Genomic DNA, 71,083 nt, shown 5'->3' on the forward strand with positions numbered 1-71,083 from the left:
AAACCACAGTCCCAGGGATAAAGAAACATTTATTACTTCAATAATTCCTTACTTTTAAATAGAAGTTATCTATAGTTAGCATTTTAAAACACACAAACACAAAAATGGATATGGATTGATCCCCCATATTTTGGCAGAACGTGACTATTTCATGCCATTAAACAAAAGAAAAAAAAAAGGCAGGGTAATATATACTTGTATTTGCATAAAATATTTAGCAAAGGTGTGGCCTCTGGAGAGTGTGACTTGGGGTTTGGGGTCAGAGAGTCATACCTGATTCTGCATTCCTTACAAATCTGATTTTTTCAGTGTTTGTATAAATGTTTCCATCATTTAAAAAAAAGAAGAAACTAGCATAATAATGAAGGCATACCACCTGAGAAAGTAGAAACTGTACATGTGTTTGGCTTTGAAGAAGAGCACAAAACTAGGAGTGTGTCTGGATGCTGATGTGAACCATAGCATAGGAAGGGAGGGACACAGGTTGGGTTCTGCCGGGTTGTGTATAGTACGCTTTTGAGGGAGTACTCTTGGGACCAATGCCTGTAGAAGAAAGGTGCAGTGTCCTTTGCTGACCCCACACGTAGCTCTGGAGCTCAGATTGCCCTCCGGAGGTGTCTGGGTTGGCTGGGACGAGCACGTCTCTACCCCTGTACCCGTCACTGGATGGGGTCCACCCTGGGAAGAAGTGGGATGTTCAGCTAGCTTCTCTCTACCGCAGTTGTCTGCAGTGCCAGAAGGGTCCACGGCACACCGGCAGCTGGAGCAGAGTGTCGTTCACTGACAGGGCCTTTGGGGTCCCATCAGTGAAGACCACAAGGGAGGCTGATGCCTCGGGCAAGGGGATGGGAAAGAGACATCCTTGAGGCAGGAACGGCTGAGATCCAGAGCAGCAGTGGGGTACCTCTGTGCCCGGCTCACCTGCAGCTTCCTCCTTTGTGACAAGAGGCAAGAAGGGGGTTGGGGTGGGTGTTGGTCAGTGCAGAGGTTTGGTGGAGAGGTGATGTAGGCAGTCCCCTATTAGCATCAATGTTCTCAAAGAAGGTTGGAGAAATGCTGTCTCTTGGCAAAGTGGGCCTCCTGGAGACACTTAGGAGAGTTGCAGATGCCTGTAATGCGACCGTAGTATGTTTGCGGAGAGAAAATCCAGCAGGTCCAGTCACCTCCGTGGCAAGATTTCCTCCAGCAACTCAGGGGCTCAGGCCAGAAACCTTGAAGACCGGATTGGCCTTGGAAGATTTCCATAGCCAGGAGAGTACACTGGAGGAAGAGAGGGACCGAAGGCATTTGCAGAAGAGCACAACGACAGACAGTGGAACTGGGGCTCAGAAGGGTTGTGTAACTTTCTCAAAGTCACAGAGCCAGTAAATGGTTGGGAACCAGATTGGGGAAAGTGGCGCAGCTCTGGTGTATGGTATCCGGGCGCCTGGCAGGAAAGTCAGGACACACTCCCGACTGGGTAATTTGAGGGGGCTGTAATAAAAGGACTACATACAAAGATGCTGGAGGAGGCGAGAATACACCGGGACAGCACTGTGCCTGGGCCCCCTAGTAGGCGACGGGGACAGCCGTGTAGGACCTGGTGACAGCATGGCTGTGTGGAGAGGGCTTCCCCGTGACTTCCAGGGAGGGAAGCAGCCAGCCTCTGATGGCCCCGCCAAGAGGGAGCCGGGGCACGAGTACCTCTGCCTCAGTTTCCCCACCATCCCTGCCCCAGTGTCCCCCCAGAGGACAAGGGAACCTCCAGGCTCGGAGCAAGGTGCGTTGCAGAATCAGCACACAACCTCGACTCCTCAGGACACAGGTCACCAAACCAGTCTGGGGGTCCAACTTCTTTTAGCTGTAAGATAAGAGCCATCACCGTCTGTGATTTGCAGAGGGCTCTTCCTGCACGCGGGCGCTTTACCGCGATGACCCGCCGCATGGCAATCACCCCAGCGGCGGCCGCTGGCTCCCACCGAGGCTGGGCCAGTTCGCGCTCCCCTAGGCGCAGTGGGAGCGCCGCGCTGGGAAGCGCTTCCTTCCTCTGGCGAAGCCCTCCAGCCTCTCTTACCGGGAATTTCGAACCCCGCCTCCGCCTGGCCGAGCGGCTGCCGCAGGGCTGAGCAGGTGCCCGTCTCTGGCAGGTAGCTCCCCGCGGGCAGAGCCGCGCCGTCCACCCGCGGAGGAGATGGGGGTGCCGCGGCCGCCTAGACACCCGGAGACTTGGGAGGCCACGGAATCTCCTGGGCGCGCCAGGAGGCGCCGCGGAAGCCCAAGTGGAGGGGGAAGTCTCCTTTCCCGAGGGCCCGGGTGACCCGCGGGCCGCGGCGGCCTCCGATCTCCACCTCCCGCCACGCGGCGGCTGTCAGAGCGCCCCCTGGCGGGCGGGCATTGGAGGCGCGGCCGCCACTGGAGGAGGAGGAAAGGAGCTTGCAGCTGCGAAGCCCCGGGAGGCCGCCTTGCTGCGGTGCGGGGGTGGGGGAGGGGAGGATCGGGGGGCACGGGGAAGCCGGGGAGGGGAGGAAGGTCCGGGTTCCGGTGCCGGCCCCGCAGGGAGCAGCTGCGGGCGCCTCCCTTCCCGAGGCCAGAAGCAGAGAAACTTCAGGCGGAAAGCACCGCGGCGATCTGTTGGCTCAAGTCCTCCCTCTTTTACCGATGGGGAATTTTAGGGCCCGGGAATGACCCGTCTGGGTCACCTGGCGGGCCGTTGGCAGCAGGACCCGGGGGAAAAAGGACAAGGGGCTGACCCCCTGAGGCGGCCTTGTCCTTTTGGGGCCAGGTTAGAACCCTCGGAGGCCCCAGGTGAGCCCCCCATTAGGTAATCCCAAACAAACCAACCAAAATAAAACATGAACCTTGCCAGGGTGCTCAAATTGAACTCGCTCCTTTCCAGGTTTTCCGAATGCAAACATTTTGAATAATTTGACCAAAGGCAATCCTTTCTCCAGTTGTGGGTGGCGGCGATTTGCTGCCGGCCTGGCTCGTGCGTGGGCGCCCCCTCCCTCGCCCCCCGCCCGGCACTGCTAATCAATGTTTAAGGACAGGAGCTGAAACTGGGTTCACGGTCAGCTTCGCCACTAGCTCAGAGCAGGGGTGAGACTCGGGTTCCGCATCTGCAGAATGCGAGCGTGGGAGAGCCGGCGTTGGCCCAGGGCAGAGCCTGTAACCGTAGGCAGGCATGGGGGTTTCGGGGCGCATTCCGAGCCCAGTGGACCGACCAGCCAAGTGGACGGAAGGGCCAAGACGTCGGGTCACAGCCCAGGCGCTGCTCAGGCCGCAGAAGACCCGCCGACCTCGCGCGGCTGGGAGCGCCGAAAACTCCCCCATTGTTCTAGTGGGGACTGAACGCGCGCCGGGTGGACGCGGGCGGCCACTTGGCTCTGGGGTGCTCAGCTCTGCGGAACACTCCGGGCAATTTCCGATGCCCACTCCCTCTCCTTTCAGCGCCGGAAAAAGAGCCCTAAATATATCCGGCGGCTTGGATTTGTAATCCTCGACTTTCCTTTTACACTGGGCTTCTCTAGCCGCCAGGACAGAGACCGTTTTTATTAGGAGTATCAGAATCCTTTAAAAAAGAAAAAAAAAAAAAAAAAAAAAACCTACACACAAAACAGTAAGATTCACACCCATCCAGGCCCGAAGTTTGCCACACAGGGAGCTACAATTCGCCCGAACACACAAATCATAAACCACTACCACCTTCTCCCCCCAAATCTTCAAAAGTCAGCAAATCCATAGCCCCCTCAATAATAATAATTTGTTAAAGACACACTCTTTGGAGACACCATTTCCTTCCTCCATTTCTAAAATAAAGGGTGGGCCAATGCTCAGAAACGCATTCTCGTGTTTTCTAAGTTTAAATAAGTTAATAATTAGCTAATGAAATTTAAAATTAAGGGCGAATAAGTCACTTCTGCAGAACAAATACAACATCCTAGGGACAGGGGTAAAGAAAAGCTGGGAAGAAATCCCCCCTGCGAACAGAAAAGAGGCAGGAGAATCCTCTACCTAGATTATTTCCCCCTCAGCAGTTTTGTAGGAAACTGTCTTGGGCGCAAGGTAGTTGCAAAGAGGTGGCGCGGGGCACAGCCGGGACGCGTCGGTCCCACGGTGGCCTCGGGGTTATCTGAACCCTCTCGGGTCATCGCTGTCTTTCCGGTACATTTTCGAACCGGAGGCTGGCTTTTTCAGTGTGCTCCGGACAGAGGGGAACCCGCCCCGGGGTAGGGCTGCGGGGACTCGGGACACTTGGAGGCATTTACTGAGGGAGCGAAGGCTAGTGTCGGACGAGGGCTCAGGTCGGTTCCACCGCGCAGGCTTGCGCCGGCAGTGAACTGCGGCGTGGGCGGCGGCTCTCGGTGAGTCACCCCAGGGGGCGACACTCAGCCCCGGGGGCCCCGCTGGGGTCGGAATCGGAAGGAACGTTCTGTCCCGGAAAGGCGCGAAGCCGAGCGTTGGAGGCCGGCTGGCCCCGCCGGAGCGGGGTTGCAGGCGCGGAAAACTTTCTGGACGCTACCGGGATGAACGTGAGCATCCCGAGCTGCCCAACTGCAAACGTGCGAACGCCGGGGCAAGAGTGCGGCGGCGTGAGGCACCGGGCGAGGGGTTCCGCCGCGAGGGTTTACAGCTCCACCGAAGCTTGGCTCCCCCGCCCCGAGGGTCCCTTTGCAGGAAACTGGGGAGAGCAACTAACATTGGATTTTGTCTTAAATAAGTGCAACTCAGTGATCGATTTGCTCCAAGTTGACTTTGACTTAAAAAGAAAAACATCGGTGGGAAAGAAACAACACCTGATCGTGTAACAGGTCAGCAAACCGAACTGTCTCCTAAATGAAGGCGAATTTGGAATGTTGGCTTTAATATGGATTCAGGGAAAGGGGAAGAGAGAACATTGTCTTGAACCTGACGTCCCCAACAAACTCATATCCGGACAAAACTTTCTACACGTGACTTTCACACTCCCTTTTCGACCACGGGAAACTTCCTACCAGACTGTCTCTCACAGTTAATTTCTTCCTTCGCTCCCCCGACCTTTCCCGGCGGTTTGGGAAGGTAGGGAAGATTTTTCCCCGAAGACAGTTTACACCAATCTCAGTTAACCCACGGCCCGAAAGAGATCACCCCCTGGCAAAGAACAAGAAGGGAAAACTTTTTTTTAAAAAGTTGACAGCCATTTACAAGCTTTCCACTTAAACTTCCTAGACCGGTGCCTGTCCCGGAAGCCCCCCCACTCCACCCCGGTTCCGAGTCCCCGGCGTGGGATGGTCGGGTCTGGGGGCTGCAGGCATCTCTGGCCTGACTCGCGCTCCTCCAACCCCCTTCCTTCCTACTGCACAACACACACACACACACACACACACACACACACACACACCACGAGCCCGCCAGCGAAACATCTGGATCTGGACTCGAGTCCCGACACAAGGGCAACTACACGCCAAGGCTGGCTCCTGGGGAGCGAGTGCGGAGATGCGCGCGGGAGCGGGAGCGCACCCCAGCACCACTTGGCGGGGTCGGGCCTCTCCCAACGCTCCGTCAATCCAGCATCCTTCCGACCATCTGCTCCTGTCACCAGCCCCTGGCTCCGCCCCCCCGGGTCCGCCCCGTATCCCGCAGCCAATAGCAACCTCCGACCTCTCTCCACCGCCCCAAACCCTTTCCACACCCCCACGTTCCGGGAGCCGGTTGGCTGCTGAACGCTCGGCGAAGCGCCTGTAGTCGCAGGGCGCTCCGGGTTTCTGGTAGGTGGAGCGACCCGTCACTCCGGAAGGCTGGGCCCGCCCACCCCACCTCGGTCTCGGGCTCTCTTCCTGCGCACTTCTTCGCAGCCTCCGCGGGGAAGTGCCGGGGCAGCTCCCTGGGCTCAGTTGGCAGGACTGCGAGAAGGCAGCCCCGGCGAGCGGCCGTGCGCACCGTCTGGAGTGAGCAGGGAGCGGGAGTGCGTTGTTCTCTTGCCCGAGCAGGAGCAGCTCCTGGGCCAGCAGTTGCCGCCACCCCGACTTTCGTTCCAGTTGAGGCTCCTCCCGGGCAACATGTCAAAAGCCGCCACCGCTACAGCTGCCGCCGCCACCTGGGGAAGAGCAGCAGCGGCGGCGGCGGCGGCGGCGGCTGCGGGCGCGCGGGGGCAATAAGCCGAAAGACCCGGGCGTCCCGCGGGCCAGGGAACCCTCTCCGCGCTCACAGCTCCGGCGGGCCCCGCGCCATGTGCTGAGCCATGTCCCTCGCCGCGCCCCCGGGCTGCGCATGGGGCAGCGCCTGAGCGGCGGCCGATCCTGCCTCGATGTCCCCGGCCGGCTCCTGCCGCAGCCGCCGCCGTCCCCGCCACCGGTGAGGAGGAAGCTCGCGCTGCTCTTCGCCATGCTCTGCATCTGGCTCTACATGTTCCTGTACTCGTGCGCCGGCTCGTGCGCCGCCGCGCCGGGGCTGCTGCTGCTGGGCTCGGGGTCCCGCGCCGCCCACGCCCCGCCAGCCCTGGCTCCGGGTCCCGATGGGACTGCCCCCAGGCTGCCGTTCCAGGCGGCGCCAGCCACCCCGCTGGCTGCGGGCAAGGAGCCGGCCGAGGGCGCCGCGAGCCAGGAGGAGCAGAGTCCCGAGACGCCGGACTCCCCCAGCTCCATCTCCAGCTTCTTCAGTGGGTCCGGGAGCAAGCAGCTGCCGCAGGCCATCATCATCGGCGTGAAGAAGGGCGGCACGCGGGCTCTGCTGGAGTTCCTGCGCGTGCACCCCGACGTGCGCGCCGTGGGCGCCGAGCCCCACTTCTTCGACCGCAGCTACGACAAGGGCCTCGCCTGGTACCGGTGAGTTTCCCTACCGGGGTCAGGGCCAAGGGCCGGGGCGGCAGCCGCGATCAGGAGCGGCAGAAGAGGGAGACGTGGCATGTGCTGGGGAAGTGACAGGGGTACAGCCCCCGACCACCGGGGGCGGGGAGGGGTTAGAGGAATAACCCGCGGCGCCCAGAATCCCGCCCCAGCGTGGTACGGGGTGCGCGGGGCTCCGCTCTCTCCACAACGCGTAGAAACTTCTCGAGGAGCTCTGGAGGCTCCGTGGCCCGCGGTGCCCCTAGAATTAAAGAAGGGGACTAGCGATTGGGGTGGCGCCCAGGGAAGCGCGCAGCCCTCTGTGGCCGTTTCGCAAACGAATCGATCCAGTGTTGCTCGTAGTTTAATTTTTCCTTTCGGAGCCCGGGACGTTCTGCGCCCAGCCGGTCACGGTCTCCACCCTAGACCAACTTCTGGAGCAGCTTCTGCTCCCCAGATGGGGATGGGGATGGGGGTGGGAGAGACGGCGTCTGTGAACTTTTTTCCAACAGTCCTACTCCTTGCTGGAACCCGAAGAGGGTCAGACCCGCTTGGCTGGCGGGCAGCTTGGGCTCGGGAGGGTGAGCTGGGCGGGTGGCCCGGCGCCTCCGCCTGGCAGACCGGCAGACGGGCCGACGGGCGGGCGGCGCGGAGCGTGGAGCGGTGCTGGTCCCTGTCGGGCAAAGGCGCGCACTGCAGCGGGCGGGAGCGGCGCGCGGCTTTGAAGGCTCCCGGGCGCCTCGGGCTCAGCTCGCTGGTTTCCGCCTCCTGGGCCCGGGTGCCGGGAGAGCGCGGGCAGGGACCCGGTCTACGCCGGCCCTGTACACGTCGGGGCGCCAGGAATGTAAAGGGTTCGTTGATTGACAAATGTGCGCTGCCTCGAGATCTGGGCTTCCGGAAACTCGGTTTTCGGGTCGGGCTCCAAAGGGGCAGCGCCCGCAGGGTCATAATCACGACCCCTGCCCAACGCTTTCCAAAGCTATCGGTCTTTGGGGTGAGCTTCTGGGTTGACCGAGCTTCCGGTGAGGCGCGGGTGGGCAGGGGGTCCAGATTCCGGCCTTCGGAAACTTCGTCGGCACCCAGGGGCTCCAGCCACCGGCCCCCACCCGTTCTCTTCTGGTCATCAACCCCCAACCCTCACAAGTATGACTCCATCGAGTCCCCGGCAGGCACCTTCCAGGCCCGAGATGCTCGGGACTTCGGAAAACAAAAGGGGAAGTCGAACCGAACCCCGTCCCCTGCTCCCATCCCCCCTTCTCGGCCCCGGGAGAGAGAAAAGGGGGGCTGAGCCAGCGGATTAAAAATCGCTCTCTTCCCAGCCTCGCCCTCCTCCTCCCTTTTGTCCTTAATGTTTTTCTTATTGTCAGGAGTTGCCCAAGTCTCGAGGTTTAGCCAGCCGTGACAGTCACGGTTCCCACCGTTCGCGGGCCGTGGACGCCGGCTGTTAAGGATGGGGGCTCCGGAGTCCCGACGTCTGGATTCGCGTCCCGGCTCTGGCGGCTCGCTGGTGGCGCCGAGCCTCAGTGCTCCCATCGGTGCAGTGGGGATCCTGTGGTTCCCACCGGGCGCGGAGGAGTGCGCCGGTGCGCTCGGGTGCCCGGCTGGCACGTGGGGGCACATGGGGGCCTCTCCGATTGTTACCAGGGGGCCACCGAGTGCATTGTTGTTACTCCTCCTCCTCCTCCTGGGGGCCCGGGCTATAACGAGCGCCCTTCCAGGGGGAACCCACCAGGGGCCGGAGGCAGCCCGGGATTTTCGCAGATCAAACTACGGGCTGGGTTGGGAGGAACTGGCAGGAAAAGCGCTGAATCCGTCAAGTCAGGCGGTCGTAGAAGCACCTGGGGCAGGCTATGGAAATCCCCACAGAAAGATTCACGAAGGCTCTTAGGCGGCCGCGCTCCACCTGCCACGTTCCTTTCGATTGACTCAAAACTGCTGAATAAAGGACGAAGCCGCACTGAAAGCCTCGCGGCGCGCCTGCCGCGGGGAGCGCAGCCGGGGAGCCTCGGGCGGGACCGGGCGCCCGCGGGCCGCGCTGCGAGCGGCTGCGCCGGGCCCCTGCACTGCGGGGAGGCGGGAGGTTCGTCGTCTTCCCTAGCGGTCCCCCTAAACGGAGGGGCCGGACCGACGGGGCCAGGAGCCCCAGGGCCGGCGGCGCTCACCCCGCGAGTGAGCGGGGTGGCGGGAAGGGCAAACTAGAGACCCCGCAGCTCGCCCCACACGCCGCGATCCGGGGCTGCACCAGCGGCGCCCGGCGGGACCGCAGGCTTGGTGGATGTTTTTCAGCAAAGGAAGAAAAAAAATCTTCCAAAATGCCATCTGCTTACTTAATTTTTTAATTGATTTAGAATATTCTGGATGTCTGGACAACGTGTGGACTCAATTATTTTGAAGGCAGCCGCTTTAACTTTAAACAGACCCCACCGGGAGGAGACGCCTGTCCCAGAACGCTTTTCCTAAAATCTGGTGCCTGGGGAGCACCGCTCGCCCTGGCTGGAGCTCTCTGGGCTCAGCCCAAGCCTAGCTGCTCGCGGGGAGGTGCGTGCTCCTTTGTAGCTCCCGCTGCGTCCACACGGTCAGGCCGCAGACTGGAGCCGAGTATAAATAATTACTAACCGGAGAGCGTTGCAGTTCGGAAACGTGGTTAAAACAAGTCCTCGGAACCAGAACAGAGGAGGGGGGGGAGACATTCTGGAGCCATTAAGAAACTACGGGCACGGGTGGTTGAATCCGACAGGCAGGCTGGCAGTCTGCAGGAGAACGAGGGCTTGGCTGAGTCTGTGCAAGTCAATGGGTTTAATCCGCAGATACACAGTCTTGCTAGTGGCCTAACCAGTAAACCCAGGGCCTGGGCACATTTGCATGAAGTCTTAGAATTGGATCGCAGCTCTTTCCACTTTGCGTCGTGAGACACGATCGGCCCGAAAGGGAGGGGATCGTGGTGGGATCGCAGCCTCCCAGGGTGGCGACACGGAGCTGACCTTGCCACTCGTCGGAAATCAGGCGCTTTTCGGCTGCCTTACTTGCTACAAAAATCGAAAGTGCTAGTAGGTGTGCTTCATCTGCCCGGGACCCGAGTTTGTTTTAGTCTGGGATTAAGACTCTTGTGGTTTGTTTTTTGTTTTTTTTTCCCCCAGTTCATTATCCAGCTCGCTTTTTCTCTCTCTGATCAGGCCTCCCAAACTTAACAGGTGTTTAAAGGACCCCACGGAGTGGCTCATCAGGACTTCTGGTGAATCTGGCCCTTACCTTCTGTGTCATGGTTGTGAAGGTGTTTGAGAAATAGGGGGGCAGTGGTTCAGGAGACCCTCACGTATGCCAAGCCTGGAGAAAGCACCCACCCCCTACATTTAGGCTCTGACTATGGGTCTAACCTTTGAATTTAAAAAGAAATACGTACTTTCTTTAATCAGTTTCTCTTCTTGATTTGGCTCAAGTGTGGTAGTTTCATGAATTTTAATGACCCCAGTTTGGGGATTAAGTTAGGCAAATACTGTGTGATTCTTGGTTTTTTGTATAGAGAAATACGCCTTAGACAGGACAGTGGCAGAACTCCTTCCCCCACCTTGGCTCTTCTTTCCATTTTTGGTTGTACAAAATAAGCTGACACTTCAATGCTGTGGCCACATTAAAAAAAAAAGTATAGTGTGTGGGTGGTTTAATAATGTTGATAGCTAACACTTACTGAATGTTTTCCCTGTGTGCCAGGCACTGTTTCAAGTTTTACAGGATTAGCAAATTTAATCCTCATTACAATCCTGTGAAGTAGGTACTTTTACAGGCGAAGAAACACAGGCACAGAGAGGTTAAGCAACCGGCCCAAGGTCTCACAGCCAGAAAGTGGCAAAGGCTGATACAGCCACCCAGGCAGTCCTGATCCAGAGGTCACCCTGTGCTGTGCCACCTCGCTTAAAGTGACCCAAGCATGATGTTGGTCACATATGATGAGTTCAAAACTGGGTTTGCTTTGGAAGAGTTTGCGTTTCTCTGCTGCATAGGACGGTCAGAGTCCATGGAGTCATTAAAATGACAAAAATATCACTCAAATATACAGGCGGAGAAAATATAGGGAGTGTCCCTAGTGAGAGCAGGTTTATTCTTTTCCATTTGCCTTTTTTAAGGCTGGGAGGTGTTTGGGAGGACATAGGGTTAAAGAAGATGTTACAGAACTTCTTGGAATGAATTTATTCATTAAAAAAAAAAAAATACATTGCCCAAATCCACACTGAAAACTTGTACTCATTAACCAGAAGACAGCTACAACTAACACTTTGAGCAGATTTCTTCAGAAGTAGATTCTAAAACCCAGTCACTTCAGAAATCTCTCTCTTGAAAGCCATTAGCTGAAAGTAGCAACTTTTCCTGCATTTTCAATTTAACAAATGCTGAGAAAACTAATTTCTCCCCTATTTTCCTCGACTGGTTCTGTGAAAACCTGGTGGCAAGGACTGCTTCTGTCTTCACCGAGGGAAATTTAAGATCCGATCTGATTGGAGATAATCCTTTTTGAAGTAATTTGCACTTTCTCAGTCCTGGAGTTTAAACCAAATATGCAACTCACTTCAAGCTGCTGGGTGAAGATCAAAAAATCTACATTTATATGCAACAATTTGAAATACAAACCATCATGTTACAAAGCTGTCAAGATTTATTAGCAAGACAGTGTAGCATGTGTTGAACTCTGGTTTTAATTAGGCACCTAAATTAGACCATAAAATGGTTGATTAATCTTTTACAAGTTGAGGGGAAAATATAACATAAATTAACCTAATCATAAGTGTTTTCCCAGATGCTCTGAGTTAATAAAATAGTCAATATCTAATAGCAACCTATTTGTTTTAGATAAATAAAAGGCTTAAATGTATGAATTAAATTACCCTTAGCTTCCGAGTGATACGGCATTCATGAACAGGTCTCTAAAAAATTAGCCTATGTCTTAAAAAATATTTATTGACATAAGATACTATAATTAGGAATTAAATGTTAACTAAACTAGTTTTTGCCTTTTTAAAGGAGCCATGGGTATTAAAAACTTAAAATTTAACACAGACTAATACTTATAAAGACATTTTCCCAGCTAAAGTTGTATTGTTTGTGATTTTTTAAGTGATCTGTCACAGCTGTTTTTCTAGTTTGGTGTTTTGTTTTTGTTTGAAGAAAAACTTTGAGATCTAGAAAAATCAATATGTCACAAAACCTCATTCCAAATAATGTATGTTGGTTTACATTTTTGTTAAAACATGTTGTAGGAGATAAGGTTTTCTGACTACAGAAGTTGACCCTTTTAATCGCAAAAATTATTTAGAATTAAAAGCGCACCAGGAATTTAAAAAAACAACATAACCCACCAGCCAGCTAGTGTTATGAATCAGGAAAGTGGCATTTATTTCGAGCTTCAGAACTGAAGTACGTGACCAAGATTGCTTGCTCTCTATATCAGTAGTTTCTCAATACTTTATGTCCTTACTCTATGAACATGGAAATGAAGTTGATTGACAGAAACACAAAATGTCTACTCCAAAGGCAGAGCATAAGGAGCATTTCTTTTGCTGTGAATAGAGTTAGTTTCCAAATAGGGCGCTACCTCTCTCATTTAACAGTGGGTGATTTCAGACAGTAAGGGAAATTTCAGTCCTAGGCTGTTGGGATAGTCAGGAATCCCAGCAAAATGAATTCCCCAAGTATGTGGCATATTTTCAAGGGTAATGAATACAATATGCTGCCTACCTCAAATGAAAACATTTACCATGACCGAAAAGAAATGAGATACTGCTATCTTTGAAAGCTACTTGTAAGTAGAGCATGAAGCTTTTTCTAATATTTAAAACATTACCTTGCTAGAAATCTCCTATTGCTCTCAAACTCTACCAAAATAAAACTAACACCAAATAAAACTGATGTTAGCGCATATCGATATTTTCTTTTCCTGAATTTAGACTTGGGGAAAAGTTGAATGTGAGGAGCAATGACCAGCCTGATAACATGATAATAATTTTAATTATTGCAACCAAGAGGCTATGTGTTAAGATACTGCTAATGCTAATAAAATCCCCCATTAATTTTCTTTGCACGTAGGTAAGAGTTAATTTCCTTTGTATCGATATGTTAAATTCTTTAGGTATTTTTGTGACTTGAAATATTAAAAATAGCTTAAGTTACTGAGTCATTCAAAAACTTTACCTCATTGCATCATGGGTGAAACGTGTAAATAGCAACGCTGTGCTACACAGAGTTTGTTCGCCTCGCAGAGAGAGCTGCTTTTACAAACTGTGACTGTGGATCTGGTTAGGGACTACCAGAGGGGAATTTGTTTCCTCCTCGCATTATAAAACTATGTATGAAAAACTAAGAACAAAAAAGTATGTATGTACATACGTATATTCACTGTGACTTTAAGTTGATAACATTTATTTGTTAGGGAACAGATAAGCTCTTGGGATAAAATCCTTTTCTTCTCAATATAGCAAATGTGTTAAAAATAAGACTCTGCTTTAACATCAAGTCGGTTGTATTTCAGCCCAGGGTAGACTGTTGCCAAGGGATCAGTACTTTTAAACACTTTTGACTAGAGTGTGAATGATTCCATGTGCGTTCATCAAGCAACCTGGGGGCTTGGGGGCGTAGGATTCAGAATCCCCGTCCGCCTTCCTCCTGCCCTTCCCCCAAGCTCCGTCCCACGCTTCTCAACGTGGTTACACTTGCTCAGAAGCCCATACAATGCTGAAAGATTGTTCTGGGCAGTGTGAAGCTTGGGGCAACAAATGGGAGAATGGGAAAAAAAAAAGGGGGGGGAAGACAAGTGAGAAGCAGCAGATTTCCAACGCACACTCTTGACTGAATGGCTGAGGGGCAGGAGGAAGGGTCTGGTGACAGAAGCGTCCAACATGTCCCCACACATGTGGGGACACGTGTCCGTGCCCTTCGGGGACACAGAGGAGCGCTCGCCTGGACCTGGCGCCCGGGAAGGTGGCCGAGCGCGCGGCCACGGGCAGAGAAAATGGCTCCGCGGCTGGGATCAGTCAGCACGGTGCCTGGGTCGCGCGGGATCACCTCCTCGGGTCCCCGACCGCTGAGCCCCGGAGCCAGATGGCGGAGCTCCTCGGGGCGGGGCCGACGGCCGGCTGCAGCCACGTGACCAGCCCGAGCGCCGCGCTCGGGCCTCACCTGTTGGGTCCGGCCTGGCCGAGCGGCCCGCGCCCGCCGGGGGAGGGGGCGGTGACGGCGTGCCCCGGCCCCGCGCTGATTGGTCCGAGGGGTTTCCAGGAGGCCAGTGGCGTTCCGCCTGCGCGACGGCCCCGCCCAGAAGGGGCTGGCGGAGCCGGGGCGGGCAGGCTTTCCCCGCTGCCCGGCAACCCTCGGGTGGAGTTAGGCTGGGTCCTGAGCTGAGCGGCCCCGGCCGATGTGTTTGCTCCCTCCGGTCTTTTCCCCCCCTCTCTCTGAACCCTCCTGCACAATTTTCCCCTGCCTTCTGGAGGGGAGGTGTGTCTCCTCGAAATGTTTGCCTCCGTCGGGTAGAGCTGGGGGGCAGAGGCGGCCTCGCCCTCCCTGAATCCCTGGCTTGTTGGGGCGCGGGCTGGAATGAATGAATTCTTAGAAGCGGGCGAGGAAACCGTCTTTTAAGGGGCCGGGGGGGGGGGGGGAGAGATGGCTCGCGAGGAAGTGAGTCAGTGGAGTCAGTTTTCAGCCAACACGTGTTTTCTCTTTCTTCCCCGCTCCTCACCATTTTCTCTCTGCGGGGGGGAGGCACTCTGTAATGCTCGGTTCACCCACTTCTGTGATGGGTGCCTGGAATGCGAGTCCGCGGATTCGGTGGACACCCCAAACTAGCTTGAGTTCCATGAATGGGGCCCGTTAAGTGACAGGATGGAGACAAAAAGTGGAAAAGACCCCCGGTGGGGAGGAGAGGAGGGAAAGAAAAGGGCAAATCACTCTCGGGACCCCCTTCTGATGCCTGAATCTCTGCTGGACGGGGACCAGGTGGCTCGCCACCCCCACTCCCACCTGCCCCCAACACTTTCCCGCTGCTCCCCACGTGCCCCTCGAGGGCGCGCCCTCCTTCCCGCAGGACCCCCACTTCGTGCCCTCAGTCCAGCAGCTGCCCCCTACCCACAGGGGGTTGGAATGGCTCCTCTTGGGCAGCCCCGGAGCGCCCTTCCGCTCCCCCAGCCTGCAGGTGGGCACTCACAAGCTTACCCTCCTCTAGTGCAGTGGAAGGTGATTAAAAAGCCTCCTGTCAGGATGGGATTTACACCGTGCACTGGATGTCTGTTGTGGGTTTGGATGAGACACCTTTTTTGGGGGGAGGGAGGGGTTTGCAGAGGTGCAGGAGATGACCTGTATTAAATACAGGCCTGGAGCTCACATAGGACAATGCTCTTTGCTGCAGGAGAGAGTTGGAAGAAATCCAGGATTTGGGTCTTATGTCCATTAAAGTAGTCTCCCCCGGGGAGAAGACACACTAAGACAATTAGAGAACAGTCTTTCACCTCCAGATCACTCCCGGTGCCTTCCCCCAGCTGAAAGGCCTCTCCCTCCCCCTGCTCGCTTCTAAGGCTGGAAGCTAGTCCTGGCTCAGCCCAGCCATTCCTTTTGCTGTGCTGTTCCTGGGGTCCCTGGTGCCCTCCAGGCTGATTGTTACCTAGTCTCCAGACACTTAGCATATGCTTGTGCCGGCAGTTAACACAGATACGCAAAGAAGGAAACATCCTGTTCCCAGCCCCGAGCTTTTATCGAAGCCCCAAGTGGGTGCGCGGGTGTGTGTGGGAGGGGTGGGCACAGAGAATAGGGTAGGGGAGCTGATCACTATTTTGTTACTGACTTGAAACACTCAAACGGAGCACGTGAAAGGGGACCTCCCATTTTAATTCTTTTTTTCTGCAGTCAGTGAATAATACCCTCTTATAAATCATGCTGACCTATTTTTTTTCGCTCACCTAACAAGGATTTATTGAGCACTTATTTAAATATATATCTATATGTATAGACTTTATTTTTTAAAAAACAGTTTTAGGATACAGCAAAATGGAGCAAAAAGACAGTTGCCCGTTCGCCCTGTCCTCACACATGCCCAGCCTCCCCCACGGTCACGGGCAGCACCCGAGTGGTCCGTTTGTTACCACTGATGAACTTACATGACCCAGCATCATCACCCAAAGCCGGTAGCTTACGCTGGGACTTGCAGAGTTTACAACATGGCTTTTGATGTCGCACATGAGTCATGGTTTTTGACAAATGTATAATGACATGCATCGGTCTTTATAATATCCTACAGAATAACACCACTGCCATAAAAAAAATGCCCTGTTCGAGCACTGATTTTTATCAAGTGCTATGCCAGGGAGCAGCTGAAGTACTCAGGAAGCACAAGAGACACGAACTTGTCCTTGCGAGGCCTGTTAGTCCGTGAACTAAAAAAAATCCACAGGCTCAAAGACCTCGCAGAGCCATTGAAGCACCGATTTGAAAAAAATCACGAGTCCCGCCAAATCACTAATAATTCTAAACACCCTTTGAAGGAGAACAGGAAGCCTGTGGTAAAATAGTGCAAATTAAGAAATGTGGTTGTGTATTTTACTTTCCAGGAGCTGTCCGAAGAGAGCCAAGGAGATAGGAAGGAGAGGGAATGTCAGTTACTATGTGATGCAATAGGAAAAAAAAAATAGCTCAGCCTTAGTGAGTGAGAGTCTGCTGTGTGCTGGGAGTGATGTTTCCTGTGTGATTTCCCCCACATTGTGGAGGAGGAAAGGGAAGCTCTCAGAGATTGCCTAAGGTCACACAGCTGGATCTGTAGGTGGCTCAGCCTCTTGAACCCACACCTTCCCAGGGGCCCTGCAAACGCCACATCTTGGAGCTCCCATGCATGGCTGAAATCCGACCTGGTGTTCCTTCTGGACCAGTGCAAGCCCTCTCTTTCATTGTACCCCCCCCCCCAGCCACAGACTTCTCCACATAAAACTATCCCCAGGGTTATATTTTTCCCTCTCTTTTTCCATCCCCATGCCTACTTTTCCTTCTGCTGCCCACACCCACCGCTCAGCCTCATCTCGGCTGGAAGGACCTCTCTGTTGATGTCTGGCAGTCTGTATGCTTGTCACGCATGCACCCACCATCCCTTTTCACACCGTCCCTGTAGCCTGGACTCCAGAGGTGAGATCTGTGTGTTTGAGGCTGTTCTTCGGGCCCCAGCCTCCTCCTGTTTCTTCATTTACCAACCTATTCTCTTTCACCCGTTCCTTGAAGCTGCCCACAGCCTGCTCCACCACCATGCGGCCCCCATTCTGTTCCCAGGATCACACCGAAACTCGCCCCTCTCCCCTCTGCGTTCTCTGACACCCTAGCCACTGTTGTCCCGGTCCGTGGAGCCATCCTGCTTTGTACTGTCCCCAGCGGCCCTGCAGGAGAAGGTCTCACCATAGAGCAGACCTGGCCCACGCCGAGTCTGTCTATGCCCTTGTCCAAGAACTTGGCTCCTACTCTGCAGTTCGCGAACTCTTTTGGGTCGCCTCCGCTTACCCGTGCGAAGACCCACTGTGCACAGGGGAACTTCTGGATGGTGTCTTCTTTCTTCAAGCCCCTGTTCACAGAACTCCTTCCACACGCCGGAGACTCCAGAGAGATCGTGGCATCGGTAGGAATACCCCTCACTTCAATATTTCTTCTCAACCTGGCCTGAGTTTTTTTTTTGTTTTTTTTTTTTTAGATTTTATTTATTTATTTGAGAGAGAGGGAACACAAACGGGGGAGTGGGAGAGGGAGAAGAAGGCTCCCCACTGAGCAGGGAGCCCGATGCGGGGCTCGATCCCAGGACCCTGGGATCATGACCTGAGCCAAAGGCAGATGCTTAACGACTGAGCCAGCCAGATGCCCCAAGGGTTTTAAAAACCTGTAAATTCATTGCCAGTTTTGACCGAGTCAGAAGTTTCACAAACAAATCCAGATTTTCTGCTGCTTTTAGGATCTGATGGTCCTCATGGTAACAGGTGGCTTAGAGCTGGAGAGCACCTGCACCTGTGAATGGGGGCATGTTCTCTTCCGTTTGACACAGTCCCCACTGCTCCTTATTGCCCCCACTTGGCCAGCTTCACTTCATTTGTTACCTGCCTGGTTCTGGGTCAAGTCAGTGCAGGACAGAGTGGGAGCCACAGACTGTCCCTTTCCCCAGCATCTGCCTTCTTTTCAGGTATGCACTACTTCCAGGATTGAATTTCTTCCATCTAATTCATCGTGGGCATTCTTGTTAGATTTTGGCATCAGCTTTTCCCTACTTGACTTGGTTTTCGTTGTACTCCCGCTATAAAAATTCTGGGAGAGGCTGCATGGCGCTCTGCCCCCTGGGACCATTTGAAATCAGAATCATGATGCTAAAATCTGTTCCAATGACCTGCTTCTCCTACTTAAAAAAATATTTCTGGTGCATTAACCGGCTCTTCTTCCATGTGCCTCCCCCCTAGTTGGGGGTCAGCCTTTTGCTATAGACTTTGTGACCTTGGCTAAGTCGCTCTAGCTCTTTGGTGTCAACATCCCGACGTGTCCAGTGGAGATGAGCCCATCCGTGTTTGCAAACTGGTTCGGGACCATGTTTTCCCAGTCTGTTGTGGGCCGATGTGTTGTCCTACTTTGTGTGACGAGCATGCAGCTCATGCCTTGTGCAATAGCCGCGGTGGTCTGTACCCCACCCGTGACTTCACTGATCAGGACCTTGGGTGTTGCGGCAATGCCAAATGACTTATGACAGCAATGCTTGCTGTCGGGTTGTACATTTATCTTCTTGAGGACAGTTTGCAGGTCTCCTGCAGACCACACTTCGAGAAGTACGGTCTCAAGTGTTTTCAGTGAACAGAAAGTTCTAGAAAGATTAATAGGTGATATGTTGGGAAAATGGTTCTGTGTTAGCATATTAAAGGCCCTGAGAAGTCCTGCAGGCAAAAAAAAAAAAAAAAATACCCAGGTCAGAACAAAAATCTCTGTTTCATGTTCTCGCATCTGGTATTTCCCCCTGAATACAGAATCCCGTTTTCGTTCAATATCGACTGATCACCCATGGCGCAGTGTTCGTCCTGATGCCAATTTGGGGTATGTTGGTCGAGCAGGGCTCCAGGGTTTCTCAAGTTTTGGAGTCTGCCCCCTGACCCTGCGCTCTCTCTGCCCATCTTTAGACCTTGCAACAAACAAGCTGCTCCTTCTTATGGCAAGATAGACTCCCTACTCCTCACACTTGTGAAGTTATCTCAAACTTGGGAAACCCCCTTACTCCCCTCCCCCCCTGCCCCCCGGGGTGATCGTGCAGAAAAGGTAAAGAAAGAGAAGAGGGGTCTCGTGTCGCGGTAAGTCGGGGACCCTGGGCAGAAAGGCGCTGAGGCTGAGGCCTGGGGAAGCCGACTTGCTCCTGCGGATTTCAAGTCCTGTCTTGCTGCCGGCTTCTTTAGAAGGCTTCTCCTGGCTGGTGTTCCCTGAGCAGCCTAATTGCTGGTTCGGAGTTCTTCCAGGAAGCTCCTGTCTGCTTTCAAAGGTAAGTGCGGTGTCTCTGTGGCACTTGATGGTGCTGGAGAAAGGGTGAATCGTTCCTCCAGGCCGCCTGGCTCTGTGTAGTCCTTCTGTTCTCTCTGTGTTTATCATAGCACCGAAAGGATCGCTAACCCCACAAAGGTCTCGGGGAAATACAACGTTCACTTCTTCAGATCAACAGTGGCAGCCTTGAGCTGCACAAGAAACCAATCGCCTTTTTTTTTTTTTTTTTTTAATGTGCCTTTTCCCTTTTGTTGTCTGGGGCCAAGGGGGAGCACTTAGAAGTGTTCTTTAGACACACAGCACCAGAAATGAAGGAAACTTTCAGATTAGGTGTCCCTGGGAAAGGAGGCGAGTGGAACCTTTTTACAGCGAGCGGGGGGGGATTAATTTACCTGTTTGTACAAAACTTAAGTTACAACGGTATCTGGATTTCCCCTCCAAGCACTCTAAACTTGCCAGAATGATCTTATTATCTTCTGATACACTTGCTATCAGCTCCTCATGTTGGGTGAAATTCTAACACCTGTCTGGATGGCCCCCTCCCCTCTGCCCTGTGCTCTTGCTTGCAGGCGAGATGCTTGGCAAGGGGCTTTTCACATGGTCTGGAAGCAGGCGGTTTCACACAGAGTGGGGTCCCGTGCTGCGTGTACCTGACCAGTTTTTCATGCTTATCTCACTTCCCTTCCTATAGAGTTACGTATCTTTCAACGAGATATTTAATACCCATCTTCTCATTCTGTGGGGCCTTCTGAAAATCAGGCAGTAAAGACAGACTTATTGCCAAGTCATGGCCAGGGCGTCTTGACGGCATGGCTGCTGGGATGTGGGGTCTGCTGCTCATTCCTTTGTGATTTGATTTTATGCACCAGGCAGATTTTGAACACTGGAAATGGGTCGAGCAGTCTAAAAGCATTTGGGAAAATAAGATGTTAAGCCGTTGTCAGAAGCCTTAAGGGTGCTCACAATCTTGGTGAGCTGACAGAAGGGGGCCCAAAGAGAGGCCACCATTGAGCTGGGCTTTGAGGCATGGATAGGAGTTTGCTGATCCATTGTCTCAGAAAGCGGATAAAAAGCATTTGGGGCAGAGCAGCACTGTGGGAAAGGCCCAGAGAGAGGAGAGGCAAAGCATTGGGGATTGGGTGGAGCAGAGGAGGTTCCAGGGATTGGGAGAGGAGGCTGGCTCAGAAGTTGAATGTTAGGTTGGGGATGAAGCCTTTACCTTACTGGCCAGAGGGATTCTGGGGGGCCAGCCGAGCCTCCCTTACTAAAGAAATTTACAGATCTGATGTTAGTGTCGCATTTGAACTTTTTTCACGTATTTTTGAGGAAAACGAAATAATTTGGTATTTCAAGGAGGACAAAGCAGGAAAATGTATAGGTGGTTTTCCTAATATGAACAACGCTTAGCTTTGCTAGGTAATTTGTATGTGGCTCTCGCAGTTTTGAGAACGAGCATCTGCTCCCCATGGTGCTCATGAGACGGGACAGGACACCCTTCCCTTCCTTCCTATAGAACCCATCTCTCCCTGTTGCCTCTCTGTGTAATTTGGAGGACTGTCCCAAAGGGCCTTCGCTCTGTGGTCTGAAGTTTTGGGGGAAAGCGGGCCATTCTTCCCCAACCCCCAGCCGGGCTCCAAAGCCAGCTTCTCCAACCCGATGTCATGGAAAAACAGATGGCTGCAAGCTTGCAGGCTTAGGGCTGGTGTCCTAACCAGTTCTGGGCGGGGGAGGGGGGAACCCCTCATTCCTTGGGAGGGGCCGGTGAGCAAGCAGAGGAAGCTAGGGGAAGAGGGAACACCATTTGACCCAGCTGGGCAGGCCTAGGGCAACCCTGCATCCTCCTGTCTCAGAATCCTGAGCAGGTGGAGAGAAACGAGGTGTCTGGTTCCTAGTTGCCCGCATTCCCCAAGTGATGGGAGTCCCGTCCAATCACCCACTGTGGAGGAACTCAATTAAATCTGGGAGCCGTCTGTGTCCGCATTTAAAAGTGACTGTAGTTACAGGGACGCCTGGGTGGCTCAGTCTGTGAAGCGTCTGCCTTCGGCTCAGGTCATGATCCCAGGGTCCTGGGATTGAGCCCCGAATCAGGCCCCCTGCTCAGCGGGGAGTCTGCTTCTCCCCGTGCACCTCCCCCTGCTTCTGCCCTCTCTCTGTGTCAAATAAATAAGTAAATAAAATCTTAAAAAAAAAAAAAAGTGACTGTAGTTATCCATCAGGTGTGGCTTAAGGATTGCATTTCCCTTGCGGTGGGGGGTGGAGAGCGGGGGCTCAGGAGAGTCCAGCCAGGGGGCTCCCGGTTAGGGGGCTGCCTGCGTGAGCCGGACGGGCTCTGGACACCAGGCCTTTCTGCTCCTCCTCTGCCCCCCTGGTTCCGTCATGCGAGGTTCTTCTTAGCCTTGTGTTTTCCTCCCGGCCCAGCTGGAAACCCCAGCACAGAACAGACCGTGGCTTTTCTGTGCTCCCCAAGAAAGGGCATTCGCCAGGGAGCATGCGTGCCAGCTTCCCGAGGACTCAGGCTTTTGTTCATTTTGAGCTCTTTGATCAAAGGAGCCACCTCATCTTCCCCAGATGGTGTCTTTCGGCGATGTCAGTTGCGGGGGAGGGGACGGGCACGTCACCTACAGGTGTCTGTCATCTGTGGTTGCTGGATAGGGATTGGGAGAGGAGGCTGGCTCAGAAGTTGAATGTTAGGTTGGGGATGAAGCCTTTACCTTACTGGCCAGAGGGTTTCTGGGGGGCCAGCTGAGCCTCCCTTACTAAAGAAATTTACAGATCTGATGTTCGTGTTGCATTTGAACTTTTTGCATTTCCCCTCCTCTTGGAAGCCTGCCTTCCCAGTAGACTCTAGACGTAGCACAGGGATGGCCCGCGGGTCCTGGGAGCGTGGGGTGTACACTCAGCACCAGCAGACGGCAGACACCCGGCTGTGGGGAAAAGGTGCTCCCGAGCGATTGCAACTGTTGGGGTTCAGCGGCAGGCTTAGGTCTGGAACGTCGGCCCCGCTCCCGTTTAACACGCGAGCGCCATGACGAGGTTCCCAGCTGCTTGCTGCTTGTCAGTTACATCCTGATGGAGATTTGGGGCTGGTTCGCGCCGACTATAAAATCCTGTGGCTTCTCTCTACTCAGTGGAGTGTATTTGAGGGGACCATCCGGAGGAAGCTGGTGTTTGGGATGCCCCTAAGGATCGTGTGCACTGAACACCAGCAACAGGGACGGAGAACTGGGGAGAAGGGTCTCACTTAGCTCCCGGTGTCCCAGTATGGGAACGCCCTGCTGGTCTTGCTCTGGTTCCTTATGGCTACGTCGGTTTTATTAATTTATGGAGCATCTCTTCCGTGCCAGACTCTGGGGCTGCAAAGATCCATTCATTTCACAGATACCTAGGTTGATTGTACCCGCGCTGCCTGGTCCTGTCCTCCTGTGGTTTATATTCTACTAGGGAGATGCACGGTAAATGAAGAGCGAGGAAACTAATAAAATAGAACGCCCCCACTGATAAAAGAGCCGTGAAGAGAAATCAAACAGAACAGAGCATCATCGGAGGTTATCGGGGAGGAGAGGGCTGTCTTAGGCTGTCTTAGGTCTTTTTCGAGAGGTGATGTGGAGTAGAGGCCTGAATGAAGAGAAGGGATCTCTGAGGGCCCTGGGGGTGGGAGTGTGCCCCCAGAGAAGGCATTGTGACCACAGTGAAGAGATCAAAGGAAGTGGGGGGGAGAGGACAGAGGAGAAGCTCTTTAAGTTCTTAATGTATTCTTAGCCTGAAAGGATGCCAGTGGGGGCTCTGTGAACGGGAGGGTGGGATCTGACCTACTTTTTAGAAAAACCCTGACCACTTAGTGGAGACTGGCCGTAGAGCGTTGAGGGGGAAGGCAGGGGTTGAGAGGGCTCAGTAGGCCTTGAAACGTGGAAAAAGGGAGGGATGGTTAAGGCAGAAAAATATTGCAGAGGAAGACCTGTTTGGGTGGTGGGGAATCTCTACTGGGAAGGCAGGCTTCCAAGAGGAGGGGACACCCTAGTAAGGTTTTGATGGATGAATAGGAGTTCGCGTGCAGACCCTGTGGGGACGGGGGACTTCTTGGCAAAAGGAATAAATGTGGAAAGGCAAGGAGGTCTACCTGAAAAGGTGTGGTGGATGCAGGGAAGGATGAGCAGAGGAAAAATGCAAGCAAGGTAGGACAGAATCAGGGGGATTGAGGTCTTTCGTGAGTGACCCTTCACGTCATGACTTCACAGCGAAACTAGCACAGCGTATCTTGCACCTTTTTTTCTTTTTTTTCTGTCTCTCTCAAGTATTTCAACTTGCAAGTGGGATTTACAAGATGCTCCTGAGTAGCATTAAACGGGAATTGCTTTTGCTAGTGATCAGAAAAGATGCCACCCAGGGGGAAACAAAAAAAGGGCAAGTGCTCGAGATCCTCTCAGGATGTGTTCGGGACCCGCGTCCTCTAAGCTGGTTGCTTTTCGCTTGTCTGGATGGAGCCTTTCATTAGGGTAAAGCCTAAAGCCATGTAATTAGAAATTCCACTGCTCAGCTCTTCGGACCTACAACAGAACGGCTCCGTGGATGCTCAGCTGCAGCATTCTTAGAAGCTGAGCAGGGCCGGGCTGCCAGTGCCAAGATGCCAAACCCCGTAATTAAGAGGTGGCTTTGCAGGCACACACCTGTTCTGGATGTGCAATTAGGGCCTGTTGCTCTTCTTACTGGAGCTTGTACCTCGGCACCGACCCCTCGAAGGGGTGGCGGGGGCGTACGTATGGGTACGTATGGGTTTACATCTCCCGGGCGCCCTTGACTCTCTCCGCATCCCCAGCCCCCTTTCCTTTCTTTTCGTTTCTGATCCGAAACCATCTCTTCTCCGTTTTGTTTTCTGAATGCCAAATTTCTGATCATTTCATCTCAAGCCACCTCTTTTGTAATTTTATCAAGAGCCACCCGGGTTTCCTACGCCTTTATCTGCAAACCAAAGAAAGTCTTGCGCCTTTGGCTGTTGGTGGTTTTTCTTACGGTTCAGGAGGGAAGGTGGCAAAGAAGGGGACCAGCTTGGGGGACCCGAGGAGGATGATCCCTGGGAGAGAGCATTTGGTGGTGGGGTTTTTCCCCAGGCTTGCTCATCAGATACTTCCCACTCGGCACTCCTGGTTGATAGCCAGGCTAATTTAATTTCCAGCTGAGAGGCTACTCCCCATATGATGGGTAATCTCAAATAGTTAATGAGCTAGAAGAAGAGGCAGCCTATTGAATTGATTTCTTGGGGCTCAGCTCAGTGGCTTCGCAGTACTAATTTATCAGCCTGTTTGTTTCTAGACTTGAGGCTTGTTCAGCTTGGCATAGCTTCAGAGGTGGATTGAGCTGTGACTTCTGGCTTTCTGGACATTTAGAGCCAGCTCGCTTTTTCCTTTTCGCACCTGATTTATCGAAAGGGGAGAAGGAGAGCAGAGAAGATAACCTTGGGTCAGCTCTTCGGTCTAGGACACCTGTAAAACACACCGAGAAAAATTCTCATTCTTTCCTTCCGTCCAGCCCGGGGTGTCCAGCCTTTTGGGCGCGAAGTGCTGTTGTGGAGTATTGGTCCTAACATTTGGGGCGAGCGCTCTCCTCCCTCAAAATTGAGGGCTCAAGTGCGCAATGGGAACAGTGAAAGAGGAATTAGGGCCATGCTTGGGGGGAGGCTAATCTGATTATTTTTATGTGTGTGATCATTTGTTTCAGAAGGGTCGAGTGAGACATGAACTCAAATAAAAGCATAAGGCAGGAGTGCAGGGAACCAGTAAGAGGTTTAGCTCCCAGTTTCTAAATTAATCTCTCTTTCTCCACACACACACACACACACACACACAAACATTTATTTATTTAGTGTATGTTTATTTCGTTATAATTTATACCCCTTAGAATTCCAAAAATTAACTTGAAACCAACCATTTTGGGACTCCTGGGTGGCGCAGTTGGTTAAGTGTCCGACTCTTGGTTTCAGCTCAGGTCATGATCTCGGGGTCCTGAGATCGATCCCCGAGTCGGGGGTCTATGCTCAGCGTAGAGTCTGCTTGGGTTTCTTTCCCCCTCTCTCTGCCGCCTCCCCACCCCGTGCTCACTCGAGCTCTTGCTCTCTCAAATAAATAAATCTTTAAAAAGAAAATAACCCTTTTTATTTCTTATTATCAGAAAGGGAGGGAAGGTAGGAACCTCTTTAGGAAGGGGGTGGGTGACGTGAGATGGGTCAAGTGGGTCTGGTGGGGTAGTTGCTGTATTTGAGCCTTTTGATCTTGGAGGTTCTTAGACATGTCAAGGACTGGGATGGACATGAGATTCGGAGCCGACCATTCTGAAGTCCGAGTCCCTGCTTTGCCGTTGCCCGGTGTTTGATTAGGGGCAACCCCGTTTGACCACGCCCAGCCTCTCCCTGCCCATTTCAAAGATGGAGCCCGCACCACCAAGATCGTGGATGTCCAGTCCCTTCTCATGAGTAAAATGCTGGGCAGGTCTCAGAATTGACTTCATAATGGTCAACGACCAAGAGCGAACCATCTTCTGATAAAAAGGAAGCCCGTTTCTTCTTTATCAGAGGCAGAGTTATTTTTCTGTTGCACGAACTCCGGGTATTATAGTGATCGGGGTCTTTGTGGCTTTCCAAGGCCATGCGTAGACCCATTATTAAGCCAACTCGTCATGTTGATGCTTACTAAGATATGACATGGTGTCCCATTTGTAGGCAAAACCTCAGGGGGTGAGGGAGGCTCGTGGGGCCTAAGTGCGATGCTGACCTATTACATGGATGGAGAATGCGTGTGTGGGTGCTCCTGATGCACCATCCCAGTCAGATTCTGATGGTAAAGCCGCTGACTGGTCGCTGACACATTGCTGCTGGGCTGTGTCAGGTGTCAGGCTCTTAGAACCTGGGCCCGTGGATGGGCCTCAGGGGTCTGTGAAGCCCCGAAGCTGAGTCCCAAGGTCTGTGTCCCTGTCATGGACGTGCATTTGCTGCCCAGAGGGTCCATCCTTTTCTCAGATTCTCTGTGGTAGTGAGCGAAGGTTGTCACCGTTCCTGTTAGGATATTTCTGTTCTGTTCTGAATAAGGGGTGGACGGTCTCCCTTCAGAGGAAGAGGGTCCCAGGAAAGGGAGTCCTTCCTCGATCAGATACCCTGTTTGTCCCATAAAGAATTCTCTCGGAATTCCAGATCCGTGGGGACCTCTCCAAAAGACAGGTGGGGCACCAGCGTTAGGGCATCTTCATACAAGGCAAATGATTCCATTTCTCAACGTGTTTCCTGGTAGAGGAGCCTGCCTCCAAGTGACAGGTTAATCAGTGCGCCTTTAGCCAGCCGGGGAAAGCTGTCTTTGGAGGGGCTTGAGCTCGATTAATTTCCCAGCCGCGCTAATGGGGCAGCAGAGAGCACATCTCTTGTTTGTTCCCTCCTTTAGGTGGTGTTTGCTCATGGGCTTAGTGCTGTGTGTTCCCAGCCCCCGGGATTTGGAAGTGGATTCATTTGGAAAAGTAGCAGCTTAAAGGCCTTTATTTGGTTTTGTCCGCGAACGGAGCACGTCACTGAGCATTTCAGAGAGAGGCATCCTGCTCCCGGCACCCTGCCTCTGGCTTGCTGCCCACCCGCCCCAGGCTGACCCGTCTGCCCAGAATTGGCCTTTCTGGAACAGAACTCTAGCCAGAACCTGGGGTGATACTTGCCTTCTCCCCAGTTTTTTTTTTTTTTTTAATTTTTTACAGACACAAAAACCTAAATCCTCATTTGTTTATGATAGTTCTTGGAGGAGCACCTACATTTTGCAGCTCACTCCCATCCCGAATACTCTGTGGGAAGCTACAGCTTACCTGGGTGAATTCACAACATGTGTGCCATGCCCTTGACCCCCCTTGCCTATAAAGGGAAGGTGACCCTTGCTGCCACATCTTTCCCCATCTCTGTCCTGTTCCCAGCCTTTCATTTTTCCTTCCTTCAAAATGGCTTTGCATTATCTGCTCTGTGATCTTCCTTCCCACTGCTCCCTTCCCATTCAAATGCACAGAATCTCGGTTCTTCTGTATCTTACTTTTTGGAAACATGTTTAACGGTGGGTTTTTTTTTTTTAATATTTAATTTATTTATTTGACAGAGAGAGACACAGCAAGAGAGGGAACACAAGCAGGGGGAGTGGGAGAGGGAGAAGCAGGCTTCCTGCGGAGCAGGGAGCCCGATGTGGGACTGGATCCCAGGACGCTGGGATCATGACCTGAGCCTAAGGCAGATGTTTAACCGACTGAGCCACTCAGGCGCCTCTCACTCATTATTTCTTTTTAATATTTTATTTGTTTATTTTAGAGAGAGAGAGCGAGAGCGTGCACACGTGCACATGAGTGGGGGGGGCAGAGGGAGAGGGAGAGAGAGAATCTCAAGCAGACTCCATGCTGAGCACGGAGCCCGACATGGGGCTCGATCTCACAACCTGAGATCATGACCCGAGCCGAAACCAGGAGTCAGACGCTCAACCGACTGAGCCACCCAGGCGCCCCTATTTCACTCATTATTAATGAGAGAACCAGGCAGGTGTTACCATTGGTTCACAGGAACCTAAGTTCACTTGGAATAAGGAAATGTCCTTACGAATTTTCCAGGAGGGTGGGAAACTGACCTCTTTTTCCAAGTGGTGGGAAGTGGACAGGGAAATCCACAGAGCCCCCCACCAGAAAGCATTCCTCCACATGCCTGTGGTCAAGAACTATTATCGCATTGTGGTGGTGTTCTTTATGATTCACAGAGTTGCAAAATATTTCAAAGGCATTAAAAACCTAGAGTCAGCGAACCGGACGGAAGTGCTCTACATGATGCAGTTTTCCCTGGGAGACACCTGGTAGTCTTTTTTTTGCTCATTCTAAATTTCTTTACATTTTCTCCTATCGGTCTTCAAGGAGGCTCACAGAGCCCAAATCTGTTTAATTTGTGCTGTTGGGAAGCACGGTCTGCCACGCTCCTAATACCTCTTCGTGCCACTCACCTCCTGCACTTGACATGGCTTTTCATTGCCTCAGATCAAATCCAACGTCTGTCTGGCATTTATTCATTTACCCACTTACCTTCCGTTCATCAAGCAGCCGCTTAGTTCTGCCACTGTGAAAATAAGGCACAGTCCAGTTCTCAGCCCCCTTGAGCACTGTAACAGCAGACAGATAAACGTCATGCTAACTCTGTGCGTGTATTTGCAGAAGGGTGTTGGGAGAGTGGTGGTCATGAGAAGGGAGCAAGGATTGCTAACCCAGAATGGGGGAGGGATGAGTGCCAAAGAAATTTTTTTAGGAGGAGGAGGACTGGGAAGAATATTCCAGAAGGCAGGAAGTCCATGGGGGGGGGTGGTGGCGGCAAGAAACTTCATGACCCATTTGAGGAAGTGCAGGTGCCTGCCCACAGCTGGGGTGATGCAGAGTTGGGGGAGGGGTGAGAAAGGGAGGGTGGGGAACATGGGGTACACTCGGAGAGAGACCGGGCCCTGCCAGGGAGTTAGGACATCATGCTCTGCATCCTGAGAGGCCATGAAGGTTGTTGGCTTTGGCATTTGGAAGGCTGTCTGGGGACGCGCTGGGTGGAGGGCTGGGCAGCATGGATAAGGGGCAGCCAGCCCATTTTCCAATCTTTCTAACCTGATTTTTCACTATTCCTCCAAAAAGACGTCTTCAGTCCAGGCTAAATGACCCAGTCACTGTCTTAGGTTCCTAAACTTAGCTATCTTTTCTCCTTGACTTCTTCACTTCATCTACCCATGGGAGTAGCTCAAGGAAGCTTCAGCTGTCCCAAAGGACACACCTTCTGGGAGCTGCTTCTCCACATTTCTCACTTTGAGCCAAGCATACGGTATCTGTCGGTAACCTTCCTGTGCGTTGGTAAATTTCTCTCCAAATACACAGTACGCCCCTGGAGGGCAAGAATCCTCCCCACAAATGATACATACCCACCATATCACTGATTCCTTAATCATCCATGATAGATATCTTGCATATCTCTGGGCATTCCAGCTCAAGACCTTCTTTGTGTCTCTAGCCTCCTAGTATAATTGTGTCACTTAATGTCATGGGTGTGATGATAACATAAATGTTGCTCTAGAATTAACTTGGGGCGTCGGGATACTGAGATCATCCCCATCTTCGAATCTGGCCTAAACGGTGCTAATTTATTATTCCAGGTTACTCCCAGTTGTCTCTGCATATTTGCACTGTGGCCTCCACGTCATTTAGCATCAAGCCTTACTGGCTCATTTCCTTCCATTCGTTCTCGTAGAGGTGTTCATGGAGCGCATTATTCTCGAGTGCTTCCTATGCCCCGTGTTTTGCTGTTGGTCTTGTGTCTTCTTTTGAAGATAAAAATCTCGAACATCCACAGCCCAAACAGATACAAACAAAACATGGAGGGCAGTAAGATTCCACCAAACGTTTTGTTCTTAGGAATCGTCATTAGGCTTAGAAATCGTCAGTTAGGCTTAGAAATAGTTACGGGGTTGGTTTTCCGCTCAGGCTAACATGGGCTAAAAGGCTAATCTCCCTGGTAATTCCTAGCAGCTCTGTCACCAACCATTTCATTATTTGATCTGCTTGGTGCTTACAGTTTGGTTCCTTTGTGGGCCTTGTAGGGTCGGGGGAGAGAACGCTTTGTCTAAAGCACAGAATTGCGGGAAATTTTAAGACTCACCAGTCAGGCAGGATCGTCTCCCAGAAAGTTCTCACGGAAGGTAAAAAAAATCACAACGGGACACACTTACGGGAGCGTAGCTTCAGCCTCCAGCACATTCTCTCTCTCCTGTCTTTGGACATGAAACGCACAGGCAAGGCGGACTCTCATCTCTTCCGAATATATTGAGTTTTTATTAAAAAAAAAAAAAAAGATGGTTGACCGTGACAATGAATGGCTGAGAATTTGTGGAGGTTGGACTTTTTCTCCTGCTGAAAATTGACTCTGGTGAACTTCCATTACTTCCCGAGCTGAGATTCCCAAAAAGTGTGGGGTTGGGGGACTTTGGTGGGCGTCCTTGGAATTTCCCTCGGCAATGCCATGCCACTATGTCCTTGAGACACCTTTCCGTCAGCCTCAAGCCCCGGGTCAAACCAACCAGGAAGAAGTAAGTACTGATGACGCTAAGGAGTCTAAGATAAGAATCAGCAGTTTTTTTCTTTGTCAGCAGTTTCTCTAAGTGCATAGACCCCCTTGGATGTTCTCTCTGGGTGGAAAGCACTCCTTTTCTTCTCTAAAATGTTCTTGAGCTATTTAAAGCCTGTGATAAGGGAAGTTTATTTGTACTCCTTTCCCTTTAGTTTAGTTTCACTTAAACTTACGTCTCAGGAATTTTATGGACCTTATTTACTTTATATTGTTTTCAGTTGATCACCATAAACTTGAGTAGAAGGGAAGCGGAGAACAGGATGGAGCCCTCGTCTTGGACGTAAGTCAAGAGTTGACTGGGATTTCTCTGGTCCCAAACCCCTACTGGCTGCTTGGCCAGGAGGCAGGAAAGGAACTGATGACATCAGGTCTTCACATAGATCTGGTTTCGGCCAGTTGGGTTTCTTTACATCAGCCTCAGAGGGACCCCGGCCCCTAAACTGTGGCTGTTTCGCTGCTCCTTGTAAACCTCATTCTCTGCCGCGTTAAAAAAGAGAGAGAAAGAATCCTCCCATGTAGGTTGTGTTCCTATTAAAGACTGCCTCGTTTCCCATTCTTCTTTGGCTTGGATCGTCACATTCATTTAGCAAAATCAACCCAAGAAGGGGCACTCAGTTTTCCTTTCTCTCCAACGTCCTACCGGGGGACTAGGAAGGAAGGTCTGAGTATGAGATCCTTTATAGCGCAAGTGAAGAATTAAAGGAAGCCAAGACTCTTTCAGATACTTGTTTGTTTGTTTGTTTTAGAGATTGTATTTTTAAGTAATCTCTACACTCGGGCTGAGCTCACAACCCCGAGATCAAGAGCTGCAAAGGTCAACCAATCGAGCCAGCCAGGCACCCCTCCAATACTTGTTTTTTTTTACATAAGCTTTTGAATTTGAGAACCAGTTTGGTGTTTCTTTTTCTTTAGCAGTATTTTCCTAGAAATACCCCTAGTATCTAGGGCCATATGCCAAAGGAGATAATACAGAGGAGATATGGGTGGGGTTCATTCCATCTTACCCTTGGGTAGGGTTTTGCTGCTTTTAAGGGGTTACTCACCTGCAAACTACATATGAATTTTTTTAAAAAATTTTTATGAACTAGGCAGGATAAATATTCCCATTTTACAGATGAGGAAAGACAGCTCAGAGATGTTGGGCAAGTTGCCCGAGATCACACAGCCTGACCTTGAACCCTGCTTTTCTTTCTACTCTCCCAGGTACCAGGCTACTTAAGTGGGTGCATAGATTTTGGGCATGTTTAACATTGGCCTCTGTCTGAATTACACCCCAGGGCTTGGTCTATACTGGCGCCCCTCAGATGCAGTTTATGTATATTACGAATCCTCAAGCTATCCGCAGAGGTTCTCCTTCACCCCTGCCGACTGGCCTCAAACCACTGCTGGCTGAAGGAAGAGGTAGAATAGGGGTGGCGTGGGAGAGGGGGATAGCATAGGTCATCTTTTAGAATTTTAGAGCCGAAGAACATCCTGTTAAACCAACCCGTTCACTTGCATATACAGGAAAACCGAGCCCAAAGCTTTGAGTGCCAGTCCAAGGCTTTAGGCTCTTGTCAGGGGCAGGGCGGGGACCAGACCCCAGAGCTTCAGGTACGCCTGTCCTCTGGGCTTTCACGGAAGGCCAGAAAGCCCCCTCCCCTTGCCTGTCGGTTCTCTCCCAGCTTCCCTGTAGGGCTAGTGATTTTCCTCCAATCTCAGATCTCGGCTGACCAGCAGTGCCGAGGGCTTCAAAAGCTCTTGGGTGGAGTCCTGTTTACAAACTTTCGCTGCCCCCGGCTGGTGCTAGGTTGCTGGGTTCCTGCCCCAGGGAAAAGCAGCCTGTTCAGCCCCGGAAGCCGGCGCTGATCGGAGACCAAACCCCGGGTTTCCTGCATTTGGATTCTGATGTCCCACTTTCCTCCTTTCTGGGTCCTCTGCTCTGCGTCCCGCCCCCCCCCCGCCCCATGACAGGGCTGAATTTACTTTCTAAAAAGTCTGCTTCCCAGAAGACTCTTTTTCTTTCTTTCCAATGATCAAAAATTTTTTGTTTGTTTGTTTTTTCTGGGGAAATGGGACACAGATTACTCTGATTCCACAGGATTGGTCCCAGCACACAGTGAGGTCCAATAAACGCGAGCAATGCCCCAGAGAGCTCATCACAAAAAGCTATTAGCTTTTAATTGAAACCCTCCCTCCTCCTCCCACCCCCCGCCCCCCAGCCCCTTCCAGGAACAGGAACTCAGGCCTTTGTGAAGCAGGGTCTATAACAGAGGATTCTGCCAAAATAAAAGGCATCTTGAGTTGACCCAGAGGAGTGAGATGCTCTTTTGCGCCCCACCCCCTTATGGCATTCAGGGGCTTTTCATTTTCTGAGCAGTATTGAAATTCTAGGACAATGGAGGCCAAATCCTTGCAGTGGGGGTTGGGGGCGGAGAAAGGGAGAGGGGAGGGTTGGAAGAGGAGGCGGTCTGGGGAGTCCAGCCTTTGTTGGGTTTTTTTCTTTTCTACCCATTACCTTAAAAAAAAATAAAATAAAAGGAAGGGGGAAAAAGGCCCAGTAAACTTTATAATGAATAATGACATCACTTCCGGCTGCCCCCACTGGTCCAGCTTCAGAGAGGAGAGACACTGAGAACAACAGACAATTTACAATTTCATTTTAAATTATTTTTAAACCCTCCCTAAGGAGTTCTTTGATATGCAAACATCTCCCCCAAATGGAGATAATTATTTATGGAGATGCGGCTCTTTGAAGGGGAGCTCGGAATGGGTGGGCTTTGAGCCTCCCTAGGAAAGGAAGAAGGTTCCAGATAAGGAGGGGGCCCGAGCTGATACACATCTTACTCCCATCCTCTCATCCCGCCTCGCCTCCCCCGGGGAAGCCAGCAGCTTTAAAGAAGAAACTTCCCAGAGTGACAACCCACGGTTCGAGTTACTCAGGCTTCTCCAGCAATGTCCACCGTCAGGGTTTCCAGAAGCTCCTTCCTGGTCCCCGGGTGCCTGGTCTCTCTGTAGGAGAGGAAAGGGGAGGGATAGGCTGCCGTTCCTGTGTGTTTGACCCCCGGAGATGCACTGTGATTTATAGGGTCACGAGGTAGAAAGACATCGGGGAGGTTTTTGGGGTGCCGGATATTTAGGGTTGGTAGACAGGCCTTCAGAGAAGGTAAGAGGAGCTTCGCCCCACTTGTTACCACACAGACGCCTGTGATTAGGGCCGTGATGACCTGGCGGCGTCCTCTTTTCTCTTGCCCCTGGGTTTTCTCTTGCAAATGCTTTAACACTTTGGCCTGGGGTACCGAGTGCCCCCTGAAACCTCGGGGAGACACCCACTCCCCACCACTTGCCAGAGACTTTCACTTCCAGGACTGTCTGGCAGCTTTGAAGCTTGCTCACCGCTCCCCACACCCCCAGCTGCCCATCCTGCCCCTTCAAGTTGGCCTCCCTGTGATGGGGAAACTGAGGCACTCAGCTTGTGCTGAGCCTCCATTTTCCTTCTCGCTGGTCTGGCTTCCTCACTCTGAGACCAGTTTTAGATTTCATGGCGAAATTGAGGGGAAGGTGCTGAGATTGCCCACAGACCCCTGCCCCCCCAAGTGCAAGTGTACCTACCATCCTCATTAGCCACCAAAGAGGGACATTTGTTGCAACTGATGAACCCATCATTATGGTTTCATGTAGACAATTTTCGCTGCCCTAAAAACCCTCCTTGCTCCCCCGTCTATTCATCTCTCCTCTCCCCTGATCTCTGCGGATCCCAGTGTCTCTGAGTTTTAGCTGATGCTTGTGGGTTTATCAGGTGGTATTCTACCTCCTTTTTACCTTTTGAAGGCGATGTCCTTGTTTCCTAGGCAGATTTGGGACTGTGCACGACTACGAATGAAGTGGTTTGTTTTTATTTTATTTTTGTGTGGTGTAGGGGACATACCCTTTCTAGAATTCTTGATTCTCCTGTGTGTAAAGATTGTTCTGTTTGTTTTGCTTTTGTGTGTTGAATTCTCAGAGGCTGGGCTCGGGCTTCTTCGAGGAAAAGCTAAAGTCAGATTCCTGGCCTGTGCAGACCCGGGACGGTTGGTCATCAGAGGAGTTTATCTGAATGAGCAGAGCATGGCCGCCTCCTTGGCTGAGCTCACTTTCCAGACCGGAAGCTGAGGCCCAGAAAGTCAAGGGTATGGCTGCGGGGGACCATGCCAGTTAGGAGCAGAACCAGAACCAGAACAGAGACCTTCATGGAAACAACTTTTTTCTTCCTTAAAGCAACAGTGTATCTGTTATGTCCAAATAACTGAGTCCCTATTAACCATTTTCTGATTTCATTCAGTGTTTTCCTCAAACCAGTATCAGAACAAGGATTTGGGCATCCTTGTGGCCTTTTGTAAGAGGGCTTGTCCTGTGGATTTAGCTTGCCCCAAGGTCATTGTTGGAAAGGGGCCGCTCAAGGACAGATTTGGGAGTGGTTGGCGGTTACCCGATGCTGGGCATCTGTCAGAATGCACGGAGCTGGACACCAAGGGTGATTATTTATTATATGCAAGTTAAAAAGAAATTTTTAAAAAGAAGGGGAAAAAAAGTCTTTGTCAGAGTTCAGAAGACGTGGGGGTATTTCTGCAACCAAGCAAGGACGTCCTCGTCATCCTCCCGGTGGGGGAGGAGAAAAGGGGCAGGCCGAATGTTCTCGGCTCTCCCCGGTTTCCTGGTTTTCTTGGATCTGAGTGGGAGCCGGGCCCTCCCCAGCACACTGGCTTACAGCTTTGTCTCCTCTCTCAAATGCAATTCACTCGCATCTGCTGTGCATAAACGTCTCCCGGCATCTGCTGGGCCGTACTGAGGTTACACCCATTTCAATAATCTGCCTTTTTATTGTGTCATTTGCCAGTTCAAACAAGAAGTTCAGTGGCGGGACCACGGGAGCAGGGGTGTCGGCCGAGGAGAGAAAGAAACAGGGCAGGCAAATGAGGGCCACATTGGCTGCTGGAGAACATCAGCATTCTGGGGCTTTTTAGGATTTCTCTGGCTCAGGAGAATGTCCTGCTCATCAAGTCCTGAAGGTTTGTTTTTTTTTAAAGCAGGGACACAGGACAGCCAGGCCGGGACCTGGGGGTGTTCATTTGTGAACTCTGTGCTTCTCCAAAGCCCTGTGACCACGACCGCCAGCCCCCAGGGGGAAGGTGATGCTGCACGTGGTGGGCTTACCTTCTCCGATGTCTGGTAAGGTGCAGGCAGGGAGGTTAGCTCTGCGTCCATCCGGGAGCTGGAGATTCTAAATCCTCAGACCTGCTTCTGGCCCATCACTCTCCTCACCCACCCTGCCTTACAACGAGACAAGCCGGAACGGGCCCGGCGGTCATTTTTGACATGAATTAATCTTGGTTTCATGGGTTTTTTGGTTTTTTGGGGTTTCGTTGTTCTTGGTTTTTTTGTTTTGTTTTGTTTTGTTTTTGAGAAAATTTTGGTTCATTTGGAGCCACGGACTTTGGCAAAAGCGTCAGTCTGATCATCCAGTTACCTGTGCTGTTCTTCCACTGTTTGTTTTCCTGTCTTCTGTTTACGTTGATGCTATCTAAGTTTTGCTGATGATGATCTGGGCTTGTCTTTCTTCGGGTTCCTTCAGTTTGCCTCATTTTGTTCCACGGGCAGCCTGATCTGTGTTTGGTAACTAACTCTGTGTGTGCGTGTGTGTGTATTTCTGTGTGCACACACGTGTTTAGTGGGCAGCAAACATCTTTCCTTCTCTCTGCATTAAACTGGACCGTATTTTATGTGTTGTGATGGCTGTGTTCTCTGCAGCGTGTAAGCTGTCAGGGGGAACCCTCACTTACCCTGGGACCTGGTCTGTTTTCAATGGAAGGGAGTAGGACCTCGAGACTTCACTTTAAGCCTTTGACACAAATAAGTCTTGGATTCTCGGAAGAACTTCCATTTGGTTCCCAGTATTGTTTTGTGGAAGAAAATGGTTTTTGACCATGGGGCCCTCTCTTACCCGCACAGTGTCTCCTCTGAGATACACACGGTCATCAGCAGAAGAAATGACAGGTGCGTGACAGGTCCCGCTGAATAATGATTTCCGATCTTGGCTGCACATGAAAACCATCTAAACGATTGACGAGTTGGGGCCCCACGCACTGAGGGCCTGATTCCGGGGGGGTGGTTCTGCGATAGGCGCAGGCATTGGGTTCAGAGCATTCTAGATGAGCCTCATATGCCACCAGGATGAAAGCAGCCGCCCCAGGATGTGGCACGCGGCTTTCTTGTGAATATCTGCAAACAAGTTGAAAGCCTGCGATAGCCCTCCAGACCCATCCGGGTCTCAGGTTTTGATGGGGTGACACCCCTGCATTACCCGCTTAGGTTTCAGTGCAGAAGAGGGATCCTTTCTGCTTTCTGTCATGGGTGATCCTGTCTGGTCAGGTTCTCGGAGGCTTGTTCTGAGGGCAGTTCTCATGGGTGTGAGCCTATGTCTTCCTGAGACTTGCCTCTCCAGCCTAGCCCCATTGGCATCGCAAGCACCCGATGGTGACATGTGCCACGAGGTGTGGAAGAGGTGCCCCTTCCTGCCCACCTGATGAAGAGGGAAGGAGGGGACCAGGGTTCGGGGCCACTGTTCCCACCATCGCTCAGATTCCGGGCCCCATTTAATGCAGCTAACTGCCGGAGAATGTGAACCTAAGAGGTCTATTGTTTTGAAATCTGACTCATATTTGAACTACTATGATCGTAGTCATCTGATTCTAGCACTGAAATGCCTATGATTAAGATCCTAATCTATGAGAGAGAAAAAAAAATACAGGTGTCTGTTTAAAGAGAGGACAGGTGTGTGTGCCTCTGGGAGCTCTTCATTGGAAGGGGCCATGACGAGAGGAAGGAGAGGCCTCAGGGGGCTGAGTCTCTGTCCCAACTGTCCATCTGCCGGCCGGCGACCTGCTTCCACGCGAGCCACCTCTCCCCTTCGGCCTGTTTCTTCATTAGTCAATGGGGGATTTGCAAGACCTACCTCAAAGGCTCGTTGTATGGATTAAATCAGATAATGTGTGCAGAAGTTTCTCTGCAAGCTCCCAAGCACCATGTAATTATTAGCTGTGACTATCAGTTTGAGAAACTGGCTTTCATAATGAGCGGCTCAATTAAGCTGCCACCTCCCTGCTGGCTGGGGAAGCCAGCCTCGGGCTGCAGGGAGGGGCACGCAGGGCCCACGCACGAGGGGTCTTGCCCTTGGCCATGTCCTGATCCTTTTTTCTTGGAACCACTTGTGCCCAGTGAGGTTTTGAGTGTTGGGGCAGGACACCGCTCTGGTAAAGGGGCCCAGGAAGAGAATGGGAAAGACTTTTTGTTCCAGGGCCTGGGGGTCAAGGGAGCAGAGCAGCCGAAGGGGGAAAAGGGGACTTGCCTGTAAGCTGCCAAAGGGTTCGGTGCCGGGGACTCTCCACACAGTTGCCAAGCCGTGTTCCCCACCGAGTGGACCCACAGGGGTATGCTGGGGAGCTGTTGGCTCTGAGCCCAGTGCCCGCCATGAAGAGCCCCTGGAGGCCAGCGGAGGAGGCTCAGGGGGCATTGGGGGAAATGATGGAGAAACCCAGTTGTGCATCTCACCCGTCCGCCACTCAGAGCAAGCAAGCAAGCACGCCGAGGGGACAGCAGCCCAGAGCCTCCCGCGGGCAAGGGCTGAGCAGTCTCCATCTCTCAGCGCGAGTCCCCTGCCTATCATTTGCACAAAGAAAGACCTGGGGCCCCTTGAGTGCTCTCTGACACACATGAGTGCAAATTCCAGACCATTCTAGGGAGAGGGCTCCCTTGGAACTGGTATCCAGAATGGCTTGGGTGCCCCGGGGGCTGTCAGGCTCGGGAAATATGTCCACAGTTCAGGGAATTGGACTAGAGGACAGTGAGGCTCTCCCATTTCCTTTTTTACCAGTTTTCTTCCTTGTTTTCTTACTCCCGGTGGATCGTGCTCCCTCATGTCCTTTCCTGGGTGCAGTGAACAGAAGATGATTGATACCATTTTCTTGACACCAGCTAGCTACCAGGCTCTGTACCAATGCTGGCTGGACAGTCCTCTCAGAACCTTAGAGTGGTGGACATCATCATTTTCCCCATGGTTCAGAGGAGCAAACTGAGGTACGGGCGGGTAAGGGGACCTCTCCAGGGTCACACGCAATCAGTCAGTGGGGATGCCACGTCGAACCCAGCAGCCTGACTTCAAAGCCCATGCTGGGTCAGACAGACTCTCTGAGGATAGACCCTGCACCTACCCCCTTGTAGTACAAGAGCTGCGGAGAACTTGGGGGGTTGGATTTCTTCTAGTCGTGGTGGTAGCACTCTGATTCTGAATATTCAATTCCTGTAGACTGTGGTGGCAGATGGCTTAACGTGGGGAAAAAACCTTGGGACTTTATCAGACTCGCCCTGCTTTTGGGTGAAACGCGAAATCGGTTGAGAGCCAGGAACTCTGTTTAATCCTCACTCACATTAGCCCGATGAGACTGCTCCGTTCACCTAAGTGGTTAATGGGCAAAGTGGGTCAATCCAGCTTTAGCGTAAGCCGGGGATGGCTCTGGCACTGCGAGGCCGTCTTCCTTAAGGGAAAAACCTTCTTCCTCTAACTTGCTGGGAAGAGGGAGCTCCCCCGGTGTGGGGCCCCTTTCTGGCTCGTGCGATAGAACTTCGGATCATCATCTCCATAAACGTGCTCAGGAGAAGAGTTGTGGTCTCAGTAGATTAGGGGTGGCTTGAAGCTGGAAGTTTCAGATGTCCTACCGAGAGGTAAATATTCGGTCAGAAATGATGTGGAAATTGTCTTTTTTTTTTTTTTTAATTCCTGGGCCCATAGAGGAAGCAGTCAGAAACTGCTAAATCCCATAGTTAGTGGAAGATTGTGCATCCGTGACCAAAACTTAGTCTCCAGTTAGTTAACACATCCCTTTCCTTTTAGTGTGCACACCCAGTGCCCAACTTTGTCCTACCAGGTGCTGTAAACTGCGGATTGAACACCATAATGCTGATAACCATCATCGTGGTAGCAAAGCTAGTAAATATCAGTTACAGACCACGTGTCCGGCATGTTCTGATCATAGTATGATCCTTGTTTTACTCCTCATTCAACTTCCATGATGGAGGTACCATCACTTTCGCTTTTACAGAGGAGGAAGAGAAGCCCAGAGAGGTTAAGAAAGGTATTCAAAGTCACACAGCTTCTGTGCGGCAAAGCTGGGATTTGAACCCAGGTGGTTTGATGTCTGAGGCCTCTTCCCTTATCTGTTAGCTTTACGCATAACCGCTGAATGAAGCAGGTGGACGCTCTTCCCGTTTCGCATGGTAGAATGCTCAAGTTCAAGAGAGCAAATAAGGAACAACCTTCCACCATCCGATTGTGTTGCTGTCCGCGCTCACTCACGGCTTTCTGGCGTGGGGATCATGGCCCGCGTTTCCTGTCAGTCCTAACGGTATTGTCTGCATACTTCGGCTTAGATGAATGCAATGATCGAGATCATACAAGTCTTTTTTTTTTTTTTTAATGGAGTCTAAAGTATTTTTGGAAGCTTCTAGAGTTGGGTCTTGGGGATTTCCTCTTGGCAGGTTTGTATCAGTTTATGCTTCCATCTGATTTCACCTGGTTTTGGTGACCTTCGGGTGTGCTTTTCGCAGTAAAGGCATTTTGTCGGCGGTCACTGTGTTGAAGCCTGGGGGTGGGGGGGGACATCTTCCTTCCCGTTCCCAGCGCATGTGGGCCCAGGCTTGGTGAACGCGTGGAGTCAGGCTGGTGAGGACTCCTGGGCAGCAAAATCTCAGAGCCCGACGTGCTGCTGTTAGGAAGGGCACATAGCCAGAGGTCAAGGACCTTTGTGTTCTGACATCATATGTTTAGGGCAGTTTAAACACTGGATACCGGGAAAAATAAGGGAGAGGTGGCCCCCGCGAGGGGATTTAGAGAAACTCCTATTTCACTGTTTCTACCTTGGAGGAAGGTGCCTTCCTATTGCACATAGAGAGTATCTGGCCTCCAAGCTTCAGATGGGACGTTAATGCGCCTTTCAGCTCTGAAATTCCTTTTACATGTTTTCACGTCTCTATCACCGTTCCCCGTAATAAGAGGGAGCGAGGATGAGCAGTGTTGGCGTTGACACGTGTGGCCAAAGAGGTGTCAGCTTCTGAGCTGACTTCGCTCTGCTTGCTTTCCTCAGGGACCTGATGCCGAGGACCCTGGAGGGGCAGATCACCATGGAGAAGACACCCAGTTACTTCGTCACCCGCGAAGCACCCGCGCGCATCTCGGCCATGTCCAAGGACACCAAGCTCATCGTGGTGGTGCGGGACCCGGTGACCCGAGCCATCTCGGACTACACGCAGACGCTGTCCAAGCGGCCCGACATCCCCACCTTCGAGAGCTTGACGTTCAAGAACCGCACGACGGGCCTCATCGACACGTCGTGGAGCGCCATCCAGATCGGCATCTACGCCAAGCACCTGGAGCACTGGCTGCATCACTTCCCCATCGGCCAGATGCTCTTCGTGAGCGGGGAGCGGCTCATCAGCGACCCGGCCGGCGAGCTGGGCCGCGTGCAGGACTTCCTGGGCCTCAAGAGGATCATCACCGACAAGCACTTCTACTTCAACAAGACCAAGGGCTTCCCCTGCCTGAAGAAGGCCGAGGGCAGCAGCAAGCCCCACTGCCTGGGCAAGACCAAGGGCAGGACCCACCCCGAGATCGACCGCGAGGTGGTGCGCAGGCTGCGCGAGTTCTATCGGCCGTTCAACTTGAAGTTCTACCAGATGACCGGCCAGGACTTCGGCTGGGATTGATCGACCCCGGGGCCGTGTGACTTACCACTCGGCTTATGTATCGAGAGAGGTTATATGTATGTAAAATGTACAGAAATCTATTTTATAATAATTTATTTTTAATTCATAAGCAATTAACTCACTCAGCTGCCTAGCCACACTCTTTAGAGAGTTAGTCTCATAATCTGTTAACATTCCAAAGTGTTTAATCTTTTCTTTTTCTCACGATTGATGGTGCTTCCATTCCCCCCCTCCCCGCCCCTACCCATTCTATTTAAAAAGAAGAAAAGCACAACTTGAGATTTTTGTTGTTACGGGTACGCAGCCTTCAGTCGCTGTCTGAGTTCACTTGCCATCTCCCTGTGTCTTGGGTCTTGTAGTCCAGCTGCCGTTCCTCCCTCCCTGCCCTCGTACCTCGTAGGAGCACCCAGCTGCCCCAGCAGCTCGGCTCCCTCAAGGTCATGTCTCATGTAGCAGCCTCCTGCCCGTGTGTCGACATTTCGAAGGACGTAGAGGCCAGACCACAGCGCTAGGCTTTCCGCCCCGAGTCTACTCAGCTCGCGGGGGAGTCACTACCTTTGTAGGGACACGCGCCTCTTCTCTGGAGTCTGCGTCCCAGGGTCCGTTTACTTCAGCTTATGATTTTGAGAGAGAGCCCTGCGTCCTCTTCTGCCCCGGTCCCTGGTTCTTGAAGCCGCTTGAAGCGTATGCAGATGTTATAGCCCCTCTTTCCCAGGTCACGTGTGTGAGATGCTTGGGTGCTGCTTTAGAACTAAAGACGACCTCTCCTTTGCACGAGTGCACCATGCTCGGTCCTCCAGGCAGACAGTTCTGCTCTGACACACCAAAGAATCCCCTAGGCTAGCAGAACCATCGGCACAAACCCGCGGGTGCCGGGTGTCCAGACCCAGAGGGCTCAGGTGCATCCCACGCCCTCAGAGCCCCCCAAGGTGTTGCTGGGTGCCGAGCCAGCCCATGTGGGGCACATCCCAGTGGTAGGCGGACCACCTCAGTGGGGAGAAAAGCCAAAATAGCACCAGAAGGACAGGCGGCCTGGCAGAAGAAGCAAGTTCCTGGCCCCCTGCTTGATGTCTGGAACTCGCCTCCTTGGAATTCCTAGCTCATCACAGACTGACTAACAGAGTCTGTCGCCAACAGCCAGACAGCGAGCAGCAGGAGTGGCTCTTGCACAGACAGGCTGGGGGAAGAAAGTTGTTGACTGGCGGCCGCCGAACCTAACAATTACGAAGATGTCCCTTGTTTGAGCTAGGTCCCAGGAGAAGGGTCTCCAGTATTGTCGCTGCTGATGCAGAATGCTCTCCCCTCCATCCCTCTCTGTTGAGAGAGCAGTTGGAGATTATTTTTGACGGCCAGCTTGTGGCATTCGGGGTCACCATATAGCAATATCACAGAATGAACATGTTCACTGTATCCTGTTTTCTAAACCAGAATGCTTCTACCATAGAAGAATTTTCATTTGAGTTATAGTTGCACCAAGGCTTATGTGGGAAGACGCACACATTGTCCAAATGGTTGGGGTGTGATATTTACAAAGACAATTTTTATTTTGAGTTATAGTTGCACCAAGTCTTATATGGGAAGACACATACATTGGCCAGATGGTTGGGGTGTGATATTTACAAAGACAAGAATTTTTATTTGAGTTATAAAGTTGCACCAAGGCTTATGTGGGAAGACACACACATTGTCCAAATGGTTGGGGTGTGATATTTACAAAGACAATTTTCATTTGAGTTATAGTTGCACCAAGGCTTATGTGGGAAGAAATACACATTGTCCAAATGGTCGGGGTGTGATATTTACGAAGACAAGAATTTTCATTTGAGTTATAGTTGCACCAAGGCTTATATGAGAAGAGACACACATTGTCCAAATAGTTGGGGTGTGATATTTATGAAGACAAGAATTTTCATTTGAGTTATAGTTGCACCAAGGCTTATGTGGGAAGACATACACATTGTCCAAATCGTTGGGGTGTGATATTTACGAAGACACTCTTGTACGTTGGATGGGATAGAACTTGCCCCGTTGAGCAAGAAAATTTGTATGAAAAGAGAGAGAAATAATTCATCTTTCAAAACTGATCACGATGTCACCGGTCCTTGAGTGATGTCGTTTGGTAATTGGTTTGTATTCGCCCACAAGTTTGAGCCCAGGAATAGCTTGCTCACACTGAGCAGCAAAACAATCAGGATCATCGTGTAGGTTCTGGGCAGGAGGATGGGCACTGGGGCTCCGTGCATTATTCCCCAGATGCTCTGTTCATTTCAGAGCTTAATGACTGCCTCTACCAAGTAGTACAGAAGCTGCCTTTAGGGGAATACCATAATCCTAGCACGGTTCTCCCTTCTTGCTGCTTGGGCGTCCAGACATCTGCATAAGGGTGCTCTAAGGGGTTGTACGTTTTTGCGGTCAGAAAGCTCATTTGTAATAAAACGGAGAATGCCTCTTTCCAGTTACAACGTAACATCGCTTAAAGTAAAAGCCAGGATCCACGACCTCCACGGAACCCTGCGCCGACCACTTTCTGGCCACTTTTCGTGCCGTGATATGGCTCGTGATGTAGAATTGCAGAAAAAGCGCAGTGAAGGGTGTGCGACAAGGCAGTAGGAAAACATGCGTGCGTTTTTCCTTCCCTTCGGGTCCCTGTTGTCTTTCTAAGCTGGACAGTTTTGATTAAGTTGTTTATCCCCTGCCTTACAACTGAAACAGGAAATCTCCAGATAGAAGGAGGGTCACTGAGTCATGAACACTGGAGTCAAGATTCTATTCTGGGTCAAATCCTCGAATCCAAACAGATGTTGATAATTGGCAAGGACAGACTAGAGTACGTTTTCCTGTAGAAGATAAATAAATGAAAACTTCCATGCATCTCTTCATAGGGGTCTGATAGCTTACAGTTCCCGACCCCCGCAGAAGGGGCATCTGCCCCACGGTTACACCCCGTCATGTGATAGTTATTATTGAGCCGGGGCGCATATGTCCTCCCGCAGAAGTTAAGCAACACGTACAATTCAGCCTTGAGTTTCTTCCTGTTCTAGCAATCTCCAAGGCCACCAGCTCAAGTTCTTAGCTGCTAGAAGACAAACACCGGTTTGTGTTTTGGCACTTTGTCCCTATGCACGCTTTGGGTTTTTTCCAGTTTACAGGGAAAACTGATAATTCACTGGGGGTACTTTATTCCTCTCCGTTTCATTTGCTTGTTAAAAAGATTAACAAACAAAAAAAAGAAATTGGAGGTTTTTATTGTCCCTGTCTACCCCATGCTTGCTTTGAGGTGTTTGGTAACTTGGGAGGTGGTACCTGGAAAGGTATTTAGGTATAGTGACTGCATAATAAATACTTGGATGACGGAGGAAGAGACATTGTCTTTTTCACAGGATTCTCTTTGGAAGTCATTTTGAGTGACAGATACATTTTAGGCCTTTGGAGAAACAGTTTCAGATCCTGCCAGGATATTTACATAAGAAAGGAAAATGGAAGGTTCCAGTAGACTAGAAATACTTAGCATGTATCTCAAACGCTGACACAGACGTCCGTGTCATTTTTCTTTTTCAGTTTCTCAAGAAGGATGGTCAATTAAACTGAAAGGTGTGGTTAGATGTTTTTTTTTCACTTTTGTAACATTAATTTATGACTGAGTTCATTCAGCCCAGTAATCTGAAATACGGTGCAAATTCTAGCCGTGTGTCTTCTATAACCTGGATGTTAGAATAGCCAATATGTACAAAAAGAATTAAAACAAGTATTTTGTCCTATGTATAACACAAATTAATTTTACACAGAGAAAGATGTTTCTAGGAAAAAGAAATTCTGGTAATTCATACTATTTCTTTGTATGAACAAATAAAATCTATTTTACCAACTTGTGGGTGCTCTTCTGTTTTGTTGTGTGTTGCGGATGGACAAGGGGTGCTGTCTGAGTCTAACTGATCACATGCCTGTGTGCACACAGGCAGTCATTCTGAGGAGGGCAGGCTGATCTTGCAGATTTCAAAATGTAACTAACCTGCAGATATTCAGGGCAATTTTTTGTAAAGGACTCTGAAGGCTATGAGATCAGTGGGAAGGCCCCTACCCCCTTGGAGGACCGTGCAAAGAACTTCCAAGAACACCAAGGTCACCATATCCTGCAGGCTTTCCGTGCCTCAGGCTCTAGCCTGGCTGGTGGCGGGAGCTGCCCTGTGCGGGGTGTACAAGTATGACCAAGCAGAGCATTGATAGCTGGGCTATTTGGATAATGGTAACATTCTCATCTCACATAAACAGTTGTATGGAGACTCTTATCCTTGAGACATAGTTGAAAAGTGTTTAGACAAGACGATGTTTCCATGTCTATAGCCCACAGCAAGAGATCTTCTGTTTCTTTTGATGGGACACACTCTCTGTACGATGATTATTTACTCTTTTAAGATTTATTTATTTGACAGAGAGTGCACGAGTGGGGAGGAGAGGGACACGGGGAGGGAGAAGCAGGCTCCCAGACTAGATCCCAGGACCTTGGGATCATGACCTGCACCGAAGGCAGACGTTTAATCGACTGAGCCACCCAGGCACCCTGATTATTTACTATCATAAACATTTGATTCATTCTTGAGTTTTCCTTAATTTTTGTTTTCAATTTTCCGTTGAGATTTATTTTAATTTGGTATATCTTTGGTTGAGGTTTAGAGTAGCTGACACCAAATTGATCGATTAAGGCTCAAACCCGAGAGTTCCGACTTCATATTTTTGAAACCACTCCATTGAGGTATGATTGGCTTACAAAAAGTTTGCATGTTTAATGTATATAACCCAATGAGTTTCATGGTAAGAGTTCACTCATAAAATCATCAGCACTCTCAGTGCCATAAATATATCCACCTGTTCCAAAAATTTCCTCCTGCCATCTTATTTTTTTTGTGACAAGAACATTTCACCTAAGATCCACCCTCTCAGCAAACTTAAGTATTTAGTGTTGGTAACTCTAGGCACTAGGGTATACATTGTCCCTGGGACTTAATTCATCCTGTATAACTAGAACTTTGATTTTGCTTAATTTAAAAAGGGCATCTATTACAATCTTAGGTGAAAAGCCATTATTTCTTGCCATAAAGAGGAGGTAATCAAAAAAAGTAAGTACAATGAAAATAAATCCTTGCTAGTAATTTCTAGCTAGATGTAACTCAAGCCAGGTTTGCCGTAGGCTCTCACCCACTGCTCCTGGCGATGGTCACTCCTGGCAAAGACTAGCACTTAGCAAATTACCATCTTGCCTTGAAGGGTGGAGAAGAATCGAAGAGGGTATGAGTTACCCAGTGCTACTTGGTGTTGAGTCCATGAATGCCTAAAATGGGAGCACCCCCCCCCAAATCCTCTCCGGTGGTACTCTGGGTTTTCTCGCATTTTGGAAAACACTGTGATTCACACCAAGAAAACATCTTGCACAGAGGCCCAGAGTTGGAAGTCAGCCTAGTATTCTGGGAAGGCCGTGAAAAAAACACCCCACCCAAGCGAAGGACTCTAGCGGGTCAGGGGGGAAACAAATCATTAACATTTGGTTTTCAACAGCCAGCATCCTTATGGAGAACAGTTCCCTCAAACCTAGGTATATGCCACTATCTGAAGTGTGTGTGAGCCTTGAATGTCGACCTGACTTTATATCCATCCCACTGATTTTCTGCTTTTTCTACAGAAAGGTAATAAAATGGACCTAAAATCTACTCATTAACCAGAGAGCAGTTTAGAGCAGTTGTTCTCAAGTTTGGGCAAATAACTGCACGATGCCACTTACATCTGTGGAATCTAAAAGAGACAAATTCAGAGAAACAAGAGTAGAGTGGTGGTTACCGGGGGTTGGGGTGGGGGGAGAAATGGAGAAATACTGGTCAAAGGGAACAAACTTCCAGTTATAAGATTAACACGTTTGGGGATGTAATGTTCAGCACAGTGATTATAACGGATAATACTGTATCTCATATACTTCAATGGTGCGTTGAGAGTAGGTCTTAAATGTTCTCACCACAAAGAAGAAATGACAGTTACACGGCTCTGCTGGGAATCAGTTTGAGATCTATAGATGTATCAAATCAACGTGTTGCATAACTTAAACTTACACGATGTTATTTGTTGATTATATCTCAATAAAGCTGGAAGACATTTCAAAATAATATAATGTAACCCCAAAACGCTCCCCCAGTGATTCTAACATATAGCTAAACTTGAAAGCCATGGTTTTCAAAGTGTGGTTTCTGGACCACATCAGCATCCCCTGGGAACCTGATAGGCATGCCAATTCTCAGGCCCCCGAATTGGACCTACTGAATGGGAAATGCAGGATTTAACAAGCTCTCCAGCTGATTCTGATTCATGCAAAAATCTGAGCATCACCGCATTAGAGCGTAGACTTCGTATCATTTCCTATCATTTTGAAACCAGAGACCCTTGGATCTCTAATCAAGCACATTGTCTTCTGTACCAGACTTTTCACCAACCAAGGCAATTCCTAAGCAGAGTCACCCCTTGTAACTCTGGGTCTCCTTTCACAAAGTAGCTCTCTCTGCATTTCAAATAGTGGCCGCGGCTGCCTGGCTTCCCTCACTCTGCTGGGTCCTGTTTTTCTCAGGCAGCCCCCATGCTGTCCTCTCGAACATATTCCCGAGAGTGGAATGATAGGTTGATATAGGAGAGCTAACATCCTTTAAATCTGCCCCCATTTCGCCTTACCTTCTAGATTCAATCTTCAGCAGTATACTCCCAGCATTTCCTCTCCGATTGTCATGATTCCCTCTTATCCTTCACATTTGACTCCCAAAAGCCCAGTGACTTAAGGCTAGAGCTTCCATCTGGCCATCATGTTCCCAGTCATAACGAGTGGATCTAAACCTCCAGGTCCTAATAATAGCATCCAGTTTCATTTTTCTGTTCTCACCCATTTTCATGATGACGAAGTGTGAAAGATGATAGAGCAGCCTCGTGGGGCAAAGTTGGCTGTGGCGACGTATCTGCGGGCTCAAAGCCTGCACTCCTCATTTGCGAGCTTCGCTCCGTGCAACGATCTCGTTTTTGTGTGTGAACTAATGGGGACTTAAGGACCCCAGTGCAGTTTCCTAAAAGCCACGGAAGACCCTCTCTACTGCCCCTAGAACTGCGTGAGGGGATTAGAGGCTCCTTCACATCTCCCTTGTCAGCCCCCAGTACCTCCCGATCTTGCATCCCCCCACCGCTGCATAGAAGCTGTTATAATTCCTCTGCAGAATCCTGACCTCAAAATACCTAGGCTCCGCATGCTTTCTCTTTCCATATATCTAGCAAGAGAAGACTGATAATAGAGGACACCAAGACTCCGTTGGAAGAGTAAACAACAGAAGGTCTCCGGAGCTCCTTGAGAAGGGGAGGCGTCTGAAGGGAGGGATGCTCAGAGACCTTTATTTTGGATATGATATTCCATACGAATGGGAGCAAGAAGAGGCCGGAGTCAGAGATCGGCTCGTTCATTCAATAAATATTTATGGAGTGCTTACTGCTGCTAGGGACACAACCCTAAACATGCCACGCTTCCTGATTCAAGGAATTCACATTCCAGGGAGGAGTTGAAGGATGTGTACGGATACAACCAGAATACAATATGACAAGGGCCACGACGAAGTGCTGGGGGAAATCAGGACAGGAGTTCCTAATCTGATCTGGGGCGGCGGAGAGGGAGGGTGTTACCTACACACCTGGCAGGATGTAGCCAAGTGATGGTTGGAGGGCGATATGGAGGCAGAGGGCAAAGAGAGCCGTGAATAAATACAGCCAGTTGGCAACTGCTGGCCAGATCCCACTGGCTTGGGAGCACTCAAGTCAGAACAGTTGGAGTCATCCTTGGCATCTCTTTCTTTCACATTCCTCACATCCGATCCATCACTAAGTCCTGCCACGGCAACTATCAGAAAGCCTCCCAAGTCTCTTCACTTCTTCCTGTCTTCTGTGACCCCGCCCCTGGCACCAGCTACCCTCCCGTCTCACTGGGCTACTGTGGTCACCTCGTACCTGGCTTCCCACACACCTCCCCTGCTCCATCTGGTCTGTTCTGCTCACAACGCTTTGGGGAATCTTTTCAAAACTCAAATTGGACTGTGTACCCTTCCTGCTAAAAACCTTTAGATAGCCTCCTACTCTATTTCAGATAAATCTCATTAATTTGCCCAGGAAGACCTACCCAGCTTCATTTTAGACCCTCTCCTCCTGTTCTCCATGCTCCAACCACAAGAGTCTTCTTTTCGCTCCAGGGGGAAGCCAAGTTCTCTGTGTGGATGCCTTGCTCCCAATTCCTTGCCTGGCTAACTTAGACTCGTCTTTCAGATCTCAGCACCCTTATCCGCATGAGTTCGTCCCTTAGTGAGGGAGGTCTTCTCTAGCTGTGGTTACCCCAGTGAACCACACGAGGTGGCGTTCGCACCCTTGGGTAGCCTTTCCCCACAATGACGTATTGCGTATTTTGGTCAACAGTCTCAGCCGAGCTCCCAGAAGACACCCAGACTCAACTACTAGCCATATTAGCCCGCCGCCACCTTGGGGGTTCCTGTTCCTTGAGCCCCCCGCCAACTGTAGCTTTTGTAACATCACATGGGTCAGAAGAACCACTCAGCTGAGCCCAGTCAACCAATAAAATAGAGATCATAGCTGTTTTTGGTCTTAAGCCATGAAATTTGGGAGTGCTTGGAATAATACAGAATTGGGATAGTCCCCCATCTAAATGAACACTAGCTCTTATTTCAGCTCAGAGAGTCCAATCCCATTCCTTCACAGTACCTATTGTACTGTATAGCTCTGCACATATTTGTGTTTGCTTGTTGGCCTCGGCACTAGTCTGCTGTCTCCAAGACAAGCAGAGACTATGGCTTCGTATTCAGCAGGAAAGGGTCTTCGAGGTACCGAGGAGCTGCTTAATTGTCTGTTGAATAAAGGAAGAAAGAATTGAGATAATATCCCAAGGGTGAGAGGATAAGAAGTTTAAACAGGTGGGGACGCCTGGGTGGCTCAGTCCTTAAGTGTCTGCCTTCGGCTCAGATCATGATCCCAGGGTCCTGGGATCGAGTCCCTCATTGGGCTCCTTGCTTGGAAGGGAGCCTGCTTCTCCCTCTGCCTTTACCTGCCACTCCCCTTGCTTGTGCTCTCTCTCTGACAAAAATAAATAAAATCTTAAAAAAAAAAAAAACGGAAGTTTAAACAGGTGAGTGACAACATAGTTTCACGTGGAGGAAAAGTGATATTTTTAAAAGCTAGCTTTCAATGAGGATGGAATACTTCTTAGAGAGCTTGTCTTATGATTTAAGAAACAACAGACTTTGGGTCTTAAAAAGGGAAGGCTTTGGGCTTCAGTCTGGGTAAGAGATGATGAGACAGGAAAGGCTAAGGGTTACTGAAAAGTAACGTGAAAGGTGGCTTCTTTGGGCAGCGAAAAAATAAATGAAAGCATTTTAATTTTTTAAGATGAGCTCTAGAGAGACAGAAACTGGAGGGAGAAAGACAGAGAGCAGGTGGGCTCTGAGAGTGTCCCCCAGAGGCATGAGAGAGGCCAGGTCCCCAGGGAGAGATGGGCAGATTTTTCTAAGGCAGAGTCAGAATGATTAGACCTGTGTTGCAGAGAGCATCCTGGCTGCCTTAACTGGGTGCCTTAAAACAACAGAAAGGGACTGTCTCACAGTTCTGGAGGTCAGACATCTGAAATAAAGGTGTGTGCAGAGCCGTGCTCCCCTCCAAAACCTTCAGGGGAGGATCCTTTCTTAACTTCTTGAAGCTCCTGGTAGCCCCTTGGCAGCAAAACTCCAATCTGCCTCGGCTTCCTGTGTCTGTGTCTTCGCATGGCATTCTCCTCCATGTGTGTGTTTGAATTCCCTTTCTTTCCAAATCTCCTCCTTGGGAGGACATCCGCAATATTGGATGAAGGCCCACCCTAATGATCTCATCTTAACTTGATTACATCGGCAAAGACTTTCCAGATAAGGTCACATTCACCGGTTACTGGGAGCTAGGACTTCCGCCTAAGTTTTGGGGGGATACGGTTCAACCCAAAACAGCCCAATACCCCATTTAAGTTGTTAGCAAGAGGTGCTCTAATTCTCTCCAACGTGCAACCCCAAAGCCTTTCTTAACCTTTACGGGCTTTTCGGACCTTTGCAATGTGATATGGAAGACCTTTGGAATATCAGCTCTGCCTCTGAGAATGAAGGGAGAGTTTGAGAAGAGAGAAGCGATGACCCCAAGGGACATGTGAGCCTCGGAAGTGAAAGAGAAGAGTGTGGACTCCCTGCGGTTAAAATTCTAGTTATCTTATTCGGCTATGAGCATTGAGGTGTACGTGCAGAAGGCTTCAGAACTGGTGTAATGGATTGGAGGTGGAGGGAAGCCAACAGGAACTATGGAGAGACGATTGGAAGAATTTAAGGGGTAAGGAGGTACCAAGGATGAAAATAGACTTCTGAATGAAACACCTGGGTGATTATCAACGCTGAAGCTTAGCTGGGAAACTGAAGACAAGGAGCTCCTCGCTGCAGTAATGCAGACATTACAATGAGGGCCTGGATGGGAAGATGACTGGGGTAGGTCTCTGGCTCGATGACTAACCCCTGCTTTTCCAGTTACCCTATTTCCCCAAATGTCACAACACGGGAGTAGTCGGCTTGAATGAGTTCCCTAAGTGTCTGAGAGCTTGGATGGGCAAGCTGAGCTGTTCGAAGTCAGAGAAAATCTTAGCCAAACTGGGGGAAGGTGGGATGCTCTGGGGAAAATTTTATCGTTTTACTGAGTTTTTAGTAGTAATTTTTTATTATTTATAAGATTTTATTTGGAGAGCATGTCAATTTCATTTGTTTTTCCTTAACGATCTGTGCGTAGAAAGATATGCCCGTTGACAGCTTGCTCAGTAGCTGAACATTCTCATCTTGAGTGTCCTTCAAAGCTTCTTGAGCTCCTAGGGGCCCAGGTCCCTGCACAGCATCAGAGCAATATATTACACAGGGGTGTTCAGGGGTGAGTGTTTTGAATTGGCAATCGAGGTTTAATGCAGTAACATCATTAAGTTAACCTTCATTAGGATGTGGTGACTCTAAAGCATCCAGTTGGTAACCATTAAAATCTGGTAAGCTCTTTCAATGGAATGGGTGATCTTTTCTGTAGATTATGTATATAAATCATGAGTAATGACTTCCACTCGAGACCTACACTGCCATTTTGATGATTCTGAATGTGAATGTCCATTCGGGTCTTTGTCTTCTGCCCAAATGACCATTTATTTATGTCTTATTGGGGATCCAACCATTGGTTTCTTGGGGAGACAAGAGAAGAGGAGCCTGAAGGCTCGTGAGGATGGGGAGATGTATAGCCTCAGAACATCAAGTCCCTCTTGCCTCAGTCCCCCCAACTTGAGGTTCCTACACTTTCTAACTATACGCTCAGCCCATTTCACTCCAGATCTGGAGCTCTGAACTACCACTTACTGGCTCTGTTGCCTTGGGAATACTACTAACCCTCTCTGAACTGGATTCCTTAACAGCAGGTTGTAGTCAATGATACCGGCCTAACAGGTTAATAAGGATCAAAGGAGAATTCATCTGCGAAGCACTTATCATACCATCTGGCACATGTAATGTTCGAGAAACATTACTTTCCTGCACTCACCCCTCCTGACTTACTTGTGATCAGGTTGGGACGAATATCTAAAGCCTCAGGTTCAGGTTTAGGGGCTACCTAAAAACAATCCCATTTGTATAAAACCACTGTTTGGTGCTCCAGGGTGAGTCCTTCAAAACCCAGCGGTTGCAGAGCTGTGGGAGACCCTCCTGCCCTCCTCCCTACCTGTTGGTCTAGTAGGTGTGACTGCTTTAGGATTTCATATTTCCTCCGGAATTAGAGACTGTCCTGGACTCCTGTCTGTTTGGGTCCCTAACGCCCTGGGTAACTCTTGCCCTCAGCTCTGATCCCTGCCCCTCCCTCTCCAGCCAGAGGCTTGAGCCCAGCACTGAATGGGCCAGTTGGTACTCTGAAATCCTCATCCTGCTGCCTGGCTGGATGTGTGCCTTTGGGTATCTGTTCCCCATGCAGTGCCCCTCTTGGGGATTAAACCTCCATGTGAATTGGTGATTTCCTGACCCAGGCATGGGGGACCAGTTTGCAGCCAGGTGAGTGGCCCCAGCCCCCCACCCCGTGGGCCCCTGGGCATCTCCCACTCCTGTTCTTGCCTCCCACTCCTAACAGCCCGAGGGGACATGGTGGGCAGGAAGGTTGCACTGACACCCAGGCATGAAGAGACAGGGCAAGGGTTGACTCAGTCTGCATCTGCGGGAATAGGGCGGTCGATGTTAAAACAGAGGTCACGGACCAAAAGCTACTGACCCCTTCCCCTGCAAGGAGACACTTTTTGTTCAGCTTCTCCATAATATGCAATTTCCCTTCCCCACAGGACTGCTTGGAGCCCCCACCATTCCCCACTTTCTCCCTGTCCCTTGCTCCTTTGCAGCCCAGCCCAAATTCTGTCTTTTTTAAAAAAGGTTTTATTTATTTATTTATTTGAGAGAGATCACAGGTAGGGGGGAGGGGCAGAGGGAGAAGCAGACTCCCAGCTGAGCAGGGGACCCCCCCCTCATGCGCAGGGCTCGATCCCAGGACCCTGGGATCATGACCTGAGCCACAGGCAGACGTTTCACTGACCAAGCCACCCAGGCGCCTCAATTCCATCTTTTTTGAATCCAGTTTTGAAGATTCAAGTGTACACACCGTCATCTGCCTTCTTCGGCCATCTGCCCCATGTTTCCCCTACAATCCACTCTGCAGCGTGTTGTAACATAGTCTGCTGCCTGGTCTCCAACCTTCTCCATCAGTTCATTGTCTCAGACAATTCCGTCATCTACGGATTCCTGGTGCCTTCCTTGCCCCGACCTCTGTGTCCCCCAAGACCCACATGATCTCACCTTGATTACAGCAAGAACCTCCTTCCACCTCCCTGCCCACCACCTGCCCTCCACCGAGCACCTGACTTGCTGTCAGAAATATTCTGTGGCGGCTCCCACCATCGGCAGGGACCGACCTCCATCCCTCATCAAGGGATGGCACCCATTTGCCGTGATCTGGCCCCCACAGCCCTCCCCTCCCTCCACCTCTGCGCATGATTTGTGCACCAGCTACCCTGAGTTATTTTGCTTCTCAGAATACAGCACATGTCTTTGCAGCTCCTCGCCTTGTGTTAACAGTTTGTTCTCTCTGGAACGTGCCTCCAGACGTTTCCACTCTCTGCTCCCTTCTGCTTTTTTTCTTTTTCTACATTTAAAAAAATTTGCGAGGTAGACTCACAGACAAATATATGAAACCTCTATGACGGTTGAACAACTGTCCCATGGATACTGACTCAGACGAGGAAATAGACCATTATCAGCAACCCAGAGGCCCCTGCGTGTCCCCCTCTGAAGGGGTCCCCTCCCATCCCTGCTAGAGGGTACCCATATCCTCACATCGGCCATAATCAGTTCACGACTTTCTGGAGTTCTGCCCCATGAACGCTAAGGATTGGTTTTGCCTGGTTTTTCAACTTCATGCCTCTGGAATCCTGTTCTTTTGTACCTGCTTCCTTCATTCAGCATGGTGCTGGTAAGCATCATGTGTGTTCTGTGCTTTGTTATGGTTTTCTTTTTTTTAAGATTTATTTATTTTATATGAAAGAGAGAGAGAGAGTGTGCATGAGCATGAGTGGAGGAGAGGCAGAGGAAAAGAATCTCAAGCAGACTCCCTGCTGAGCGAGAAGCCTGACTCCGGGCTCCATCCCAGGACCCATGAGACCATGACCTGAGCTGAAATCAAAGGTTTGATGCTCAACCGACTGAGCCACCCACATGCCCCCCATTGTGGTTCGTTCTTAATCTGACCTTATAGCATTCCATTTCATGAATATATTGCACTTGCTGTTAATGGACATTTGGGTTTTTTCCCCTTAATTTCTTCTTCTCCAGTGTCTATCTACCACTCAGCATAGGATTTAAACTTCCTCTCTCACTAACTGAATATAAGCCGCATGAGAGCAGAGACCGTTTTGTTCTGGATTCCCAGAACCTACAGAGCATCTGGAACGCAGCTGCTGCTCAAAATATGCATTGACTGCAGGAATGTTCACTTAAACTTGAAGCTATCCCACAATTTAGAAAATCTATCCACCTCTTTACCCTTTGCATGGCGTCCTGTGAATGGACTGGGCTGTTTTAGAGGAAAAAAACATAAATATGTCCCTGAAAAAGTAAATTTAAAGAGTTGGTAAAATTCAAGTCATTATCATCTGGATCATCTCCAGTCCCTGAGTTGGTGAAATAACATTTTGAAATGTCAGGAAAAAAAAGTGGCCTGGATACGCAGTGATGGATCTGAAGGGCCTGACAGCTCGAGTACTTAGCTTGGAATTTATGAATCAAAAGCTTTAAAACTTAACGCAAGAAAGTTTTTTTAAGTACTACTATTTCCACCTAATTAAGGACTGTCATACAAATATGATTTATTTACAGCTATCATTTATGTACAGAGCAGAACTATCCAAGGCTTTTAAAAAAAATTTTCTAATTACTTTTATGCATTAACTCAATCCAGGGGCTTTCTAAAAATACCATCTTTCCCCTTCTGGATAAAGAAATTAATGCTTACTTATCATATAAAATTTAGAAACTGTAGAAAAATATAATGAGAACATAAAAATTGCTGGAATCCTACCACCTGGAGATAATCATGGTGGACACTTAGAGGATAATACTTTCAATTTTTTCTGTACATGCTTGTATGTAAATTTATATATGTATGGTATAAAAACTAGATAAAATATATTGTTTTGTATCTCGCTTTATTTATTTCACATTTCATTTGTACTCATTAAACAGACTCACAACTATAAAATTGTTGGAAAACATCATTTTAAATGACTTCAAGTTGTCTTTCTAATGGATTTACCATAATTTGCTCAGCTTTTTCCCTATTATTGGAAATTCTGCCTGTTTCCAATTTCTTGCTATTATAAACAATGCTCTCATGAAAATCTTGTACATACTTTTCCCTTTTTGATTATTTTCTTGGTCTAGACATAAACAGATTTAGTAGGATGGATACAGAATCAAAGGTTATGATCTTTATAAAGATTTCAAGGAGTTGCTCTCTTTCTCAGCAAGTTACATGGGGAAAATGGTTCTTTTGTAATATTGGGTGAAAAAATTAGGGTGTGCAATTATATCTTCATTATCTCAGTTATTTGAAACACATTAAAATATGTGCTATAGAAGGATATAGTCAACTGATTGCCTCTGAGCACAGAACTGTTTTGTTGTTGTTTGGTTGGTTTTTGTTTTTTTCGTTTTTTTACTTCTTTAGACTTTTAAACTTTTACACAAAGTGTTCCTGTGGAGCGTTTCTGCCCCCAAGACACAGTATTGTGGTCCACCACAGTGCGCTGTGCTCATCTTTATCCATGCACCGATTTCTCTTATTTTTGATTCTCTATTTCCTTTTTTCTTTCTTTTTTGAGTTGTTTTTTTTTTTTAGGAAAGTTATACGTGCCAATTAATTCTTTGAGATTTCTAACCCAGATGACATCCCCTTGCACTGCCTTGCCCCCCTTCCCGCTCCCCAGAAGACACTGCATTTCAACTCATTTTATTCCCTTCAAAGTTTTCTGATGCCAAATTACTCACAGATCCCATTTAATTAGCAGAAGGCACAGTTACTGCTAAAGTCTCAAAAGTTTCTGGACATTAATCGTGTCACAAATAAAAATTCAAGGTAAGTTAAAATGAGCTTTTCTCAGGCTGGGTGCACGACCAGGATTAGCTCAATCTGTGATTAAAGACCATTTAATTCTATAGAGAAAAGTACTCAGTTGTATGCAGATACAATTATAATTACTTAGAATTGTATATAAGTACTAAATTGTTTTATTTATTGTATTTTATTTTATATTTTTTAAGATTTTATTTATTTATCTGACAGACAGAGAGAGAGAGGAAGAGCAAGCACAAGCAGGGGGAGCTGCAGAGGGAGAGAGAGAAGCAGCCTCCCCACTGAGCAGGGAGCCCTACCTGGGGCTTGATCCTGGGACCTTGAGATCATGACCCGAGCCGAAGGCAGATGCTTAATGGACTGAGCCACCCAGACGCCCCAGTACTAAATTGTTTTAAAGCCTACTGCCTTTTAAAATGTTTTAATTAATACATTTATTCAGAATCTATTTCTTGAAGACCAACCAAATCCCAATGGTGGGGAAGAGAGCTGAGAAAGGGGTGTGGCATCTGACCTCAGACAGGTGATACTCTACTGAGAAGTAGAAGGATTCCAGTATCAATGTCTACGTGTGGGTTTTCCAACACCACTGAGTTAACTCAGTTCTGACACTGTCGACCCAGGACAGCATCAGATCCCACAGGTTAAGTGTTCAACCCCACGGGCTGCCCCTCACCCCTGAGACTTCAGAGTCCAGTCCAAAGTTGTCACCTGTGCTTCTGATTATAGATTAGAGGTTCCAACCACCCTCTCCTTGGCTTGGATTAATTTACTAGGGTGGCTCACAGAGCTCAGAGAAGTATTTCACTTACAAGATGGCCAGTTTGTGATAAAAGGATAATAACTCAGAAATAGCCAGATGGAAGGGATGCCCAGGGGCAGGTGTGGAGAAAGGGCATGAAGCTTCCATGTTCTCTGGATCTACCACTCTCCCCGTTCTCCACGTGTCTACCAACCTGGAAGCGCTCCCAACTTTATGGAGGTTTCATTACCTAGGCCCACTCAATTAAGTCATCGGCTACCTTCAGCCCCTCCAAAGACTGAAGGTTCCAACCCTCTGATCACGTGGTTGGTTCCCCTGGCAACCAGCCTCCCTCCTCAGGTGCTTTTTCCAGAGTCGCCTCATTAACATTAAAGAGACACCTTGATCGCTCTCATCACAGGAAATTCCAAGGATTTTAGGGAGTCCTGTGCCAGAAATGAGGATGAAGACCAAATATAGATATTTCTTATTATAAATCACAGTATCGCAGGAAGAGATGAACATTCAAGAGATAACCACAAGTAATTACAAATCAATAGGCAATTGCAAAGTGCGGTAAGGATTCAGAAAGAATACACGGCTTTATAAGTAGAGGAGCATGATTTCATCTGAGGAAGTCAAGAGAGGCTTGTGAGCAAAGATCTGAAAAAATAAACAGATGGTGACGAGGGAAGGAAAAAGAGAAAAGAATATTGCAGATGAGTGAACTATATGCAAAGGCCTTCATAACCAAATAATGTTACAGAACTCATGATATAAAGCTACCAGCGCTTGAAGACTATCATTTTGTGCAGATGGGCAACCTTGGTTGGCGGTTCCAAAGAGAAATGATTTTGGAGCACTTTTCACAATAATAGCTATACCGTTGTCGAATGTCTTAAAAAACAAAATTCGACTGAGTAAATTTGAAAGATCTTGTTGGCTTTTTTCAACAGTTCATGCATGAATCAGGGAGCTTCCCATCTAGCACATAGCAAGGAGCTTGGAGGAGCACACGGGTTGGCTGAGAATGTATATTATTGGCCTTCTTTTCTACTCCATTGTATTGTTTAAATAATGTGTTTTTATGAAACCTACAAACGACATGACCTACCCCTATTAACGTAATGTCGTTTATAAAAATAACAATGTACTTGGTACGACCAAGTGACTGTGAGGACTCTCTTTCTGTCTCAGGGATGAAGCAGCAAGAGGAAGGAAGTTCTGTTTGGGCACTTGGTCGGAAGCCTGCTCTCTAGTCCCGGAATGGTACTTGGCCGTGGATAGGAATTCCACCACTGCTTTATCTTCTCAGCTTCCTTCTTCCCTCTGACCTCTGCCCTTGAAATGCATATAACCTGGGGAGTAAACCCCGGGTCATTTGGAGGAGCCCCAGGTGCTAAAGTGAGTGTTTTCCACACGTTAGCTTTGTTTGAGAAGAGTTAGAGACTTTTCCCAGAACATACGTTTATAAATATATATATAGATATTATTTTTAGAGTTGTAGGCTTTTTCCAGAACATCTCTTTACCAATGTGTTCAATAGAATGTAGAAAGAGATGGAAAAATTGCTACGTAGTTACTGTGCCAATTCAAACAGTAAAAATCACCTACTTTCCCTCCATCCCGACTGATAATTTTCTGTGCATACATATATATGTGAGGTATGTACACAGTTTTGTAAAAGTCATTATTCCTTAAATTTGCTCTATTGGGGAAGCCTGGGTGGCTCAGTCAGTGAAGCGTCTGCCTTCGGTTCAGGTCATGATCTCAGGGTCCTGGGATCGAGCCCTGCATTGGGCTCCCTGCTCCGCGGGAAGCCTGCTTCTCCCTCTCCCTGCCACCCCCCACCCCCATTCATGCTCACGCTCTCTCTCTCTCTCAAATAAATAAATAAAATCTTTAAAAGAAATTACTCTATTAAATATTTACTTTTTACTCAAGAAAATATCACGCTGTATCAATAGAACCATTTTTAACGATTGCGTAGGATTCAATGCTGCGTGATTTTACTTAACTATTCCCTTGGTGGTTTCCAACATTTTACCAGAATAAAAATTGCTGCAGTAGATATTCCTATGCATATATGTTGCATAGTTTCCAGTTATCTCCTTAGGGTAAATTCACTGACAGAGGACTTCTGGTTATAGGGTAAACATGCTGAGCTGCTTGATGTACATAAGCAACTCTTCTCAGCAACGAGAATGGACCCATTTTCCACCAAAAGTGTAAGAGTACTTGCTAACTCATATCTTCGAACACTGGGGTTCACCACTCTTTCAAATATGTACCACTCTTGTAGACGAAAAATGATACGTGTTCCTGTGTTGTCAGCCTGGTCCATGTGGAAAGGTTTCAGACGTACCAGCCAAAGGAAGAGACTGGATGGATGAAACCAACCCTCCTCTTTGAAGACCCAGAAACTCACTCTTTTCTGTCCATCACAATGATCTGACCCCAGGAGACTGACTCTAGCCAACTAAAATGCATAGGGTGGTGAGAATTATACCAAGTTATCCATTACTGATTGTCAATGGAAACCACAGGCATCACAAAACTCAGGAATCCATGTGTGAATAAAACCAGTACATTTGGCCTCAGAATGCTATGCATGCACTGAATGTGCATTGGAAACCACTCTATGATTTTGCATACAAAAAAATCACTGTCAAAGGGAACAGAAAAAATGTGAAATCCACATCACCAACACGTTCATCAAAAAGTTGTTTGATGAACATAGGATCAAAATAAAGACGAGGAGAGAATTCAGTAGCGTTATGGATGGGTGGGTTTGCCAGAAAGAACAGTGTTTGAAGGCTGTTGGCTATAATCTTTCCACTTTGGCTCCATCCTAAGGAGAGCCTGCTATTGAGATGGGGAACATTTGCAAGAGGTGGTTACCCTGGGCTGCATTTAGATAGAGCTGACATTTATTTCTGTCACCTTGTTCCTTGTTCTGTTCTTCCATTCCTCAGAACCCCTTCTGATGAACACATTCTTTTTTTTTTTTTTTCCCTATGTTGATTCGTGAAGTGGGCTGTTGTGGAGTTTTGCTGGCCACCCACTCTCCTTCAGGTGACCTTACACAGCTATTATATGACCTATTAAGTGTTCATTTTATTCATCCCCTCCTCTCTTTTCATTTAGCAACTGTAAATGGGCCAAGCCAAAAAAAAATTCAATGGTATGCTTTATGCTTATTTGTTATATTAATCAGGACAGAAACCTGGCTTGGCTTAGTTCAGAGAAAAGCAGGAATGTTTACTAGCTCAAAAATGAAAACCAAAGGAGTGATGCAGATGGGGCTGGACTGGTGTGTAACTGGAATCAGGATCCTAATGCCTTCCAACTCTTGGTTTCTCAGTGTGGTACGGAATTGCTCTGGCTTCATGCCTTCCTACAGCTGACCAGGGAAAGGGGGTGTGAATGTGTGTGTATCAGCAGGGAGGGGATGGTTTGTAGATGTGACTCAGAAAAGTTCCAGACTCAAGACTTTCATGACATGAGCAGAGATCCAAGGACTCTTCCTTGCCAGTTCCCATTGAAATAAAAATTCTTTTTTTTAAAGATTTTACTTATTTATTTGAGAGAGAGCGAGCGAGCACGAGCAGGGGTGGGGGAGGGGCAAGGGGGGAGGGAGAAGCAGACTCCCAGCTGAGCAAGGAGCCCGATGCGGGACTCGATCCTAGAACCCTAGGATCATGACTGAGCTGAAGGCAGACACTTAACCGACTGAGCCAACCAGGTGCTCCTGAAATAAAAATTCTTGACAAGAATTCGATTCATCCAGCTTGGGTCCCATGCCCCAAGAAAGGTGAGTAATATATCCATTAACAATACCTGGTTGAGTAGAACATTTTCCAGTAGAATTGGGTTAGTCTCCCCTGCCTCCAGGCGAAATAATATATATTCACTGTGTGTCCCTATCATTGATAAATAGTGGGACGCCGTTTCTAGTTTGTCTCTTGTGACTCATCTATTCAGATATTTTGTTCCTTTTGAAAAGATGTGATTTTTCATAGCTAGGTTTTTAAACAGAGCCAAACATTGGCCTGCTCATCGTGCCCCCACACACAGCTTTGTCACAATACAAATCTGTAAACCACGGGACTCGAATGAGGCATCCAGCTGTTTGGCAGGCTCAAGGGAATTCATACGTGACCTACCAGGGGATCATGGTGAAGGTCTCAAGAGGCAACATTAGAGCTCTCATCACCCTCTCTGCTGGTGCTCTTCTTCAGCTAAGGACAGGGAGTACATCACAATTGTCTAAGTAAAAGGCTAGAGAAGATGCACTGAGCTATGTGCGTGTAAGCTCACCAGCAAGGGACCCTGAGCCGTCTAAGAGAAGAAAATTAAGATGGCGTGATCGCAGGAGATGAGTATCCTCCATAAATCTCACATAAAACTGGAGAGACAGGCAGGCTTCTGAGACTGCCTCTTGTGGCCAGGGATATGTCTCTCATATGGTGGTTAAGAATCCTGATGTCACCAGCTCCTAGTAACATGGGTTTTAGGACATGATTCCGTGTTTGAAGCCCCAGGCTTCTCATCTGAAAAATGAAGGGGACCAACATAATCACCTTAGCAGGTGATGCAAAGCGTGTCCCCATTTCCTGTTGGATGGATTCATTTTTCTTCTTGTTATTAGTTACTACCATCCGGAGAGGGTTTGAGATTTCAGTTTGGATGCTCTAAACCCTTCAGAGCAACAGAAAGTTCTTTGGGAGATCATCGGCCCTATATCATGCTCTCTCCTACTGGAATGGAATCATTAAACTCCAAAGTGGTCCATGGGAAGAAAAGGGGCCCTGTGATGGAACTACTTTGGAAAATACTGAACTTAACAGGGTTAAACAGGCTGTTGAAGCTTCTACTCTGCTCATATATGTGCAATCACCACACCATAGTCACAGTGATGGTTTTTGAAACAGAAATACGATCATGTCACTTTTTGACCTGGAACTTTCCAATGGATTCCCTTTGCACTTGGAATCGAATCTAAACCTTGTGCTTTGACCTCTACATCCCTATGTAATTTGACCGTTGGTCTCTCCAGGCTCACTGTGTACACTTCTCCCCCTTGCTCACTAATCTCTTGCTGCATGCATCAAATCCCCTGCCTCCAGGATTTTGCACTTCCTCTTCATCCTCTCTGGGGTGATTTCCTTCCACCTTGTCCCATGGTGGGACATAGGACATTCACATTCGCATTCTCTAGGTCTCCCAGGGCTCCCTCCCTGACCACCGCATCTAAAGGAGGCCCTGCGCCACCTCGCTTATTTCCCTCAAGCGAGCTCTTGGGTTCACACTGGTCAAATGGTGCCTCACTGAGTGCCTTGGAAAGGGTACCTATTTTGCCTTGTTTTCCAGATCTGCTTCAGTTCTCTATCATCAAAGAAAATTGGTCTTCCTTCATCAAGTTGAAAATCCCTCTGTGTTTCCACCTGTCACTTCACGCAGCCTGGAATTAATTGCAGTTGGAATATGCATGATGTCAGCATGAATATTTACAACAAAGCAAGAGAATTGCGTAGAAGCAACCATTGCATTGAATGACTTGCTTCCATTTTTTTCCCCCTTGAATTCACTCAGTGGGACCATGGGATTGATTAATGGGATTTTTTTGGAATTTCATGAGCTCATGTGTTCTCTCCCTGAAGAAGGCAGTTGTAACGGGCGGGCTGACGGGTTGCTGGCATGGTTTAAACACACCGAAGTATTGCCCTTTCACGGGGCAGCCCTGTAACCATACCTCCATGTAAAAGTCCTAGAATGTGCTTTCACCGGCCCTGTCAGCAAACTTTAGCCCATCAATCAACCAGTTGGTGCCAACCATATGGGAATCGCTGGGAGTCTTACACAGGGGCATGTGTTCCTGCTCAATCATTCAGGTGGTTGTGTATTCCTTGGAGGAATAAGGCAGGTTGATAGGATGTTGGAACTTGAGCCCTCTGAGATCCTGGAGCCCATTCTTGATTTTGAGGGTAGAGGAACTGAGAGAGGTACAGGATGGGGGCTGAGGTGGGGGAATGTGATGTCAGAGCTGTTGAAAGCCTATCCAGAGAACCTTCCACCGCAAGGCAGAGTCACAATACCAGAAACACATAGGGCAGACATAAGCCATCACCAAGGCAGAGGCAAGAAGGTGAGGCCCCAGCAGTGGAGGGATGGGTGATCTACCATAGCAGGGAGCAGGCAGGTGGTGTGGGGGCGCTGTGAAGGTTACACTCGAATGGTGGACATGAAGCTGGGTCTTGAATGGGAGGAGCGACAAGAAGCTGGGGCGTCACTGGAGGCAGCATTTCACAGTGTTCAAGAGTGAGGGGAAAGTGATGCCCCTGGTCCATCACTGCTCTTTCCCGCATCTCTACTCATTCTCTGTCCCGGGTCCCTTGATGGGCATCTTGTTGCTTGTTCAGCATCCTTCTGGCTTGGCAGTGGGGTCTGTACCTCATGCATGGGTGGCCTCTTACAGGTCCCTAGTGTGTCTGTCAGTCCCCAGTGCCTGTCCATCGGACCTACGTCCTCAGCATGGCTGCGGGAGCTCTCTTACCGCAGACGATTTCATGCTTCCTCCTTTCCCTGTTGGAGCCTTCCGTGATGATCCTTGCTGCGCCATTTTTCCATTTACCTGATGCCTTTGGCACTTGCCGCCATTGCCAGATGTTTAAACCCTCAATTGTTTGGTGACCCTTTGCTCTAAGTTACCTGGGTCTCTCACACTGGGTCGTAAGCAGAGCCCGTCTCTGCTCCTCTGGGCTGGGCTCTCTGCACAGGAGCAGTAAGTAACCCTAACGCTCCGTTGGACAAGGCGGGTCTCTGCTTTCCACTGACAGTGGCCTCTGCTATGATCCGAACGTTTGTGTCCCCTGCAAAGTTTGTATGTTGAAATCTTAACACGATGGTATTAGGATGTGGGGCCTTTGGGAGGTGATTAGATCTTGAGGGTGGAGCCTTCATGATGGGATTAGTGTCCCGGTGAGAGACCCCATGGAGCTCCCTGGCCCCTGTGAGGGGCACGTGACCCACCCACACTAGCACCTTGACCTTGGGCATCCAGTCTCCAGAGCCATGAGAAATAAATCTGTGCTGTTCACAAGTCACCCAGCCTGTGGTATTTTGTTACAGTGGAATGGACTAAGACAGCTTTTATCTGGTTTCTTCATTTGAGATCCCCACCCGGGGCCCTAGAAGCATTGACTTTCTGAGCCCTGGTGTGGGGAGCACGTGCTTAAATATTATTCTTTTTTTTAAAATTGTGGTAACATATACATAAAATTTACCATTGTAACCATTATAAGGGCACAATTCAGTGGCATTTAAATACATTCCCATTCTGGTGGGACCATCACCACCATCCATCTCCAGCACTTTTTTCATTACCCGGAACTGAAACCTAATACCCATTAAACACTAACTCCAGCCCCTGCACCCCTGCGTCCCACCCCCCTCCCGCCCCCCCTACTTTCCCTCTCTATGAATTTGATGACTCTAGGAACCTCACGGCGTTTTTGTCCTTTTGTGACTGGCTTATTTCAGTGAGCATAATGTCTTCAGAATTCATCCATGTTGTAGCCTGCATCCAGAAAGTCCTTCTCTTTGGGGCGCCTGGGTGGCTCAGTCGGTGAAGTGTCTGCCTACGGCTCAGGTCATGATCCCAGGGTCCTGGGGTGCAAACCTCCGTTTGAGTCCCTGCTTTCCATTCTTGTTCTCTTTCAGCTCCCTCCTCCAGGGGAGAGGCTCACAGTCATATCTGTCCCCCTCCCAATTCACAAGCGAGAGGTGGATATGGCTCGCACAGGGAGAGGGGATGGACAACTCTCTGGGGCTCATAGGGGTGTCTCGCTCCCTGCTTGTAGGACTCTCTAATTACTCCCCCCGGGGGGAACACCGCGGGGCAGTTCTGGAAACTTCAGGCTGAATGTTTTGGCTGACCTCCCCCCCTAAATGGTTGTTAAAATGGGGGAGCTGCATGGGTGAGGGATTATCGTTACCTTCATTATTTTTGAGTCTTGAGAAATTAATCAGTGTCCCCGTGATTGTTTACGTTAGACCATGCGAGGACTCGTCCCAGCAGAGCCAACACCTTCAGCTGCTCACAGATGTTGAAAGGGGCCATCAGGAAAACCTAGCAGGCTCATGAACAGTGGAGCAGAGGATGTTTTCCTAATGATGTGTAACTAGTCAGAAATGAACTATTTGGTTTCTGCCCCAAATTTAATTTAACCTGTGACTCTATAACACTCAGAAAAGAGGGAGTCCGAAAATATTCTGCGGCAACTGGACCCCTTTGAAAAGGGTGACTTTCTTCCTGGGACGAAGTAAATATCTCCATCACCTGAAAAATAAAGACCACAAATACAAAGGCCTGGAGTTTTGGAGGATCTGTGTTATTTAGCAATGTGACCGACTTGTAAACGGCATCACAGTGGTTTATGCAAATAAGCAGATGTGCGTTTGTCCTCCAATTTGTTTTCACCTGTTCCTCTTGCAGCCTTTTTTATACTAATAATCTCATCTTCAGTGAGACAGGGCTTGCTGTGCTGTTAACCCCAAACCAGCCACTGTGAGAATGGAGTCACTTGTCTATCCACTCTCAGTAAATATTTATTGAAAAACGACCGTGAGGGCGCCTGGGTGGCTCAGTTGGTTAAGCGTCTGCCTTCAGCTCAGGTCATGATCCCAGGGTCCTGGGATCGAGCCCTGCTCAGCGGGGAGCCTGCTTCTTCCTCTGCTCCTCCCTCCACCCGTGCTCTCTCTCTCTCTCAAAAATAAAATAAAAAATCTTTTTAAAAAAAAAAAAGAAAAACAACTATGAGTCAAGTATCTCAGCTGGGCTCACTCCGAAGCAGAGCCTGATTCAAGGATGTGAGTGAAAGTGGTTTATTTCCTAGGAAGCAGGAGTGTGTGTGTGTGTGTGTGTGTGTGTGTGTGGCGGGGGGGAGTGGGGTATGGCAGGGGGAAGGAGAACCGATGAAGGGCATGCTGATGAGTGGGGTTCAGTCATGCTGGGGACACCTGAGAAAACAGGTGGTGGGGGTCTCAGGATCAAAATGATCTTGATGAAAACAATTGCAATGCTCAAAACATAATGTTGAATAACATGGGATGTAAAGCTCATATTTGGTGTAATTTCAACCATGTATAAAAGAATTATATGTACACACAGGCACACATGATCTTGACGTTCCGATGATACTATTGTGGTCATTTGAAGGCCGAATGATATTCTGTAGCATGGATATATCATAATTTGCTTTTCTCTTGTGGGAATATTAGTTGCTTTTGGGTTTGTGTTGCTATAATCAATACTGCAGTGGATACCTTGAGCACTAACCCGGCCATGAATGTTTGAACATTTCCTGGTATAGATTTTTAACATTGCAATTTCTGAGTCGGAACAAAGAATGAATATTTTTAAGGCTTTTCATAACTGTTGTCAAATTACTTTCCAGAACAGTCGAAGTGTGGGTATAAATTTTCAGAAAATTACTCAAACTCTTGAATTAGATTGATTAATCTGTTTTGTCAAAATAATCAGGTTATGTATCCCGAGTTTTTAAAACTTTTATTTATTTATTTGTGAGAGAGAGAGCGAGTGGGCCCACAAGCAGGGGAAGCGGCAGACAGAGCGAGAAGCAGCCTCCTCGCCGAGCAGGGAGCCTGATGTGGGACTCGATCCCAGGACCCTGGGATCATGACCTGAGCTGAGGGCAGAGGTTTCACCGAAGGAGCCACCCAGGCGTTCCCTGAGCTTTTAGATGCTTTTATTTTCATTATAAAAGTAATAGAAATTCGGGCACCTGGGTGGCTCAGTCGCTAAGCGTCTGCCTTCGGCTCAGGTCATGATCCCAGGGTCCTGGGATCGAGCCCCGCATCGGGCTCCCTGCTCAGCGGGAAGCCTGCTTCTCCCTCTCCCACTCCCCCTGCTTGTGTTCCCTCTCTCGCTGTGTCTCTCTCTGTCAAATAAATAAATAAAATCTTAAAAAAAAAAAGTAATAGAAATTCATTCAATGATATTGAGAAAAGAGAAAACAAAAAACATCACCCTGGCTCTAACATGCCAGATACAATTCCAAAGTTACTTTTTCTATAAATTTAACTAAAATATATTATGATTTTAAAGTAGTTTGGTTTCTGTCTCTCTCTCTCTTTTTTTTAAAGTCTCCCCCCTCCTTTATGACATCACTAACATGCTGAGCCTTGTTTGTGAGTTTGTACGGGGAAACATACATACGGGCACATATGTGTGTGTGGCCAATACAAAGCTAGATATTTCCTTTTTTTTTTCTTTTGCCTTCCACTTTTGGTATATTTTTTCTTTGGATTATTATTTTTTTAAACTGGGGATTTAGAGATGGCTTCCGAATGACCTATTTTTATCCTCACCGAGATAACTCTTGAAGACCTAAGACACCGCCCAGAGCACGGATGCCTTAGTGAGGAAGTTGTGTTTTCCAAAAAGAAGTTTTCAGAATGTTTTAAAAGCTCCACACGAGGTAAGTCTGACAGGAGATTTTGTGTTCGTTCGACAACTCCCTTTTGTGAGCTCAAGACTGTCCATGGCCAACGCAAGCTTGGAAACGCGCTTTTTTCTGGTAGCAGGTGTCTCTTAACGCTCAGGTCAGAGTAGGAGGGACGAGTAGGAAGCCTTGAACCCCTCTGCTCTTGTATTTATTTACGAACTCTATCAGGTTGACCATTGGAACCAGTGAGTCGATGAGGTGTCTTGGTTGACCAATGCAAGTTAAACAAGTTCCTTGCTCTTTAAAAAAAAAAAAAAAAAAGGCCACTTCTTTTCTAACCATTCTTTCCCTCTCATTCTGTATTTGTGCGGGGTTGACGGTCAGGGGACGTGGCCAGGACAGAGTGGTGACAAGGACAAAAGAGCACGATAACGCTTAAAGTTTGGGCCGACAGAGGGGTGAGAGGTCAGAAAAGCAAATAGAGATCAAGGGGCACAGATAACGGGGGGCAAAGCCCATGCAAACACTAGCTCGCCCCCATGCAAACCCTAGCTCGCTGGGTGGGTGACAGTACAGGGCCGGCTGGGCGCCTGGCTGTCCTGCCTGGGGAAGGCTGCTCCCCCAGCCCAACTGCACTTTCTCCGCTCTCGCCCTGCTGAGAACCGGCCCTCCTTGAGTTCTTCCTGGGGACCCTGTCCTTGCTGAAAACTGAAAGCAGCTAACAGGTGGCTGGGTCTGGGGCAGAGGGAATGCAGACCTTCGCCAAAGGCAGAGCCCTGATATTGCTTCTGCAATAGAATCAGCTTTCTGGCTCTCTGCCTGTTTTGGGAACAGTTTGATTCCCTCCCCGGAAGAGAAGGTGCGGGTGCTGGGAACAGGGTTCTCAGTTTGTGAGAGGCTGCTCATCCGAACCAGCAAAAGAAAAGAAAAGAAAAAAAAAGAGATGTGTGCTTCTTTAAATTAAGTCCTAGGGGCGCCTGGGTGGCTCAGTAGGTTAAGCAACTGCTTTTGGCTCAGATCATGATCCCGGGGTCCTGGGATCGAGTCCTGCATCGAGCTCCACCTGCTTTGTGGGGAGTCTGCCTCCCCACCCATGCTTGTGCTCTCTCTCTCTGTCAAATAAATAAAATCTTTAAAAAAAAGAAAAATAATAAAGTCCTAGCTTGGGTTTCCCGGAAGCAGGGCCAGAGACAAAGATTTTTGTGCGAGGTGTTTATTTGGAAGGTGAACCCAGGAAACACCAGGAGGGAAGTGGGCAATTGGGATGTCCCAGGAAACCAGTAATGTTTGCGTTATTGAGCAGATTACCAGGGTGGGCAACTGGGCTCAGTGTCCCCGGGGAGCTCTGAGACCAGCACAGGGCACACTCCGGAGTTATCCCCTCCAAGAGGAATGGGAGCTAAGCCATCTATCCATCAAGCCCTGAGAGTCGTTGGTTAAGGATTTTTCCAGGAAGCATTATGTCCCTGGTTTGTCCTCACTCCCAGTGGCCAGAGAGACGCCAAAGGCAAGGAGTCAGGGTGCGACAGTGGGAGATACTCCCACTGCTCACGGCCATGACCAGTGCTAAGGGACATGGGCAGAGGTCCGAGAGTGTGTGCCTCAAAAGGGAAGTGGGTGTTCTCAAGAATTAAGAAAATTCAACATTCCACTCAAAGAGACACGCGAGATTCAGCCAGGAAAGTCCTCCACAGTCATCATTCCATCCAGTTTCATTGATCAAAAGAGGCAAGAATGCTCTTCCTCCCCCAGCCTAGCCTCCAGCCCTTTTTACCTGTTCTGGTGGCTTTTTGTTGTAAACCCCGGGAATGTGTTTGACATAACGAGGCTTGTTTGTTGTTGCTGTTGTTTGGGGGGTATTCATTACCCCTTTGTACAAATCCAGGATTATAATGCAATGTGATACGAATTACAATTTTCCAAGGCAGCAAAAATCTGGATAAAACAATTGAGGGAAAGAACTCCGTGGACAGCCGTGGACCGGCCTGTATCTGCTTGGCCAAGTTCATGATTTGTGAGATCGTAGCCTCCTGACAATTTTGATGTATGTTTCACACACTCATCTATTATCTTAATTTGTAACATTTCTTTTAAACTCACCTGAGGGCGTGTTCTTTCAGAAACTCAATTACCTGCTGTTAGTTGTTTGACAACACTTTTGGCAAATGGTTATTGTGGGAGTGGGGTCTGGGTGTTTGATAGACAGCAGGACACACCGGGCTTTCAACAGGTGTCTTGAGGAGGGGACCCCAGGTGTGAGAGGAGCCTCTCGAAGATGCCAAGATTCCCCACGGAGTGTAATGTACTGATTAGCACGGAGCCCTAGAGGTCCTGACTTCTTCTTACTCAATGGGGTACATTTCCAACAAGGAGTAGAGGGAGGAAAGTCATTCAAGAAGTGTTTATTGAGCATTTACCCTGTGCTAAAACAGTGATTCTTTACTGGTCTCAACGCTTTACATGCTTGAAAATTATTGAAGACCGCAAAGGGCTTTTATATCTATGGGATTATATCTATGGATATTTTTCATATTAGAAATTAAAAGAGAAAATATTAAAATTTTATTATTAATGCATTCAAAAAATAGCCACAATAAGACCATTACATGTTAACATAAGTAACATATTTTTATGGAAAATAACTCTATTTTCCAAAACAAAAGAGATGTATAGCAGGGAGACTGGCATCGCTTAACATTTGTGCAAATCTCTTTTATGTCTGGCTTGATAGAAGGCAGCTGGACTTCTATATCTGTTTCTGCATTCAATTTATTAATGTGTTGTTTTGGTTGAAGTCTATCAAGAAAATTTGGCCTTGCAGAGATACATGGTTGGAAAAAGGAGCAGTATTTTAATAGCCTATTAGATAATTGTGGATGTTTTTCTTTGATGCAATACCCAAACTTGACAGCTC

The 71,083-nt window shown here is 49.2% G+C and overlaps 1 protein-coding gene across 1 annotated transcript; it reads left to right on the forward strand.

Moving 5' to 3' along the window:
* The first annotated feature begins 5,787 nt into the window (after window positions 1-5,787).
* On the forward strand, window positions 5,788-45,052 carry LOC118537380 (heparan sulfate glucosamine 3-O-sulfotransferase 3B1). The gene is made up of 2 exons (XM_036094738.2): window positions 5,788-6,779; window positions 40,578-45,052. Exons 1-2 carry the CDS (start codon window positions 6,226-6,228, stop codon window positions 41,194-41,196), a joined length of 1,173 nt encoding a protein of 390 aa, XP_035950631.1. The 5' UTR covers window positions 5,788-6,225; the 3' UTR covers window positions 41,197-45,052.
* Window positions 45,053-71,083: the final 26,031 nt, after the last annotated feature.

Source organism: Halichoerus grypus, chromosome 2 (genome assembly GCF_964656455.1).
Source record: "Halichoerus grypus chromosome 2, mHalGry1.hap1.1, whole genome shotgun sequence".
NCBI classification, from domain to species: Eukaryota; Metazoa; Chordata; class Mammalia; order Carnivora; family Phocidae; genus Halichoerus; species Halichoerus grypus.

Coding starts and splice junctions, on each gene's coding strand:
- LOC118537380 (XM_036094738.2), top strand. CDS start 6,226: ATGGGGCAGCGCCTGAGCGGCGGCCGATCCTGCCTCGATGTCCCCGGC. Junction 6,780..40,577: donor AAGGGCCTCGCCTGGTACCG/GTGAGTTTCCCT, acceptor TGCTTTCCTCAG/GGACCTGATGCCGAGGACCC.